Here is a 62,407-nt window from a genome sequence, read left to right on the forward strand (position 1 = left end):
TTCTCTTCCTTGATCCTGGGTTAGATTTCTCACGAGATTGTGAGCCTGAACTCCATCAATGAGGGTGAAGGTCAGTGGTGGGAGGAGGATGGAACAGCTAAGGTATCTATGATATCTATAAAGTCATGCTTTACTTCCTGTACTGGGCCTTTCCTTCTAGCTCTCTGCTGGTAGTGATGATACCCTTTCTCATGGGACCATAATAAAGAAGTTTTCTATTTCTACCTGGAGAAACCTCTGATTTTATATTAAATGCTGGGTGGTCTCACCGCGCCCCCCCCCCCCCCCAGAATAATCAATGAAGTGTCAGCCTGAACAAAGGAGTAAAAATTAACCAGGAGGAGGGTCCCAAGCCAATGGGAATAAAGTTTGCGGTTTTGCAGAAGCCACAGATTCAGGATGTTAGGAAAACTGGTCTAAACCGACCAGGGAATGGTCAGGGTTGAAGAGAAAACTGGGTCAAATGGCTACCATGCATGCTTAATTGGCTAACTGAATATTACCTCACACACCCACAGGGAGGAGTTTTCTGCCATTTTTGAACATGGGATGTATGTTGAGGTGGGGGGAACATACCAAGTTGTTGCACATTGGGGGGCATATAGGGAAGATTGTAACCCAGAAGGGAGCAGACCAATCCATTCTCTGAAGGGAGGTACTGAGCCGATGGTGCATCAACATATGTCAGTCTAACAGAATAAAGTTGGTCTCACTCCTGTATTCCCCACTCCCCCTTCCTAGAGAAGGGTGGAGTCTGCTCCTGGCCAGGAAAGTTTAACAATTCCTTTGGATTCCTCAATAATAATAAATTGCCCTTGATACCTGAATTCCAGTGTCAAGGGTGTTTCTAACAGCATCATACACATCTCTGTTTCCTGTGCAATCATCAATTGGGAGTTGACTTGGTCCTCTGCTCTGGTCCTAATAGGCTCTGACAAGATGTCAGAGATTGAGCTGGTCTCAGGCCTCCTGGAGGTTGCCTGGGCACTGTATCGATTTTCTCCTTTGGCAATCTCTCACTGGGAACTGGTTATGTCTCAAGGTATGCTTCCAGAAGGAGTACTGGCTTCAGGCCTTTTGTTACTGCCCAGTTCATCTTTCTGAACAGTGGCCTATCAGGGTTGATCCCATCCTTAGCTTCGACTCTAATAGACCAGGGCGAAGCTCCTCCCAGTTTCTGGCAACACTGGTACACACATGCTCAGAGTACACACAGATTCATGGATGTCTTCTTATACAATCCTAAACTAAATGATTAAGCTTATTTGAGTTTCCCCTTGTTTTACTGAGAATTTTTTCAACTGCCACCTCTTTAAACTTTTCCTGTGGTGTTTGTAAGGGGAACTGAATGTGGCTAGGACTTTCCATGTCACCATCTTAACTGGAAGATCCCCAAGCAAACCTCAGGTTTTACCTGAGTAGGCAAAATTTACTCTGAGACACCTTTGACAATATGATAGCTAACAACTGACACCTTATAGCTATCTGAATGGAAATTTGGGGGTATTGCTTCCCTTACTTGGCTCCAAAAAATAGAAAGTGTTGCCCAACATATCGTGGATTGAGGGGAAGGCTTTCTAACATAAATGAGGCAGGACTGCCTAGATCAAATACTTCAGTCCCCAGCAAGAAGTGCGACCTGTACTAAAGAGATAGCTCTTTTAATTAATGTGAACAGAAAAATGTCAAAAAGTTTACACAATTACTTGGCAGAGTTTAGAATATAGAAAAGGGACTGCCTTCTTACTAGAAGAGGAACTGAGAAATAGGCTTGGATCTCAGTTGTGGGACCATATGACCTGACTTGATTGGTGCAGAAGATAGAACTTCAAGATCAGGCCTTTTTCTTTGACCTTGATCTCTTCCTTTCCTGGTCCTTATTCTGCATCTGGTACAATGAATCACTCAGAGCCCAAGGATTTAAATAAATAGTCATTTTACTAAAAAACAGATTCTAGTGCCCTTGGGCAGAAGCTGTTCTCAGAGGAGGTTAAAAAGCTCATAAAGATTTTAAAAAATAAATAAATAAAAGCCCTTTGAAACTAATTAGCAAGCAGGTTCCCAGAAGGTTTTGGCCAACATCCTAAAAGCTGCTTTTATATTCTTCTTGACCAAATGACCCACAGCTGGATCCCAGATCAATCAACCTGGCAACAAAATTGACCCAAACTGCCCCTGGTCTGCATTACAACTTCTTTGCACACAATCCTTGGTACTTTTTAGGTTCCTTCAAGAGATCGGTGAGTCACTAGAAGTGGGAAATTGTTTTCAAAGAAACAATTCCATTGAGGATCGAAAGAGAATGGCCTGCATGGGAAAGTGTAATGTCAATTAAGTTGGGTGTCTTTGATTGAGTCTTATTAGGTGCTAAGCCCCAGACCCAAACCCCTATCTATTCAGTGCTAAGCCTATGTGGGCGTGAAGCCTTCAGGGTCTTCAGGGGAGTTGCTAAAACCAGAGCCAATAGTAAGAGCTTAAGTTCTGGTAGCTTGGATGATGTTTGATGACAGCTAAAGAGTGCATAAAAAGAGAAGACAGAGCTATTTGCTTAGGGCTCTCACTCTTGGCAGTGTGCTGATGTGGAGACTCTGGGCAGCTGTAGTTAAGAGCCCTCCAGCTTGTAAACCCATACGTTTGGACTTTGTTAAACCCTGGTAACTATGTATTGAAATTTGAATCGTTGGGTCTGTTGGTGTTTGTAATTTGTTTGTATTTGTCCTGAAGTTCAGGTTGCTGGCTTTTTCTCCTGAACTAAGTGAATGACATTTGTATGCTGGATTAGAGTAAGATTGTTAACACTTTAACATTGCTTTCCTTAGTAAAGCAGATCAAAAGAACCTGGGCTTGCAGTATTCTTGTTTTTGGGCTCCTGTTGGTTTTTTCACCCCCATAGCACCTGCTAGCCGGATTGTTGCAACAGAAGGGGATCTATGTACACCAGCTTAAAATTTTTTAAAGTCATACACAGAAGAAGGAGATAAGGGCAGGTAATGGAGGATAAATACACAAGGGTAACATGGACCTGTAAGAGTAATGTTCGGAGTGCTAAGGCTCAGAATGAGCCGAGGCTGGCAAGATAAACTAAGGACATTAAGAAAGATTTCTGAAGTTTTGATTTTCTTCTTAGCTATACTGGAAGGGGTAGTGGAAGGAGGATGAAATAAGAGAGACAGAATGATAATAATTAATGATGGAGAAGTGCTCAGCTCCTTTTTTTTCCTAACTTTTTTGCATTTATTTTTGTTAAATTAATCTAAGTCTGAGAAGGATAATTTAAGGTCTCAATGGTTTTGCTATTTACTCTCATTTAGTTTTTCTTTTAAGTATTAAGATATACTCTTTTGGGGTTTTTTCCAATTTTTTAACATCTTTATTTAAAGTTTTGAGTTCCAAATTCTATCCCTCTCTCCCTCTACACCTCCTCCCTAAGATGGTAAGCAATCAAATATAGATTATATATGTGCAATTATGTAAAAAATTTCCATATTAGTCATTTTGTAGAAGAAGACTCAAATAAAAGGAAAAAATGATAGTAAAAAATATCAGCTCGTTTTTTGCTTGTTTTCTCTGTCAAAGAGAATGGTCTCTGGATCAGAAAGGACAGAACAAAAACTGCTAATAAACAGATGATAGGCAAGTTAACTATGGAAATTGTAAAAGAGCATTCTACTGCCTTGGAGGACTTGGCATCTTCTGGTCCATATAAACTACATCCTAGAGTACTGAAAGAATTGGTAGATGTAGCTAACCCCCAGTCCATGAATGACCTTTAAAAGTTTGTGGAGGACAGCAAAGGTACTGCAGGATTGAAGGGTAAATATAATTCCAGTTTTTTAAGACAGAAAGAAAAGGAGCCAGAAAATTCTGTCTAAAATGGTGTGAATCAGAGGAGTCCTAGATGAAAGGATCTTCTGACAGAGATTTTAAATTACCTAATTAGTTTGAAATCAGAATCTAGACTCCTAGCAAAGAAGGAAGCTATCCTGGAAAGCACCAGCTTTTTGAATTGTCCTATAAATAACTGCATAGTTGAGTGTTCCTAAGTTTAAGAATTAAGTTACCAAACCTTCTAGAAGTTTCCTGATGCATCCTATTCCTTAGAAGAGGAAGAAAACCATCCAAATAGTTCCTGTACAGTGTCCTAGTTGGAAAAGTTAATTACTAAGGGATAGTACAGGTAGGATCAGAATGGAGTCTGTTTGTCCATCAAAGAATGTTTACCTTTCAGAGAAAGTCTAAATCACAAGTTGGTTATGTGAATCCTAGGGAATGTGTAGGACTCTGTGTGAAAACGAGACCTACCAAAATGATGAAAAGGTTATCCCAAAAGCAACTCCAAATTGAGTAGTTCCTTTCCCTGGAGGAACTAATAGGCTATTTGAATGCTTAATGCTTCTGTGTTTCTTCAAGGGATCCTATGAACTCTTAGCATTTCATAAGAAGAAATTCACTCTGTGGAATAAAACATAAGCTATCTGACACTCAACAACAATGCTGTATGTTGAATGACTGCAGATTGTGTGGTTACTGCCACCTACGGTTTAGGACATCTTAGATATAAGTTATACAAGCTTTTATTCTGGAGACTTTTCTACATTGATCCAGAGGGGGAAACAAGACAAAGGAAAGGGGACCTTGTTCAAGGGAGCCCAGTCATTAGAGGATATTAGGCTACAGGTTACATATAGCCTAAATGAATCTGGTTCTTGGCAAAATCTAATTATTTTTATCTCTACTGATCCAAATTCATGAAATAGTCCTCCAATTTTTTCAAACGAGACAACTTTCAAACGTAGGCCCACTCAATATAACTTTGACAGATTTCTTAAACTCTCCCCACACATGCCTCATATGGCATAGAAAAGGAGGTTCACTCCTACCTACTCAGCCCCTCCTTCCTCCAGTGCTGTCAAATAATTAAAAAAAAAAAACGCTTGAGGACTAGTTCTATCACCCTCTCTGTGCTGTTTTCCTATCATCATTTTTTGGAAACCATTTCACTTGTTACTAGACTAGGAAATCCCTGGAACCCTGATCAATGAAAAGTACTCCTTATATTGAGAATTTATTGCTGGATTGCCCTCTTGAGAAGATCTCTGGTTTAGATCACCCACGTATTCATATAGCCTGATCACCCTGTTAAAAAGACCCCCACACACATGGAGTCTAGGACAATCTGACCCACACCAAGGAAATTCTCCTACCTGTCTCTTCCTGTAAATTGAGGGACCCTGGGCCATTTAAGGTAACAGTACACTGAGGAAAACAAAATGACCAAAGCTTCTTTGGAGTCATTGACACTGGGTCTTACTTAATTTCAGGTATCTTCACTAATTTAGGAGAGAGTTAACAGAAAGTATGGCAGAAATGTGACTGAGGTAAAACCCATCTTACTCACTTGTCAGTAAGCTGCTAGGGACAAATGGGGCATTAATTGCCTCATCCTGAGTGTATTATTGGAACAGATATTTTGGGGACTTGGTCTATTCCTATTTGGGTTGGGCAGCCAAAATGCAGGGTGAGATGAATGAACAGTCCAAGAAACATGGCTTCTGGGTAATTAATAATCAATTTATTAATTAGGCTACCAAATAATCAATAAATTGAGGTCAGTGGTTTTATCAGAAACCAAAGACCCTGGGGGGGTGGGGAGGGGTATGTTTAAATACCCTTGGAAAAAAGGAAATGTTCCTGAAAGTGAAAATCAATTCCAATTGGGCAACAATGAGAAAATGAACATTATAATGAGAGGTGAGCTTTCTCTAATTAGGTGCTAGGGACTTGACTTTGATCCTGTCAGCTCTTGGACAAAAAGACTCATCTCCACCCAGACCACTTAAGTTGAACACAATTCACCTAGATTCTTTACCCTTTAATCAGAAATAAGCTCTCCTACTTGGGTAGGGTCCAGCCCAAGATTGAGGAAAATGTCTCATTGTTAGCCTGTCCTTCCTGGGGACTGGGCTTTGAATCAGGAAATAAAAAGAGAAAAAAAAATTACTAGTAACTAACCTACTATTAATTGATTCTTAATAATCAAAAAGAAGAGATTTGGGTCCTATATATAAAATTGTTTATAAGAATATGGTATAGTATGGTATAAGAAAATAATATTTTTTCTCAAGGGGGAGTGATACTTTAGGTAAAGTAAAAATGGAAACCTATTGTGTAGTAGTAGTAGGCGATCCCCACTTCTTTTCGGTTTCCCTCTTTGTAAAGAAGGCGGATGATTCAGCATCTTAACAGATGCACATAACAGTCCTAATAGTGTTACTCAATAAAAAGAAGTAATAAACATCCTTGAAATTATTTTGAGGAATTTCCACAAGTTTCATTCAATCCTAGAGGAAAAGCAGCTTAGGAATTTGGAGGAAAGTTGTTTTTTCTTTTTCCTCAGCAGGAAAGGACCATTTAGAAGACTTAAGAGTTATGTCCTGGCTTGGAGCTGATAAACAGCCTTTGTACTTCTATTGGCCTCCACACCTTCTTATCAGGGGGAATACTGAATGGAGAAATTCTCCACAGCATGCACAGGTTTTTATAGGACAAGGGCAATACTAGGGAGTAGCATCATGAAGGATTTTAATTTACTTGAATTTAACTATGCCTGCTTGAACCTGGGAGAAGAGAGAGAGAGAGAGAGAGAGAGCAACTTAAATAGTGCCAATAAATCAGTCATCTGTTTCATGAAATGAGTTTATTCTCCCATATTGAGCATGAGATGGAAAATGTGAATTTACTGAGGTAGGATCAAATTCCAGTTTTTTCTCATAGTATAAGCACCTCATCTTGCTGAGTAGGATTTTAGAATCCCCTTTTCATCACACTCATACTCTATTCATTCTAGTCTGGCTATGCAGTTAATGGCAAGGACAACCTGAGCTGGCCTTCCTAGAATTCCTGTCAGTTAAAAGGCCTTTGATGTGTTCCATTAGATTTCCTTAAGTTCTTTCTTGTCACACAATGAAGCAGGAAGAAACAGTTATGTGATAGTGTGATTTCTAAACCTCTGAGAAAGTACTGTCCTATATATAGATCAAAAAAAAAGGGAAAAGTACCTTTTTGTACAAAAATATTTATAGCAGCTCTTTTTCATGGTGGCAAAGAATTAGAAGTTGAGGGGATGTCCATCAGTTGGGGAATGGCTGAACAAGTTGTGATATATGATTGTAATGGAAGGCTACTGTCATATAAGTAATGCCAGATTTCAGAAAAACCTGAAAAGACTTATATGAACTGATGCAAAGTGAAGTAAGCAGAACCAGAACACTGTACACAATAAGAGCAAGATTGTGATGATCAACTGTGAATGACTTAGCTATTCTTAGCAACACAATGATCCAAGACAATTCCAAAGGGTTCAAGATGGAAAATGCTATTGACCCCCAGAGAAAGAACTGATAGAGTTTGAATGCAGATTGAAGCATACTATTTTTCACTTTTTTTTTCTTGGGGTTTTGGGATTTGTTTGTTTTTTGGGCTGTTTTTTCTTTCACAATATAACTAATATGCAAATAACATTTTGTAGGTTGCACATGTATAACCTATATCAAACTGCTTGCCTTCTCAAAAAGGGATAAGTGGAAGAAAGAAGGAAATTTGGAACTCAAAATTTAAAAAGTAAGAATGTTAATTGTTTTTACATGCAATTTGGAAAAAATAAAATATAAAAAAAGAGGAAGTACTTTCCTTCCAACCATCAAATTTCCTGAAAGCGAAGTCTTTACTTGTTTTTGTTTTCTTCTATTTGAGTAAAATTCCTGGCTCTCTCTTGATCAATATCTGAGCTGGGTGCAGAGAAAAAAATAATAGTGTTCAATTTTTTTCTATACCTCAGATTCCTCTGCTCTCCAAAAATGACTATCTTCATTTAAAGAGAGCCTTATTCTGTCACAGTTATAATTGTTTAAAGCTATTATATAGGGCTTGATGGGTAATAAAAGGGGAATTTCAATGGTAATTTTGATGATCCATTTGCACTGATTTCAGAAGCTAACTCCCTCCTAAGCAAAATGTGGTAAGATTTAACTCCACTCTACCTGAAATATAACCTTGTTAATTTTAAGGACCTGGCTTTGGCATATCTTTGCGGAAATCTGAAAGCCTCTGTTGTACAATGCAATGTAAATATGATACAATTACACTGTAAAAGGTTTTAAAATGGGTTGAAGGGTTTGATCCTCCAAAAGGCACTGAGCACAGCTGTAAGATTTGTCTTTGGAGGAGGAAACAACTAGCTTTCGGCTTTTTGGAAATGTAAATGCAATTGAAATGAACTGGAGTGAAGAGATGGTGTGAGAAATTATAAATATTCTGAAATATATCCAACACATTCCAATATATCCAATAATCAACAAACATTTATTATCAACTGTGTGCCAGGCACTGTTAATGTATGCACAAATGACAATCATTTGTTCATTTCTTCCAAGCTAGGCACTGTGCTGGGTGCTAGGGCTACAAAGACAAAAATGAAACAGACTCAGCCAATAGGGAGTTTACATTCTATCAAGTGAAACAACACATACACATATAAGTTTATACAAAACAGATACAAAATAACTTGAATGGGCACTAGCAGGTAGCAGGATCAGGGAAAGCTTCTCATAGGAAGTGGGGCTTGAGTTGAGTTCTACCCTGCTGCTCCTCTGGCTAGTCTAATATTTGGAAGCTGTGACTCCAGGTTAGAAATGTCAAGTTTCTTAGCTAACTGGCAGTTCCCTGACTGTGCCTTAAGAGACAAGAAATCAATCTGATCTGCCTGAGATGAATGCATGGCTAGAACACGGCTCCTGGAGTCCTAGTTAGAGGCCAGGGTGAGAATTCATTAAGTCATGGAGGCCCCCTTGCAAGACCTCTGAATCCCCAAAAAGATCCAAGAAAGAGAAAGGACCCATGTGTACCAAAATATTTCCAGTAGGTCTTTTTGTAGTAGCAAAGAATTGGAGACTCAGAAGGGAGGGAGCCAATTGACTGGGGAATAGCTGGACAAATTATGGTATATTCATGTAATGGAATCACACTATAAGAATTATGGAAAGGACAGGTTCAGAGAAACCTGGGATAACTTGTATGAACTGATACAATGAGGAGTGAGAAGGAGAACAATTTATACAACAACAACAATGGAAAGACAAATAATTGCGAAACTCTTAAGAACTCGACACAACAATGACTAATCATGATTCCAAAGGATCCTCATCACTACTCTCCTGGACTACTACAACGTCTCCTAACTAGATTCTGTTTCCAGTGCCTCCCCTCTTTAGTCAGTTCTCTATACAGCTTCCAAAATAATCAAGCAGAAGTTTGACATGACCCTTCCCTGCTCAATAATAATAATAGCTAGTGTTGTATATTGCTTTGTGAACCACTTTGCAACTATTCTCTCCTTTTATCCTCACAACAACTCTGGAAGAGCAGTGTCATGGGGCGGGTACGTGGCATGATGGATAAAGCACCATGCCTGGCAACAGAAAGACCAGAGTTCAAATAGTGCCTCATATACTCTGCTAGCCATGGGACCCTGGACAAGTCACTTAACCTCTGTTTGCCTCAGTTTCCTCACATGTAAAACGGAAATCATAATAGTATCTACTTCCCAGGGTTGTCATGAGGATCAAATGAGGTAATTAAAAAGTGCTTGGCCCATAATGGTAAGTGCTATGTGTTAGCTATTATTATTATTATCGTCCCCATTTCACAGATAAGGAAACTGAGGCAGACATAAATAAAAGTCAATTAAACAAGCATTTGTTATGAGCTTACTATGGGCAGGCACTACGTTAACTTTTGGGGATGCAATGAAAAGCAAAAAAATAGTCTCTGCTCTCAAGGAGTTCAGTCAAATTAGGGAGACAACATGAAAACAACTATGTATTCAGAAGACATAAAATTGGAGATGATCTCAGAGGGAAAGCAGTTGTTCATCTTTTGTTTTCAAAGAGGAGCAATGAGATCACAATGTTGGAGTCAGGGTACTGTGTTTTTGGCTGTGGCTGATCAGTCCCTTGAATTCAGAAGGTTTTACCACAGGTCAGGCACAAATGGTTTGTTAGAACATTTAGAGTGGAAGTAATGCAGTTCAGGGTTGCTGGGAACCCTGAAATGTCAGGATAGAGGGTGGTGTCCACCTGGAATGAATTCACACACTCAAACCATCTTCCAGTCAGTGGCAAAGTTTATTGTAACACCAGTAGAAGTGGGCAGGGTTTCTGGTGAACCTGTTATATGATAGAGGTAAGACCAGTGCTTATATACAAAAGTGACAGTGAAAGGACTAGGAGTAGTAAGTAGTCAGGGGTAGGCCTAGAGCAACAATGAAAGGACTACCAAGTAAGCTAATTAGGTGATCTAGGTGGGCTGGGGTGGGCCAAATGCCTTGGGCAGAGGCGCCAGTGATCTGGACTGCTGAAATATATGGGAAAATTCAGGGAGTGGGTTGCTTTCAAAGACAGGATCTATTCCTTTTAGGGGTCCAGGTCCCATCACCCCATCAGAAGGGGCTCTGGATTTGTGCATCTCAGGTTTCTTTTGAAGCTACTGCAGTTCTGCTTTGCTCACAGAGCACAGTGCCTTCTTTGATGTGGACACACCATGCTTGGTGGTCCTGTGCTAGTGTCTCCCATGTCTCACAATCAATACTAAAGTTCTTCACAGAGACCTTCAGTGTCTTTTCATTGCTTCTTCTGACTTCCATGGGAACACTTGCCTTGGGCAAGTTCTTAATTAAATTATCTTTTAGATAAGCTTGCATTTGGCATTCAAATAATATGACCAGCCCATCAGTTATGCTCTCTGCTGTAAAGTCTGAATACTTCACTATTCACCTTGAGAAAGGACCTCAGTGTCAGGTAACTTATCTTACCAGGTGATCTTCAGAATTTTCCTAAGACTATTGAAATGAAAGTGGTTCAGTTTTCTGGCATAGCTCTGTCAAACTGTCCAGGTTTTGAAGGCCATACAACAATCTCAGAATGACCCCTCTGCAGACCTTCACTTTGGTAGACAGCCCAATGTCTCTTCTCTCCCACACTTTCTTTTGAAGCCTCCCAAACACTGAGCACTAAGGTAAGGAGGATTAGATAAGATTTCTTGCAAAAGGTGGGACTTTAGCTGAGATTTGAAGGCCTGGGAAGCTAGGAGGCAAAAATGAGGAAGGGGGATGTTCCAGGTCTAAGGGACAATGAAAGTGTCTGAGATTGGGGGATAGAGTACCATGTGCAAGGAACAGTAAGAAGCAAGCGTTATTGGATCACAAAGTACATTGAAAGGAACAGATGTAAGAAGATTTGGAAAGGTAGGAAGGGGCTAGGTTATGAAAGGCTTTAAATATCAAATGAAGGACTTTATATTTGATCCTAGAGGTAAAAGAGAATCACTGGAGTTTATTGGGGGTTACATTGTCCAACCTGTGTTTAGGAAGATTAATTTGATAGCAAGAGACTTGAGATAAACCTTCAGGTTATTGTAATAGTTTAGGCAGGGCAGTGATAAAGGCCTTGCTTGAAGTTACAGTTAATAAGTATCTGAAGCCACATTTGAACTGAAGTCTTCTTGACTTCAGTTCTGATGCTCTCTATTGCACTACGTAGATGCCTCAAGAACCTTTAGTAGCTCCTCATTTCCTCAACCAACCAAACAACAAACATTTATTATATGCCTACTATGCAGCAGGAACTATGCTAGGTGCTAGGGAAAGGCAAAAGAAAGGCAAAGACAAAAGTCTCTGTCCTCAAGTATCTTACATTTTAAAAGATTTACAAATTCCTTAGGCTCTTAAAACTCTTCACAACCTTGTTCCAGCTTACCTTTCCAGGCTTATTATTTCTTTTTTTAAAAAATAAGTTTATTTATTTTTAGTTTTCAACATTCACTTCCATAAGTTTTAAATTTTCTCCCCCTTCTTCCCCTCCCCCTCCCCAAGACAGCATGCAATCTGATACAGGCTCTACATATACATTTCTATTAAACATATTTTCATTATTCATGTTGTATAAAAGAATTAGAATGAAGGGAGTAACCATGAGAAAGAAAAACATAAAACAAAACAAAGAAAAAAAATAGTCTACTTTGATCTGCATTTGGACTCCATATTTCTTTTCCGGATGTGGATGGCATTTCCCATCATGTGTCTTTTGGAGTTGTTTTAGGTCCTTGCATTGCTGAGAAGAGCTAAGTCTATCAGTCAGTCATCACACACTGTGGCTGATAACTGTGTACAATGTTCTTCTCCTGGTTCTGCTCACTTCACTCAGCATCAGTTCATATAAGTCCTTCCAGGTTTTTCTGAAGTCTGCCAGGCTTATTATTTCATATTAATTGCCTTAACACACTTTAAGAGGAAAGGAAGGGAATAAACATTGATATAGCACCTACCATGTGTCAGGCACTGTACTAAATGCTTCACAAAAACTAGCTTATTACTCTCTACTGTGAAGTTGGCGCCATTGTTCCCCATTTTACATTTGAAGAAACTATGTTCCAGTCAAACTGACCTCCCTGCTGTTCCCTCAACTTGGCATTACATGCCTTCACACAAGCTGTCATGTACTCCTCACCTCTGACTCTGAAGAATCCATGACTTCTTTCAGGGCTCAGATCATGTGACACCTCCTACAGCAATCTGTTCCTGATCCTGGTCCTCTCCCTTTCCTCTCCAAATCATCCTATACATATTTATAGGCTTACATGCCCTATTCCTTCAGTAAGCTTCTTTTGGGCAATGCCTTCCATAGGTTCCCAAAGTGGGTGATACTGATGAGGGTTGGGGTGAGAGGTACTCAACACCCCAAAGTACCGACACGCCGGGTCCTGCCGAAAGAATTCGACTCAAGCTTTCTCAGCCAAGGGAAAAGACAAAGTTTATTAAGAGTTAGCCAAATAAGCCTGCCCCGAGAGATCCCACCCCCTGCGGCGCCTGTAAGGAAAAAAGAGCCAGATCAGTCTGAGCTAGATTGGATCTGACCGCCTTCCGGGAGGCAAGATGGAGATTATATACAGAAAGGTTGTGGGAGGGATTGAAGGGTGGTCTGGGGTGACCAGAGGAGGGGTCTAGGGAGGGACTTAAGGAGGAGTCTAAGGAGGAGCTTGAAGGGACTGGGATGAGGGGAGGGGAAATAGCTGAAGGCTATATGGAAATGACAACCCATAAAGGGCTGGGGTAACGGAGTTAGGGTATAGATATTTTGATCAGGATTAAGGATGGGAAACAGGATTAAGGGTGGGAGGTCGTTGGGAAGACAAGATTAAGGGTGGGAAACAGCTGGACAATAGAGAACTGGGCAAGGTAGGCATTTGGGCTTAATGGTTATAGCCTCAGGCCAAGGCCAGGTCGAGTGGGAAGATTCAAGGAGAGTTCGAGGTTTCAAGGGGTTCCCAGAGTTTCAAGGGGTTCCCAGAGACTGCCCTCATCAATACCACCCCCTAGGGGGTGCTGGAATGACGAGGGTGGGGGTGGGGATGGCGGTAGTAGCCTTGGATGCAATTGGGAGCACTGAATAAAAATAAGGGAGTGGTGGAAGGATAAAGAAAGAAGAGAAAAAAATTTTGAAAAACTGTACAAGTTTTATCTGTTGTGTAACAGAGCTAAAGTCATAGTGATTATATTATTTTCCAAATAAACACACAAAATGCAAGTTACAACTGATCAGGGGTCAAGTCCACCTACAGGTCTTAACAAGCAAGTTTTGGCAGGCGAGCCTGTCCCACATTGTCAGGAATTCCAGCACGCATTGGCGGGAATACGTGCATGTAACAACTTGTTTACAATATAATACTATATGGTTACATATAGTTACATGGTTTGATGATTGTATCATCAAAATTTCAGTGCAGGAAAAAAACCCATAAATTTACAATACATCATTAAACTTAAGATGTGTCTTTTAAGAAATATTTGATGTTTTTTTTGAAATGATACAAATTTCAAAATAAAGTTGCTAAAGGGTTAAAAAAAAAGTAGATTTGCGTGGCGCAGGGGAGGAGACACTGAATAATTTATTTTTGAAAAGGGGGTGGTAAGCCAAATGAGTTTGGGAACCTCTGCCTTAAACTATAGTGGACTTGTTAGAGAGGACCAGATATGGTGCATCAAACTACAAAAGCTACAATCTAACCTATTTTTAAAAGTTATTGATTCCAGAAAATTAGAAATGTATACAATTAAAAATACCAATTGTTACCGTTTCTTAGAGAAGTTTAACAGGGCTCTACTTGTCTGTCTGTGAGCAAAGGAAAGGAACTAGGATGTTGGTCTGACTTGGTCACATTCTTAGGAGTGATTACTGCTGCTAAGAATTTTCTCCATAATAATCAGAAAAGAAAGCAGAATACTTTAAATGTCTCTTTTAAGGTAAAATTTGAGGGAAAGAGCATGTAGCAATTTTGAGTTTGTAGGGTTACCTGAATAAAAATAACTCTTGGTCCATTAGACTCACCATTTCAATTTGACACAGAAATATAGTTGTTAGAATGAAAAATATTCAAGGACAGGATAAGGATGCCAAAGCAAAATAGAAATATGGACTGCTTCTGAGTTAATTTTAATTATCTATAACACATTCTCCTTGAATATCCTAAGGTGAATAGTGGATCATTTAATAAAGGTTTTTATGTAAGCCTTATAAGGTCAACTCTCATCTCTCAAATTCAATGAAGAGCAAACAGACTCAAAACTGGCAACCTCACCAGTGAACACCAGCGTGATTAAACAATTACAATGGAGTCAGTGAAGCACATTCAGTATTAATTTTCTCTTCCCAAAATTCTTAAAAGAAAAATTGAAAGAACTCCATTTGAAGAAAGGGAGCACTATTAAAAAAGAAAATTTTATTGGAAAATCTGCCCAAGAATCATGACTCACATGACTGAACTCTTCAAAGCATATTTAAAAATTGAAAACTTACTCAGTAATTGCAAGGATTCCTTCATAAATACCTTTACTTCTTTAGATGACAAAAAGAGGTCACGCACCCAGTTTATTTTCTAAGGGAAATAGTCTAAAAGAGGTCTCCTTGAACAACATTGCTTAGGTCGTGGGATTTAAACATACCACACCAACTCAGAAGTTTAATGGATAGAGGAAATGATATTTCTCTTTTTAAATTGATTAAAGAAATTCAGATGTTTTGTAGGTAGGAGGAAAAAAAGTTGGTGGACAACCCAAACCTTACTGCGGTCATTATGAGGTAAACACACTGAAGCATGTACTAAGTATATGGTCAGTGTTTTGTAGATTGAGTGTAGTAGAAAGAGTACTGGGCTAGAAGTCAGATCTAGCCTCCCTTTTTTGCCACTGACCTTGGGAAAATCATAAAGCCATTCTGTGCCTTGACTTCTCTCTCTATAAAATGGGAATTATGTCATTTGCCCTATCCGCCTCTAAGTAGGTTGTTGTATCATATGAGATACTATATGAAAATAGTATGAACAGCATTAAATACTTTATAAATACTTAGTTTTAGTAAAAGCAATTACTAATTGCTTGTGTTAGTTATTTTTACTTTGTCTTGTAAATGTTATCTGTTTATTTCCCAAGAGGAAAGAATACAGATGCACAGTTGACACTTGTTATAATATAGGCTTGAGGGATACAGTGCCTGGAACCTTCTTTATTCCAAACACTCAGATTTCCATTGCTATTATTTTTAGCCCTCCTCTGAGTTCTGTTGCTAAGAAACACTCCATTGCCTCAAAGCAATTTACTAATGAGGATCTACATACAGTATTGAAGAAGTGAATCTATTTCAAATTATGTCATCCTAATTTAATCAGTAAGGCCCTATTGGGGCCAATTAATTCAATTTCAAATTTTAATTGTAAACATAGTACTCTTGCTACTACTAGTATCTTGAAGATAACCTGGCCATCTGAAAAGCAAATGGCTAATGTATAAAAGTCCAAAGGAACCACAAAGCAGGACACTAGAACCAGTAGTCAAATTCTAGATTCTAGCTCAAGCTACACTGCTGATTCTGTACTTAAGCTTTCTCCATCTATAACACAAAGCTATTAACACTTTGCTCTATCTACTTCCTGGAGTTACTGAGTTTTGAACACGCAACTTAAAAGTGATCTTTTGAAATACAACCTATTTGTTTGTCAGGGCTGCAAGGTATGTCGAGACCTTGGTTCAAATCTATCTTTGACTTACTAGCTTTGTGTCTCAGGACAAATTGCTTAGTGTCCTTGAGCCTCAGTTTAGTAATCTGTAAAATAGGTATAATATCTATGGCACTTATTTGCAAACCTTAAAGCATAAATGCCAGCTGTTATCTTTTTTTTTTTTTAGCTCTTCTGATATATTTTATTTTATTTGAAAGTGGGAGATGGGGACAGGGGATATACATAAATACAAATATAAGAAATAAGTTCATCTAGATTTTTAAAAAGCTTTAATATCCTTATTTTCCTGCTTTAGCTTTTTGTAACAACAGTTTCTTTTGATCTGCTTTAGTAAGGAAAGTAACTTTAAGGGGTTAACAATCTCACTTTAATCCAACATACAAATAGCATTCACTTAGTTCAGGGGAAAAGCCAGAAACTTGAACTTCAGAACAAATACAAATTACAACCATACACCATATAAACAGACCAAATCACAATTCATAGTTACCAAAGAACCAATGGGTCTGGGTTAGCAAAGCTGGGGGGCAGTTACAACAGCTTGCCCAGAATCCCACGCCACTCTTCCAGTAACTGAGAGCCCCCAAACAAAACATCTGGGTTTCTTCAAGGGGCGGGGGGCGGCTCTTAACAACAGCTGCCCAAAGTCTCCACATCAACATTCCTCCAGTGAGTGAGAGCCCCAGACAAAATGCTAATTTCTGAGTTTTCATACTCTGTTCAGGGCTGGAAGGATTTACACCTAATCAGCCAAAGGGTGTGAGCCTGGGGCTTTACACCTAGTTAGCAGAAGGGTATATGTTTTGCACCTAGTAAGACTTAATCAAAGGCACTTAATTAATTTAGCATTCTAAAACAGTAAAAAAAAATAGTCCCACCTTAATTACCAATACACTTTTGTGCCAAAAAAGGTGGAAATACTTCTATTCTCCTCTTGTCAACTTTAGCCAGTCTTCTGAGCTGCCATCATTTTGCTATTTGTCTTTTTGGTCTATTTAACTTAGTGTAGTCTTCCTCTGCTTCTACAGGTCCATTTGACACCTTCCTTTCCCTTAATGGAGGCTCAGGAAATGAAGCAGAAAGTTCTAGAAGCTTTAAGTATGTAGCTAAGTCTTCACTTAATTCCTTAGGTATACCTTCAGATATAAGGCCATGAGCATAATGGATATAATCCTCTTCTTTGACATCAGAGCCACGGTCACCTGGGACAAATGTGGCAGATAATACTTGGGCACCTACATTTACATTGCCAATTTTTAAAGCTCTCACAATCTGATCCACCTTTTTATTCAGCCACTTCAATGTTTTCTCTTTGCTGTACTTATACAACTTATTATTTCCAATTTCTTTTTCCTCTGTCACCTGGTGAAGAAATGGTCTGAGTTTGGCACATTGCGATGGCATGGAACAGCTAGGAAATTCTGCATCTGTCACAACCTGATCCAGTGGTTGAAACTTCCCTTGTTCTTTCTCAGCCTTTATAAGGTAGTACAGAACCATAAACAAAGGGTCCATTGGTGTAACAAGTAAAAGGCAACCATCATGGTGAATTGTCTAACCTATAAACCAAGAATGGTATTCTTCATACTCTTCATGGAAAGGTTTTACTTCAAACAGCTGTTGTGCATTGGTATCGAACAAGTAAAGGGCTGTTTCCCTTGTACATGGGTTATGCAGTCTTGTAAACACAGGTCCATTCTCAGTCTTTCCTGGAAAATCAGTAACAGATTCTGGTGCAATGAGCACCCACTGATGGCAGTGAACTTTGGCCGGCCTCTTTCTGTGAGAGAGCATCTTAATCACTTTCTCCCTGGGAGACTCAAGCACATTAACCACCCTATACCAGAAGCACTAATTAGCCTTCTGCTTGGTTTGTTGGACCTGGATATGGTTAACTCTGTGGAACTCTGAAAAAATCTTGTGCAATTGGAAAATGGTGGGAGCAAGGGTCTATTCTAGCGACTCTCCCTCCCATCCAGGGCAGGGCCATAGTTGGAGGCGGAGCCCTGTTATCTTCTTGTATATGGTTTGTGAGCAAAAAAATGCTTTGTTCAATGGTAAAATGGAAAAGCATAGTATTGCAGTTGAGAGCGCTGGCACCTGTCAGGAAAACCTTAGTTTTTATTGCTGTTGAATTGTGTCCAACTCTTCATGACCTCATTTGGGGTTTTCTTGGCAAGGATACTGGAGTGGTTTGCCATTTCTTTCTCAGGTTCATTTTGCAGATGAAGACCTGAGACAAACAAGGTTAAGTCACTTGCCCAGGGTCACACAGCTAGTGTTTGAGGCTAGACTTGAACTCAAGTCATGGCGTTCCATCCATTGCGGCCCCTAGCTACCCAGCTAAAAGCTGTTTAAGTCCTGCCTTTGATACATCTGACACATTGTAGCTGTGTAGCCAGGAGCAGGTTACTTAATGTTTCAATTGAGTATTCTAAGAAACTCAGTGAGACTATAAGATAAGCTATTAGAACAGTTGCAGATCTGCATAGAGTTCCAAGTACACTGATAAAATCACATGCTTCACCAAAAAAAAAAAAAAAAGGACCACTTGGTCTATTTCTGAGACTAACTTGCTCTGTAACCATTAGCAAGTTACTCAACCATAATAGTCACTTTCCTCATCAATAAAATGAATAATTAACACATGAGAAGCAACTTGCCTTAATATATGAGTGTCAGCCTTGGCATCAAGAAGACGCAGCAGATTCCAATCCTGCCTATGACATTATCTGTGTGACTATGGGGAAGTCATCCTTAGTGTTAGGCAACAAACCCTACAAGCCCCTAAATTCATGTGATCATGGATTGAGAACTGGAAGGAACCTTAGAGGTTATCTCATACAGTCTTCTCAATCTATTCATGGGGGAACTGAGGCTGAGAGATTATGTAACTTGCCCCAAAACACACAAGCAATGTGGCAGAGTTGGGATTTGAACTCAGATCCTCTGACTTAAAATTCAGCACTCTTTCCACTACCCTGGGGGTTATTAGAACTACATAAGTGAATTATTATTATTGTGAAGTTTGGGAAAGAGGAGCATGTACATTTAATGTACATTTAAATTTAGTAATTAGGATAAGAATATATGTTACCTCTTCTGAAAGACTTTTAAGGATTTCCCAGTAGTTAGTAACTTTTCATCACTGTGTATTTGTTTTGTATATATTCTGAATTTACTTATTTGTGAAGATGTTTTATCCTCCAGAGAGACTGTAAGCTCACTGAGGTCAGGAACTGCTTCACATTTGTATTTGTATCCCCAGAACCTAGTACATAGCTGGCTTTTAATGAATATATGTAGAATGAGTGTTATGGTTCTTCCTTTGGTTACATAATTTAACAGGGTTAAATAGCATTTTGGTAGGGAACTCTAGGTGGGGGAATTCCTACCAATGCTGACTGGCTAGAGCTCAGCAATTTATAGCCTTGAGGGTTACCTGGGGCACTGACAGATTTAAACAGTTATCAAGGGTCACACAGTTAGTATTTAAGGAGGTAGAACTTGATTTCAGATCTTTAATCAAGCTCTGGGAATAAAAATACCAGTAGAAAGAAGGAAAGTCCCTTTCCTCAAGGAGCTTACATTCTAACCGAGGAAGTCAACACATAAAAGGAAGATGAAAAGGATTGGGGGCGGGGGGAGAGGCCACAATACCTGGCTGGGGACAGGGTAGAGAAAGTCCAGTGCAGCTTGGAAAGGAATGATACATGGCTGATTTAGGCTGAAGGGGCAGAGGGTACTTTCACTGTGTGAATTCCAGGGTTGGATTGGTGGGTCATTGTAGAGGGAGGCTGATGCAGCTAGGAGAATGAGGACTTTTACTGAATCCAAGGCTAGTTCTTTATCCACTAAACCAGGTTTTCTCACAAGAGCAGTATGAAATAATTGAAATATTTTACGATTATAATTTGTAAATGAGAAGCCTCTCCCACCTCGAGTGTAATTAAATTACAAAATTCTAACAAAGTTAGTTGTTGACAGCAGCGGAGATTTACAGCTGGATTTAAGAGGTGAATGCTTAATATAGTAACAGGTTATTTAGACACCATAACACCGTATTTCCAGCAAGACATTTGGGGTTGAAGGAATTAGGTACTGTAGAACTGGAAGCAATAGAACCTGAGATGGAACAAAATTATAAAGACAGAGACGAAGGAGTAGGACTGGGTAGAAGAGAGTCCCAATCACGGTGTAGTGCATAGGGTTCAATTCAAACACAGGATTGGGAATCCCTGTGGGAAGCTAAAGGGAAAGATAAGCTATGGCTTTGGTTAGAGGCAGCCTTAGGGAGCTCGAGGGAAAGATAAGCAGAAGCTTTGCTTAGAGAGGGGAAATAACAGCTCATCGCGGTGACATGAACTTGGTGGTGAGACAGGTGGAACTTAGCAGAGAAAGCCTGTCACTTCTGCTTGAAGGGATTATGGTGGGGGGAAGGGGGAGAGGATGAAGAAGTGTTGCAAGCCTCGAAAAAGCACAATCCTTTTCTGGTATGTCTCCTTTGCCTACAATAACCTCATGTTCACTAAAGCTACTGGGGAGCTGGTTCATCACGATAAGAAGATGCAGGTTGAGCAATTCTTGAAGGAGAGCCAAAGGATCAGTACAAAGCATACTGGAGGCATCTAGTACGTGGAGCCTCCCACGAATCACAGGCACAGGGGCACACCGAGAACCTGGCCCCGGGCGAGGGAGATACCCCGCCAATGAGCGGGGCGGAGCAGACTCGGCCCCGCCCACACCACCCGCGAAGGCCAATAGCAACGGCGCGCAACCTTCGGCCCCGCCCCCTCCGGCAAGCCAACTCTACGACTAACGGACGTACGTTTAAATAACACCCGAAGGTTAGCAAACCTCTTAACATCTCATTGGAGTTTTATTACAAACGTCCTCCTCCCCCAACAAAATCACCGCGCGCTCGTTCCATTCACATCCCGACTTCCGCCTCCTAGGGGCCGAGGGACAGAGACCCAGTTGGGACTCTTCCACTAGGCGAATTCCAAGCAACTAGACTGCGGAAAGCTCTTAAGCCGACCCTGGGTGGTCCCGTGACCGGAAGTGATCGTCTCTCCCTCCCATCCCCTCGAGATGGAGAGGAGACCGGAAGATTGGCCCGGCATGCCCTGGGTTTCCGGTGCCCTCTGGCCCTTTTCTGTCGCCCGCTTCTCCCTTACTGCTCTCGCTGGCTGGCGTGGTTGCTCCGGGACTAGGGCGACCGGGTAGGGGCGGCGGCCGGGTAGGGGCGGCGGCTGAGGAGTGATCAGGTCGTCATGGCCGCCTCTAAGCCCCTGGAGTCGGCGGTGACAGCGGTCCCCAGCGCCGGGGCCGGGGTGGGGAGCGGGGCGGCCGGTCCCGCCGCGGGGGGCCTGCCTCGTTGGCAGCTGGCGCTGGCGGTCGGGGCGCCGCTCATTCTGGGCGCGGGCGCAGTGTACCTGTGGAGCCGGCAGCGACGACGGCGGGACCCGGGTAGCGGCGGCCGGGGCGATGCTGGGGGCGGAGGCCTCAAACGGAACAGCGAGAGGAAGACACCCGAGGGCAGAGCCAGCCCGGCCCCGGCCGGAGCGGGCAGCGGCCACCAGGACGGCACTGGCGCCCACGAGGAGACGGTGAGAGCGGCGTGGGAGGGCTCGGGGACGCCGCCGCCGCCCCCCCCCCCTCGCCCGGCCTCCGCCCTCCGCAGCCGGGCATCCCCACGTGGGGCTGAGGATCCTGGGGACTATCGGGAGGGGAGGCCGAGTGGCGGGTGCGGTGCCGTGGATGGGGGAGTGGCTTTCGAGGGGCAAAATTAGTGCCTCTTTCTCTGTTTCTCCCCCACCGAAAAGGGGGATTTCTTTGTGGAGAAAGCGCTCTTTGGACACGTTTCTCCCTTTCCCTTCTGTGACACAGCATTTGATGGCTGAAGGTTCAGGCGTGGGGAGTTAGAGAGAAGTAGTATGTCCCCTTCACTTTAATTAGTTTTTATACCGGACTTTTCAGAGATGTAGCAAAGGGTCATCGTCCATCACTTGTTAGAACTGGAAGGGCCCTTGCAAATTATTTTGTCCAGACCCTTCAACTTTACAGGTAAGGAAACTGAGGCCCCAAAAAGTAACCACATTGCCCAAGGTCACACAGCTTCCAGGTACAGGTTCAAGTCACGTCTGCTGTGTTTTACCCTCCTAACTACTGATTTAGCTTTCATTGTAACAAAGAAAGCCACCTCCCCTTTTTTGTTTTTCAGAAGAGGAAAAAGGAATGCTATTGACAGTGTTACACTTGATTAGCCAATGGAAATGAAAGATTAGATTATATTTTAGATACTATATGTCTAAAAGTGGAAGTGGGTAGCATTGTTTTATTTTTTAGTGGGTTTGCGTGTCCATTGAAACATACTGAAAATCCATTTTTTGTCTTTAATTGGCTTACCTCCTTCTGTTTAAATGGCTGATCCATACATACAGTATCTTCATCAGCAAGAGTTTATTAAGCACCTGCCACACACTAGGTACTTTCCTAGGTCACTTGGTATAAAAATTTTAAAAATTAAAACTGTCCCACTTCACAAGGAGCTCAACTTTCTAATGGGGAAGACAAGTAAAAATACAAAATAAATATAAAGTGAATAATTGCAAGTAAACATGCAAGTTAATATATAAGATATAGATCATAAATTTAGAGCTGAAAGAAGCTATCTAGTCTAATTTACTAATTTTGCACGTAATGGAAGCTGATAAGATTAAATGACTTATCCAAGGTCACACAGTAAATAGCCAGTCTTGGATTTGAACCAGGCCTCCAACTCTATGCCCTCTCAGTCTCTGCATCATTACGATTTTTCTGCTTATCAATACAGGGTGTCTGGTGTGTTCTTTGCCTTTTGGCATCAGGTAGCTATGCAGGCTTGGCTACACTGGAAAGAACAAGGATAGTGGTGTTCATGGCTCTTAATTGCCTCTTCTCTATCTTAATGGGAAAAATCCAGAGCACTTCTTTCTGTAACACCATGTTTGAAAATGTTATACATAAAATCTTTTTACATCTAAAGTAATCAAACTGGTCAGCACCTTAATGGCGGTATACCCACTTCTGGTCATCCGTAGTCACTCTAGAGAGGAAGGCATTGTCTTGCCGAAAGAGCAGTGAATTGGAGTTAAATGACTTGGGGTCAGATGGTGGTGACCTTGAGTAAGTCATTTTCTCTTTGATCCTTGGTTTCCTTATCTATAAAGTGAGGATTGGATTGAGTGACCTCTTAGGTTCCTTTCAGCTCTATATAATGCTTTGTAGAGCTCATTTATTTTGGAATGGTGTAGACTTGTCTTATTTGCGTTAAGAAAAGTGGTGAGGTTAAGGGAAAGAATTCTTCAATGAATCTGAAGCTCTTACTTCCTTTTCCTGCCACTTCTAGGTGTATGAGTAGGCAAATCCATTAATCTGTAACCCTTCTCACATCCTATGATGAGGATGTTAGATTAATGATCTCCTTGTGACCACTTCCAGCCCTAAAAGAAGTGAAGTTCTATGATTCTATATAGTTGAAGAATTAGTAAGTTGTTATTTGAAGTAGCTGTCATAAATAGGAGCCAATATTTTAAAACTGAATTAAAAGGATGATTCATTCTTTTCAAATAGGAATGAAAGAATAATGAAATGAAAAGCTTGAAAAGATGTGTTAAGAAATTTCTTAGTTTTTGAGGCGAGGTCTGGTTTTCTAAATTTTGACAGTTGTTTTCATTGATAAAACTAAAAACTGCTTAGACATTGATTTTTATTTAATTAGTTTTTAAGTCCCATCCCACCCCTCCCAATTCTTTTTGGCATTTGGCTGGAACTTTGCTAGAGCATTTCGAAACTTTATGCAAAGTTTTTCCTTTAGCAGGGTAATATTTCTTCAACTTAAATGTATCTTGTCTCTTCAGTTACATTGTATTTTATGTTTTCTCATTCATTTAATGGTACTGAGAGTCAAATTTTTATCACCTGAATTATTTGTATATTTTGAGCCTGCTACAAATTCTTAAAGTTTGACTTAGTAAATTTCAGTGAAAACAAGTCCTTCCAAATAATTCCAGGGTGTTGCCTTTTTGACAATACCACACAGGAAGCCGTGTGTGAGATGATTAAAATAAAGTCCTGCTTTGACATGATAGAAAAGATGTTATTAATACTAAATGTTTGGGATATCCTTGAACCAGCTTTTAAAAAATGAAATTGATAGAAGAATGGGAAATAGAAAAGACATAGGTTAAGAATATGTTAAAAATGTGTCAAGTATGTGTTTGGTCATCGTGGGTTGGTTTTTGTTGTTTTTAACCATTTTTATCTTACTTACTGGAGTGATCTAGAAATACTAAAAAGGGCTTTTAGAATTATAGTTAATCTTGCTTTTCTTTTTTCCAAAATTGAGAGATTCAGGATGAAGAATATTAGTTACCTTTCAGGTGTTGGAAAAGTATTGCTTTAAACTTGAACAGTACCTTTCTGAGGGTGGGGAATGAGTTCTTTTTTAAGTGCTGGAGAAATTATTTTGTGTTTTCTCCTCTGGGGTGTAGTTGGATCTCCAAAAATAGATAAGGACATTTTGAGTAATTTTGTCTTCCTCAGTATTTGATGTTTTTATTGCTCCAAATAGGGTGGAAAACAGGTGTTTTTTGTCTTCTGATGTATGGAAATGTGGAAAAATTCAATTGAAACATTTTTTCAAGGCTTAGAGTTCTGTCTCTCCCTCTTCCAAATTGTACAATCTAAAGTTGAGAGAGAAGATGCAAAGACAAATAGTTCTTAATATTTTTACTATGTTAACTCTTTGTTTTGATGACATTTGAGATTGAAGGTGTGCACACGTTCAGAAACAGTTCGACAGGCTTTTTATTTAGTGCCTTCCCCCTCAGTTGCCTTGTGTTTATACAGTATAAAATAAGCTGGACAGCTGAAAGCCATAGTGGAAAGAGCATTATATTTGGAGTCAAAAGGTGGGTTCTAATCCTGGGTCTCACTAGCTGTTTTGGCCTCCTTGGTCAAGAAAAATCTTTTTTCTTTATTTTTTTATTCATTCATTCATCTGTTTATTTAGTATATTTAGTTTTCAGCATTGATTTTCACAAGAGTTTGAATTACAAATTTTCTCCCCATTTCTACCCTCCCCCCACTCCAAGATGATGTATATTCTGGTTGCCCTGTTCCCTAGTCAGCCCTCCCTTCTGTCACCCCACTCCCCTCCCATCCCCTTTTCCCTTCCTTTCTTATAGGGCAAGATAAATTTCTACACCCTGTTGCCTGTGTATCTTATTTTCTAGTTGCATGCAAAAACTTTTTTTGTTTTTGAACATCCGTTTTTAAAACTTTGAGTTCCAAATTCTCTCCCCTCTTCCCTTCCCACCCACCCTCCCTATGAAGTCAAGCAATTCCACATAGGCCACATGTGTATCATTATGTGTAACCCTTCCACAATACTCATGTTGTGAAAGACTAACTATATTTTGCTCCTTCCTAACCTATCCACCTTTATTGAATTTTCTCCCTTGACCCTGTCCCCTTTCGAAAGTGTTTGTTTTTGATTACCTCCACCCCCATCTGCCCTCCCTTCTATCATCCCCCCCCTTTTTTTTATCTTCTTCCTTCTTTCCTGTGGGGTAAGATACTCAATTGAGTATGTATGGTATTCCCTCCTCAGGTCAAATCTGATGAGAGCAAGATTCACTTATTCCCCCCTCACCTGCCTTCTCTTCTCTTCCTACAGAACTGCTTTTTCTTGCTGCTTTTATGTGAGATAATTTCCCCCATTCTATCTCTCCCTATCTCCCTCTCTCAATATATTCCTCTCTCATCCCTTAATTTGATTTTATTTCTTTTAGATATCTTCCCTTCATTTTCAACTCACCCTGTGCCCTCTCTCTCTCTCTCTCTCTCTCTCTATATATATATATATATATATATGTATATGTATATATACATACATACACATTCACTTATACATATATGTACATAAACATATATATGCATATTCCCTTCAGCTACCCTAATACTGAGGTCTCATGAATCATATACATCCTCTTTCCATGTAGGAATGTAAACAAAACAGTTCAACTTTAGTAAGTCCCTTATGAGTTCTCTTTCTTGTTTACCTTTTCATGCTTCTCTTGATTCTTGTGTTTGAAAGTCAAATTTTCTATTCAGCTCTGGTCTTTTCACTGAGAAAGCTTGAAAGTCCTCTGTTTTATTGAAAGTCCATATTTTGCCTTGGAGCATGATACTCAGTTTTGCTGGTAGGTGATTCTTGGTTTTAATCCTAGCTCCGTTGACCTCCGGAATATCATATTCCAAGCCCTTTGATCTTTTAATGTAGAAGCTGCCAGATCTTGGGTTATTCTGATTGGGTTTCCACAATACTCAAATTGTTTCTTTCTGGCTGCTTGCAGTATGTTCTCCTTGATCTGGGAGCTCTGGAATTTGGCAACAATGTTCCTAGGAGATTTCTTTTTGGGATCTATTTGAGGAGGTGATCGATGAATTCTTTCAATTTCTATTTTGCCCTGTGGCTCTAGAATATCAGGGCAGTTCTCCTTGATAATTTCTTGAAAGATGATATCTAGGCTCTTTTTTTGATCATGGCTTTCAGGTAGTCCAATAATTTTTTTTAAATTATCTCTCCTGGATCTGTTTTCCAGGTCAGTGGTTTTTCCAATGAGATATTTCACATTGTCTTCCATTTTTTCATTCCTTTGGTTCTGTTTTATAATGTCTTGATTTCTCATAAAGTCACTAGCTTCCACTTGCTCCAATCTAGTATTTAAGGTAGTATTTTCTTCAGTGGTCTTTTGGAGCTCCTTTTCCATTAGGCTAATTCTGCCTTTCAAGGCATTCTTCTCCTCATTGGCTTTTTGGAGCTCTTTTGCCATTTGAGTTAGTCTATTTTTTTTTTTAATTTTTGGGCAGGGCAAGTGGGATTAAGAGACTTGCCCAAGGTCACACAGCTAGTACATGTGTCAAGTGTCTGAGCCAGATTTGAACTCGGGTCCTCCTGACTCCAGAGCCAGTGCTCTACTCACTGAGCCACATAGCTGCCCCTAGTCTATTTTTTAAGGTGTTGTTTTCTTCAATATTTTTTTTCAGTATTTTTTTGGGTCTCCTTTAGCAAGTCATTGACTTGTTTTTTATGGTTTTCGCGCATCATTCTCATTTCTCTTCCCAATTTTTCCTCTACTTCTCTAACTTGCTTTTCCAAATCCTTTTTGAGCTCTTCCATGGCCCAAGACCAGTTCATGTTTTTCTTGGAGGCTTTTGATGTAGGCTCTTTGACTTTGTTGACTTCCTCTTGCTGTATGTTTTGGTCTTCTTTGTCACCAAAGAAAGATTCCAAAGTCTGAGTCTCAATCTGAGGGCGTTTTCACTGCCTGGCCATGTTCCCAGCCGACTTACTTGTCCCTTGAGTTTTTCAGTGGGGTATGATTGCTTGTAGAGTAAAGAGTACTTTGTTCCAAGCTTGAGGGGATATGCTGTTGTTTTCAGAGCTATTTCTATACAGCCAGCTTTGCCACACCAGCACTCCTCCTTCCCCAAGAACCGCCAACCCGGACCTGACTCAGATCTTAAGCAGGCTCTGCACTCCTGCTCTGATCTGCCACTTAATTCCTCCCACCAGGTGCAAGCAACTGCAGCTGTAGTTTTGTAGCTGCACCACCACTGTTGCCTTCCCCACCCTCCCCCACGGCGAACTCCTTTCACTCCCTGCAGCTTTTCCCACTCATCTTCTCTGTTGTCTTTGGTGTTTGTGGGTTGAGAAGTCTGGTAACTGCCACGCTAGGGCCTGTTCCACCCAGCTCCTGGTCTGGTTGGTCCTGCCATTCCCAGCTTCGTGTGCAATAGACCTCACCCAGTGACAATCCAGGCTGTCCTGGGTTGGAGCCCTGCTTCCCTCTGCTATTTTGTGGGTTGTGCAGTTCTAGAATTTGTTCAGAACCATTTTTTATAGGTTTTTGGAGGAACTTGGAAGGGAGCTCTCGCAAGTCCCTGCTTTCTAGCTGCCATCTTGGCTCCGCCCCCTTAGTAGATCATATGTGTGCTGGAAAGAAGGGACTGTCTTGCTTTTTTGCTAATATCCCCAGGGTTTTTGCATATACGAGCTTCTTATCATTCATTCAACTTTGCAGATCCTCTTTTGCATTTGTAAAATAAGAGATTGGACAAAATCTCTCTAAGCTTCCTTCCAGTTTTAAAGTCAATTCAATCGATATTTATCATGCCTCTGCCTTGTGCCAGGCACTGAACCAGAATCTGTGGGTATAATAAAGAGAAACAGTCCCTGCCCTAAGGGAGCTTATATTCTGTAGGGGAGACCACATGGATAAATAAATGCAAAGTCATTGAGGAGAGCATTAATAATTGGGGGGCATCGTGTGGGAGGTGGGGCTTGAATTGAGCCTTGAAGAGAAGATTGGAATTTGGAGAAACTGAGGTGAAAGAGTATTCTAGGCATAGGAAATAGCTTATACAAAAGCAGGTGGCACAAAATAAAATATCATGAGAATTATGATAGACTAGTTAGGCTCTAAAAAGAATGTACTAGGGCAGAGTAATATGAATCATTTTATAAAGGTAGGTTGAAACTAGTAAAGGGCTTTATGTGCCAGATAGGAGTTTGTGTTTTATCCTAGAGGCAATATGGAGCCACTGAAGCTTCTTGAGCTAAGGAATGTCATGATCAGTGGCATGCCGGTTGCTTGACCTGTGTCTTGCCACCACTGGACTCAGATGACTCTGGAGGAGAGAGTGAGACTGAACTTCGCAGAGCTCTGTGTCACTGAAGTCCAGTTCATTTGCAAGTCAAAATATCACCCTCCTGTCTTTGCTCTTCCAGAATGAAGGATAAGCAACTAAACAATTGTCATGGTCAGTGCTGTTGAAGAAAGGACATAACAATATCTCTCATTCCCTTCTTATCTTGTAGTCCAGAATCCCATAATCCTAGTTTTGGAGGACAGTGATGAGGGTCAGCCTGTCTTGTCTGTCCTGGGTTGAGTTGATAGGGATAGAGAAGAGGAACGTATCAGTGAGAAATATTTCAAAGGTAGAATTGGCACGATTTTGTAAATGGTGGTATAATATATGAGGCAGAGAGGAAGAGTCTGTTAAACTCAAAGTTTCCAACTTGGGAGGTTAAGTGAATGAGTGGTGGTGCCAGTGACAGAAATATCAGAAGAACAGATTTAAGGGGAAAAATAATATACATAACTGATGGAATATGTTGCTGAATATAATTGTGAACTAAAGGAGTTTTAGGTTCCTAATCTGTCAAAATCTTCAATTTTTCATATGTGGGTAGACTGTACCAGTCACTTATTTTGGGAATTGTAGAACTATAAATCAAAAGCAAATGACATTTATATTATTTTAGCTTTCTAATATTAATCAGTTGGGAAAGTGCCTCAGGACATCTGGTGAAGAACTTCTGGTGAAGTTCTAAAAGGGAAAAAAAGACTATAAAATTAGGAAAGAGAGAGAAAGAAGTTCCTTATTACTATTTAGTTATATGCCCCTAAAATAGTTTATATTAACTAAAATGGTATATTCAGTATCTTCAAAGAGCTGGTCACACTTAAATTCAGGCTCATTTTTTAACTACTTTTTTCCCTCCTTAGACTGCTACCTAAATTTTTTGGTATGAATATGAACTAAATTATTTTAGACTAGTCTTAGAAATGAGCATAAGTTCTCTAAACTGTTCGGACTAGCATACATAAATTTTACTATTAAGTGGTGGAGTCTTCCTTGTTCAAAGCTGCTTAACTTTGCATCTCAGTAAAGTAGCTCTGAGCCATCTGAAAATGTTGGGTTTTTACAGCTTGTTAGTACCATACAACAGAAGTTAGTGTTTAGTGTCTTGGTGGCCTTTGAAAGAAGGAAAAATCGTGGTTTGGGGAGTGAAGTTGAAGCTCTTTAATGAAAACATGACTTTGGTAAACTCTCCTAAATATAACCTGCACAATATCCGTTGCAGCCATGAGTAAAATGAGTTGCACTAGTGTGTTAATTGCCCAGTGTCTTAACAGTGCCTTCCATCCTTAATTGCCAAATCTGATGCTCTTTTTCTTAGTCTTCAACCTTGACTTTTCTGCAACATTTAATTGATTACCCTCTCTTCTCTGGGTTCCCCTGGTTTTCTTCTGACCTGTTTGACTAGTCCTCAGTCTTCATCTTACCCACTATCTAGGTGTATCTCAAAGCTCCACCCTGACTTTCAATTACCTCATCAACTCCTTTAGAGTTAGCATCTCTGTGCAGTTGATTACCGTATCTATATAGTCAGCCAGTTCCAATCTCTTTCTTACCTTCAATCTCAAATAACTAGTTCTCTTATTGAACATTTCAAACTGGATGTCACATAGACATCTCAATCTGAGCACATTCAGAAAAGAATACATTTTCTCCCTTCTCCCATCTCCACAAAAACAATCCATTCCTCTTCTTGAAATTCCTTGTTGCTATGGAAACAGGGTTTCCAGGTTTCTCAGAATCCCAATGTAGGCAGTATTCTTGAATATCCCACATCTACATCATATTCAGTAAGCCACTAAATACAGGCATTTCTACTTCCACAACATTTTTTGCACATCCCCTTTCTCACTACATTTGGCCTGGACTATTTTAATAACTTCCTAATTGATCTCCTTGCCTCAAGCTTCTCCCCACTAATCCATCCTCCACACCACTGCCAAAGTAATTTCCTTAAGAATAGTTGTTTTTATTTTGTTTTAGTTGGAGGTCTGATCAATTTCAGTGGTTTCCTATTGCCTCTAGGGCAAGAAATCTTTAAAACTTTTTGTGTTGGGGACTTCTTTGGCAATCTGGTGTAACAAAGGGAACTATTATATTGAAATAGTTATAACAATATTTTTGTTGGGTTTTTTTTTTTAAAGAAGTTTATTGACACTCAGGGATCAAATATAAATTTCTCAAGTTTAAAGTCATTCACTCCCTGGTCCTGAGCTACCTTCAGCATCATTCATTGTAGATTATTCCACTTAGTCTTACTTCACTTTACTTCCTATCTTCTGGCCATCTCCTGGTACAGGCTTTCTCCTCACTTTCTGGAACTATGTTCAAATCAACTATGGACCATGCAGATTCACAGTGCCACTGTATGGATGGGCTATGGCGATCGCCTATCACTCTGCTCTATGTCCCTATAATTTTCCCAGACCAAAGTATTCTTTTTTGTTTGTTTTTTTGAGGGGGGAAGGTAGGGCAATTTGGGGTTAAGTGACTTGCCCAAGGTTACACAGCTAGTGTGTTAAGTGGCTGAGGCTGGAGCTGAACTCAGGTCCTTCTGACTCCAGGGCCAGTGCTCTACTCACTGCGCCACCTGGCTGCCAATCTCCTTTGTATATGGTCTCTCCAGTTAGAATATATATTCTGTGAGGGCAAAAACTGTCTTGACTTGTATTTGTATAGCCTGAGCTTGGTATAATAAATGCTTATTCATTAATAATGGTTATTATAGCTCCCCTCTCTGCCTTTACACATTCTGCTCTGTGGTGACCTCACCCTAAGTCCAAAGTATCCTCTTTCCTCACTTCTTCCAAATGCACATCAAGTAACCACCTTTTATAGGAAGAAGCTCTTTTTGGTACTCTGCAAGGGCATACTTGCCCTCCCTAACTACCTTGTCTTAATTTTGTACTTGTGCTGTATTCTCCACATACTTGTGTGTATGTTTTCCCAACTGAGAGATTGTAAGCCCCCTGAAAGCATTATTTATCTCATTTTCTGATTTTTGTATCCCCAGACTCTAGCTCAGAATCTGGCACTTAATAAATGTTTATTGATTGATAGGGTGTTATAGAGGTTAGAATTAACAGGATTGGCAACCATTGACTGCAAGGGGAAAAGAAGGAAGACTTGATTATCAACCAGAATCAGCCAAAGTATGAAATTTGGGAAAAGGGACAGATTTTTCTTTCCCTGGTGGGGATGAGTTGATTTTTTAACCTATAGAGTTTAAGATAATGAAGTGACATCCTGGTTGGAATTGGAGATACAGGTATATAGATTTGGAGGGGGTTAGCATAAAAGAATGTAGTTAGAAAAAGAGGCAAGATTGCTATTCTATACCTTTGCGCTCCAGTGACTTGAATAACATTGTTGAAAAAAGTCGAAAGCAGGTGAGAATAACTGAGCCTAATTTAAGCAAAATTCAAGCTGCAAGGTGGCTTTTGCTATTAACACCAATTCACAGACAGATGGTGTAATAGTTTTAGGTCACCTGTTTTTTTTCTAATCATATATCACATACTTTAGCCATTTTAATTATCCATATTGAAACCAAAATGTAGACTCCTGTTATAGTTATATACAACTAAAGTGTAAAATCACACTCTACGTAAAAGGATTAGTACCTAGTTTGTTTTTGTTTTTAAATCTCATTTAAAAGACTGAACGAACATTGAAAATTTACTTCAGGAAAATTGGAAAGGCTCCTGTTTTCTTTGTAGTGGTCTTTTAAAAAAATTATCCAGTCAATTATTTAGAAGCTAAACAAAATACAAACTAACAGCCATTTTGGAAGCTGACTTTCCAGTTTTGTAGTTTGTCTTTTGCTTAGCCCGTATATCCTACAGCTCATTAGTGAAAATGCTGGAAAGTTTTTTTTTTAAGGATACATAGAGAAACCCATATTAGATAATAAGCTCCTTGAAAATAAGAATTTCCTTTATTCCTTCTTGTATCGTAAGAACCAGCTAGCAATGTTTCTGAAATAAATACTTCATTATTTCTAATGGTCTTTGCTAAAGATAATCATCTCTGTTGGTGCAGATGGCAGTTTATCTACAGTCTTCTCTTGTAGGATATGATTCTTGTCATCCTTCCACTCCACCTTTTTTTCTTTTTGGCAGGGCAGTTGGGGTTAAGTGACTTGCCCAAGGTCATACAGCTGCTACATGTGTCAAGTGTCTGAGGTTGGATTTGAGCTCCGGTCCTCCTGACTCCAGGGCCCTGACTTCACCTTCTTTTAGATCTTTTAACATACCATGGGTACTAATTTAGTGTTCCACCTATTCATTGGCTAGTTATTTTTTATTCTTATAGTCCTTACACAGCTTTTTAATTTTTTTTAAAGTTGGGTTTTTTTTTTCTATGACTTGTAGCATAGAGAGATTAGTCTAGCAATCCATGACTCTTTTCCAAACTGTATATGCTGTTCCATAGACAACATTTTGACTTGTGTTATGCATCGGTATGTATAAATTGAATAGGAGGAAAAGAGTGAATTGGAGTACAATTTCCCAAATGTAAAACACTTTCCCTGATGCACAAATCTATCACAGGTGTTGGATTAAAATCTAAATCAATCTGAATTGACAAATTTCTTGATGATCTTCCTCGTAGCACTATCTCCCAACCCTTAGTATATTTATAAAAATAGATGCCTGTTTGTAACTTTAACCACTACCTAGTAGTGAAAACTTAACTACTGATTCAGTATACCCACAATCCTTCTCCAAACACTATCCCTATTTTAGTTTTTATCTTAATTCTCTGCTCTTCCTACATGACTGGTTTACTTCTTTTCTAAGATGTTCTTTAAGTTCATTGTTAACCAAGATACAGCCTACCCCCATCATGTATGTCTCTCTACTGCAGTTTAGGTTACTCATAGCTTTGACTCTTTCCTGATTGTTGTGTTCCATAGTTTGCAGCCTTCCCCTAATCCATTGGTAGATACTACCACACTCAGGGAATAAATTGCTTGATGTTACCAGCAATTGAAGCTAATGGCTCAGATCTTCCGAAAGTGTTTTTAGGTACACACAAGTGCTTGTTTTTCTTTGTTGCCAGTGAGAATTTTGTTGTGTATACAAGAAGCATAGCCTTGGCTGCAGGCAATAAATATGTTTACAAAGTTTAAAATGCTCAAAAATTCCTTGTTAAACAGTCAAATTCATTTTTAAAAAATTTCTTTTTAATTATTATGTTAGTTTAGATGGAACTTAGCTCTGTAGGATGCATACACACAAAAAAGTTTAATATATTAAATTGTTTAAAAGAATGTGAGGCTCTGGTAGAGAGTGAAGATTCTTGACTAAGAGGATGAAGGAAAGTTTCATGGAGAAAGTGTAATGGTAGGTGGAAAATTAAACACAAAGAGGGGATGGGGGGATTAATTCCTAGGCATAATAGGATATAGAAAGGCATAGAAATGGAAAAGCATAATGTTCGTGAGTGACAAAAGAAGTCCAAAACAGATCATATGTAGAGTAGTCATTTTGATGTAACATTGGAAGGGTGGAATTTTGTCAAATCATGGAGTACCTTGAATACCATGCAAAGGAAATGTAAATTTTATTCAAAAAAGAATCACTGAAGTATTTTGAGCCCCAAAATGCCATGACCAGACTCCTATGCATTAGGATTAGCCAAAGCTGGGAGTTAATGGAGTTTAGAAGACCAAACTAAGAGTTCTTTGCCATACAGTAGCTCAGATAGGTAGTAGTGAGGACCTTTACCAGGTAATGGAAGTAGAAAAGAGGATGATCTGGATTATAGAACTATTCCTGCAGTGGTCCCAACTTGCCTGTAACATTTTGCATCATTTAAATCAACCAATTCTTCAAAGGGATTGGGACTAACTTTTATATTGGGTATGCAAAGCTCAAGTGTGCTTTGTGCCGTCTATTTACAAGTTCACCTCATGGGCAAATAGTGTTGGAAATCAGGTTGGATTTATTTTTATGGGAAGAGGGCTATCACCTGGGGCTTGGAAAGTCTGATTTCTGTGCCATTGAGTCCTACTAAATTAGGAAGAACTGCTGTTTTTGAGCCTTATGAATGATTTATTCAGTTTGTTTTGATAAATATCATAAACTGAACCCTTGATGAAGCACATAGGCCATGATCAGAAATGGTCTTTTGGTCTAATTCTGTCTCTTCCACTTGTTATATTTCTGTTTAATAAAAGAATCTGTCTTATAGCAAGGTGGGAAATTAGTAACCTGTTTACCATGTCCATACTTAGATTAAATTTAGTACAGTGCAAGAAATAGACTTCCATTTTTAAATATTGCTTTACTTGTGGTTTTTATTTTGATGCAGTCATAAACTTTTATATTAAATTTCATTTATTTACAAGAGAGGTGCAAGACTGATTTTTTTTCATTTTATATTCAAGACTATAGTTGAAATTCATAGGCTCATGCCTTTAAAAGTTGACCTTAAAAGTCAACTAGTCCAGCCCCATCATTTTCAGATAAGAAAACTGAAGGGAAGTCACACAAATCATAAGCAGCAGAGCTGGGATTTAATTCCTGGTTTTTTTTATTACCACACATTGTAGTACTAGTAATTCATATATGGAGTAGAAATGGGGATTTTAAGTGATTAAATGTATAAAACTTAATTTTGGGATTTTTCCATGAAAAATAGTTAACAGATATACAGCTTGTACCAACTAGGGAGACATTCATTTGTTGAATAAATAGATGAATTAATGTAATATGAGTTGACAATTAATGGCAAGAGTTTCAAACTTTAGTGGCCTTCACACTGCCGCAGCTCTTAGTAGTATGGGAAGATATAAAAGAAAACAATCTGGAAAACCTGTTTTTTCGGACTACCCATAGGTATGCAGCCTAAAGAGTCATTCATCTGCAACTGGCCACCTCTTGCCAAGAAGTATTGAACATACTATCTAGTTAAATAGGTATTACATTGTTTGACTAGCTTGGTTCAAACAGTTGTTACTTTTTTTAGCTGGAATCCAGAGAGCCTCTTTGTTCGCCTGTTTTGTTTTGTTTTGTTTTCCATAAAGTCTTTTGGAAGTCCTGTCTCTGACTCTGGAAGTGTCTCCATTTCCTTCATTGGAGACCTTCAAGCATAAAGTTAAGTGACCACTTGTCAGTATGTTTTAGAGAATACTTTTGTTCAGGTTATGCTTAGGCCAGTGAGAATCTGTTGAGATTTATCCAATTCTGTGTCTTCAAAATGAGTATGGCACTAAACTGGAGAAAATACTAGAAACACAAATTATGATTAAAGGAAAAAGTCCTTTAATCATAATTTGTGTTTCTAGTATATTTTCAAACGGTCTCAGTTTGTCTCTTTGTAATTAGGTGTTATCCACTTGGCTCCTTAATCTCTTGTTATTTTAGCTAGCAGTTAAAGGTATTTCACCATTTTTTAATTATAAAAGGCACTTTTTGTCAAGTATTAATGGATTTAATAAAGTGCTAGTTTTGGGTGTCAGGAGACCTGTTTCTGTCACAATATGTTGTCAGACAAACCATCCAACCTTCCCAGGCTTCTCTGATGAAAGCATCTGTGGTTCTGAGATTCTATCATTATATTTCTAGATACATTTTATTGTGGTTACTTTTCATATTTTATACTAATTTTGGGGTTTTGAAATTTTCCTCACTGGTGCAATTATATAGAAATGAGGATACCTTTTTAAAAATTTTTTTTCTTTTAGGGCATAGAGCCAATGCCCTAGCTTATTTCTAGATGGTGAATGTTCTCATTGTTAAGATAGTCTTTACATAGTGGTTATACTACAGGTCATTTAAAGCCATGTCATTGATTACTATGGATCTCAGTCTGTTTCTTTCTTATATAGTAGATGGTAATTATCCTCTCCTTTTCAGAATCCTCTTGATAGAGCCCAAGCAGCAAAGAACAAAGGCAACAAGTATTTTAAAGCAGGAAAATATGAGCAAGCCATTCAGTGCTATACAGAGGCCATCAGTTTATGCCCTACAGAGAAAAAAGCTGATCTTTCTACATTTTATCAGAATAGAGCTGCTGCATTTGAACAATTGGTATGTCCTAGACTTTTTTCTATTAATTTATGCTATTGTATCAGTCTGCTAAATTTACTTTTTATTTACTTATATCCAATAACTGATTTGATCCTTTGGGGATTATTTCCAGGCTGTGTATTTACAGTAGGCTTTTATTTTCTTTTTGTGACTTCATGAAATCAAGATTGGTACTTTGTCAAAAGTTTATTTCTTTAGGATGGTATTTTTGCTTTAAATTGCAGCAAAAGTGGAAAGAGGTGGCACAAGATTGTACAAAGGCTGTTGAGCTTAATCCCAGATATGTGAAAGCTCTCTTTAGACGTGCAAAAGCCCATGAGAAACTAGACAATAAGAAAGAGTGTTTAGAAGGTGAGTGTATTTTTGTATTTGTTTATTAAACCACTGTAGATTTGACCTTTGAGATCCCTTTTACCAAATTATTAGCTTCATGGTCTTCCCTATTTAGGACTGAGATTTTGCTTCATTTCTTCTGGACTTTAAGAAAATTGAACCACATGTTAATTTAAAAAAAAAAATAAGTTTAGAATGGCAGGGAGAGGTTACCAGGAATCAACAGAAGCTCACCAGGGCAGGCAAAAATGAGTATGAGAAATTGTGAACATATTGCCTTGAATGTCGTAGAGAGAGAATGTGAAGTATCGAAAAATTAGGTAGCAAAGGTAGTTTGAAGATTTAGAAAGGCAGGCAGTCTGTTGTTGGAGGCTCTGAATGTGCATTCAGTTGCCATTTCCCTTATCCTGAGCAACGGTGTAGCTTCATGAAAATAGTTTTTAAGGTAGCAGCTTTGTGATGAGAGCCTGTGTTTGTGATTTGGGCCATACTGGCTAATAAGTTGCAAGTAATAGTAAGTTATCTAGAGAAGAAATGTCCAGTGAATCTTAACCTGGGATCCACAGACCCCTTGTGCTCCATCGATAGATTTCCGGGATTCTGGGAACTTAGATGGGGGGGAGGGGGAATTATGTCTTTATTTCAGTACAGTTGGTTTCCTTTGTAATTCTATGTACTTTATTCATTTAACATTCTGAAGAGTCCAGAGGTTTCATCGGACTTTCAAAGAGATGACACAAAAAAGGTTAAGAACTTGGCTCTAGTCCATAAACTATCTGTAGAATTTTACAGCAGGAAAGAACTTTAAATATACCTAGTCCAAGAGTTTTGGATCTCTTTGGTAGTCTAGTGAAGCTTATGGAGCCCTCCTCAGAATAATGTTTTTAACTGCATAAAATAAAACACATAGGAATGTGAAGGAAACATTATATTGAAATAAAGATGTGATTTTATTTTTCCCATTCTCCAAGTTCATGGACACTTTGAAATCTATTCATGGATTGCTGGTTAAGAACTCATTTAGTCCAATCTTCTAATTTGACAGGTGAGACCCAACATGAAAGGAGTTGACCATACTGGTGGTTGATTATTTTGGAAAGCAGTACTTAAGTCTTCATTGTTCCCTGTTTAACTACAGGATATAATTAATTATTTTGTGGGGGCTCAGTTTTTTAGTTTACCAGGCCACACCCTAAAAGTTCACAGTGCTGGCTTTTTAAATTTTTTTTCATTGTTAAGTTAATGCTGGTATTTCAGTTGTCATGATAGTTTAATGTATAAGGATCCCTATTTTTCTCTCTATTCCTAGATGTTACAGCAGTTTGTATTTTAGAAGGCTTCCAGAACCAACAAAGCATGCTGTTAGCTGATAAAGTTCTTAAACTTCTTGGGAAAGAAAAGGCCAAAGAAAAATACAAGGTAAACTCTTTGTGTTCTCAGAGATTATTCAATGAATGTGAGGAAGGATCAGCTTGGCTCTGCATCTTACATTGGGGATGCGCTGCCAGGAAGGAAGATCTTAAATTGGAATTAGTTTTGGGATTGTGTGTGACTGGTCATTTTTGTTTTACTAGCCTGGATGATGTTTTCATCGGTTTTAGTGTTCCCTGCCTTCTAACTTAATTGATTTATAAGAGGTTTGGGAAAATGAATCTGTAGCATGAAAGTTTTTAAGAAACACGTTTTACAGAAGATGTTTTTGCAGATTGTATAGCTAATCAGACAACTGAGTGGTATGATATGATTACTGCTCAAAACTTGAAATCAGAAACATCTGAGTCCAAATCTTGCTGCAGAATCTTATTAGCTAAGTCATTGCTAGCTTACTTACCCTGAAAAAGTAATTTAACCTCTCTGTGCCTCAATTTCCTCATCTGTATAGTGAGGATGATAATAAAACCTCCCAGCATTATGAAGATCAAGTGAATTAATATGTGTGAAGCACTCTGCAAACCTTAAAGCAACATATAAATGCCAGCTGTCATTATTAATAATTATTTGTTGCAAATAGCTTCTGGACATAGGAGGGAGTGAGTGGTTGGTGAGTCATTGGGCCATTCCTTACCACATGTAGCTTCTTCTCATTTTTGACCCTTCCCCACAATTTGTCCTACTTTTAAAAAATTTACTGTATATGTGTGTGTGTGTGTATGTATACACACACACACACACACACAGAAACACACACACACACACACAGTTAGATGTTGGGTAGAGTGCCAGGGCAGGAGTCAGGAAGACCTGAGTTCAGATTTTACCTCAGCTACTTTCTAGCTATATGACCTTAGGCAAGTCACTCAACCTTGTTTGTCTTAGTTTCCTCATCTGCAAAATGAGCTGGAGAAGGAAATGGAAAACCACTCCAATATCTTTGCCAAGAAAACCCCTAAAAAGGTCACAAAGAGTTGGATACAACTGAAATTAAACTCCGCCTACATATATGTAAACATTTCTAGGGGCACTCGGGATGAAAATAATCATGTAATAATAATAATATTTTTGTTTTAATTACGTCTTTTTTTTTTAAAGAATATTAAACTTGTAAAAATCTGAATTATTAATCACATCGTATTCATTTAATTTCTTTGTATCCTCATAGATGTTTAATTAAATTAGAGAAACTTGTTAATACAACTTAAGTTCCCACAGGGCATTAGACATGTAGTGCCTGTGCCTTGTTTTGACCTCATTAGAATTTCCAGGAGAGGGAGAAACAGGTAGCTGGCCTTGGGCTCTTTAATGGTCTTATCACTTAATTAAAAGTGTTTTCTCCAATACTGCCAATGACCCTATTAATTGCCATATATGATGACATTTTTTTTCCTTTTTATCCTTAATAGTTTCTTTTTTTGTTAATGATTTTTATCGTTGCAGATAACATTTTTTTTAAACTTTGAGTTCCAGATTCTCTCTCTTTCTCCTTCTCCTGAGGTATGGTAGGCAATTTTATATAGGTTATACGTGTGCTATCATGCAAAACCTGTTTCCATAATATGGAAATATTATGTTGTTAAAGAAAACAGACCACCACCACTACCCACTTAACTCACCCCCACCCCCACACCCCTCCCCAAAGAAAGGGAGGGAAATAGTATATTTCAGTCTGTAGTCGGACTCCATCAGTTGTTTCTGTAGAGGTGGATAGAACTTTTCATCATGAGTCCTTTGGAATTTTGATGACATTTTTTAAATCCTTCTTTACTTCAACATTTGCAACCAACTTCTGAGTACTCTCACTTCTCCTGATTCACTGACCCTCCTGATTTCCTTTTCAGTGGCCTTTGCTGGATTATGTCCAGTCCCTAATTGTGGAGGTACTCAGGGGTTGTGTTGCAGCTGATAGTTAAATTTTCAGTGTTAGCATTTATACCTTGGAAATCAACATATGCTACAAATTAGGGTTTAATTATTGTTTTATTAATTGTCAAGACTAAAATGATGGAGAAACTATTAATAATGCAGATTAAAAGAGTGTCCTGCATTTTTTGACGGACACCCCCCCCCCCCCCCCCCCCCCCCGCCCCGATCCCAAGGTATACTCCAACCATGTCTAGATTCTAGGCTTTCTTTTTTCTACACACCTTTCATGGGTGATTTCATCAGTTACCCTTGAATTAATTATCTCTATAAATGACTCACAGCTGAGTCCTTGTATTTCTCCTGAACTCCAGGCCTGTACCCCCTCTGAATGTGCCACCACCACCACAGACTCAAAACCTCCTAGTTTCTCCTCCAAACCCATCTGTCTTCCCCCTTCACTATTTTTTCAAGGGTACTAACTGGGTTTACAACCTCAAGTTTGCCCTCAACTTTTTAGCTCCATATCACGGCTTGTTAATCTATAGCAACTCTCACTTCCAGATCATTGTGTCCCTTTTAACAGGTTGGTCCTGTATCCTGAATCTTAGAATCCTTAGTTTCTGCCACAGTTCTGCTTCCCTCCCCTTCCCCCCCCATACTCTTCAGTTACTTTGTATTTATTTACCTTGTCTATTCTTTGCATTTGTGTCTATGTGTTACTTCTCCCAGGAGAATGTTTCACTTTTGTCATTATAGCTCTCCAGCTCCTAGTGCACAGTACCTGGCACATAGTAGGCACTAAATAAATGCTTGTTGACCAAGCATTCACAAGAATTAATGATTAAAAACTGCAACTGACGGAGGTTAAGCTTTAGAATTCTGTTTTATTTCAGTATGATCCTTATAGTTCTACTTGTGTATTAACGATGGCTTAGGCTGGCATTAAAGGGCTTGAGCTGTGTTCAAGGCACCATGTTGGGGAACCCCGAAACAGTCCCTGCCCAGCTTGTTGGGTAGATTATGTATGGAGGAATCATTGGAAAATATGGACAAGAGTGTCAGAAGTAAAGAATTAGATGATGTTTATGTTGCTATCTATATTGGAAGTGAGTATAGTAAGTCGCATTTATAAAGCAGTAAGACTTACACTCAAGACTAGAAATAACTTGATTCCTTCAGATAAGAGAATTTTGTCCTTCATCTTCGTCATCTATAAGCATTAATGGAAAATGCATATTTTTTACTCAGATTCACATATGAATGAATGATTCATGGCAAAGACTTAGTCCTGAGAAGCAAAATATAAAACCAGAAAAACCCCATTGAATGTGCTTTAATTTAGATTTAAGCTCAGTTCTACTGATATATTTTTCAGAAGTACTGTTTTAATTTTCTTATCTTACATCCTTCAGATGTACATGCTCTAGCATTTTTTTCCATTTTAACGTTTCGTCATATAATTAAATTGCAGAATCGTGAGCCTCTGATGCCATCTCCACAGTTCATTAAATCTTACTTTAGTTCCTTTACTGATGACATCATCTCTCAGCCTATGCTTAAAGGAGAAAAGTCTGATGAAGATAAAGACAAGGAGGGAGAAGCACTAGAAGTTAGAGAAAAGTAAGTATGCCCAAGTCTGTGGTTTGTTGGGTTTTTAAAACCATACTTCAGCCTGCAAATATTAGGCAAACCCTCTTGGCATCTTTTGATTGAGGCAATGCCTTTGGTCCCAAAAGAAATATGAATCTAACAGGCAGAGTTGTTTTAAAAGTATAGCGTTTGCTTGTAGTTTACTGTCACTGTGGTATCTGTCTTGCTTGTCCAAGCAGACACAGTTGTTTCCTCAGGCTGCAGATCTCGTCTAGTTCAATTGTAGAATCATATATATGGACCTGAAGGTGCGTCTTGGTTTGTATAAATAAAAAATCCCATTATCTCACTATTCAAATTTGTACTGCATATTTCCCATTGAGCTAGAACCAAATTAGCATAATTTAGATAATTACAGTTTCAAATAGTGTGAATTTAAATGCATGCAACTACTTAATAGGCCTGAGCTCTGTTTTACCATGTGTGCCAGTTTAGCCAACTATGATAATCGGGGCAGACTAAACTCATGAGCAATGCTATTCGTGCCCTTCTAGAAAATGTGTGATCTTTTCAAGGCAGTAAATGAGAACATAAAAAATACGTAGCAACACGTGATAGTCACAACATGAATATGTGTGCTCTTTTGAAATTTAGGAAAATTGACCTTTAACTATCATATGACTATGTGCATGCACCCAAAGCATAATCCACAGTTGTAGAGTGAGCCAGCCTTACTTAGTAGATAAATCTTAGAATTACCTGAGGCAGAGCCTCAGTGATTTGCCTTGGTCTGACAGCTAATCACATAGCTCTTTAAGTATCAGGACTGGTTTTTAAACCAGGTCTTCATCACTCCAAGCCTAGCTCATTCACTACTTCATTTCTCCTGCACATACTTACTGTATTTGCCTCTACAGAATTTTAGGTGAGGAAAAGTGATGATAATGATAGCAATAACAGCTAACATTTATCAAGTGCTTACTGTGTGCCAGGCGCTGTGCCAAGTGCTTTAAAATGATCTTACTTGATTCTCACAACAACCCTGGGAGGTAGGGGCTATGATTATCCTCATTTTACAAAAGAGGAAACTGAGGTGAAGTGATTTGCCCAGAATCACACAGCTACAAAGTGTCTTAGGCTGAATTTGTACTCAGATCTTCATGCTCCTTTATTTTATAGATGAGGAATGTGAGGCCCAAAGATGAGTTGACCTGTACAAAGGCACAGTAATAGTACTTAACAAGCTTCAGCAGCTGGTTCAAACCTGGATGCTCTAATTCTCAGTATTCTTTTCACTCTAACAAGTTTACCTCCCTGATTGAGCAGCGGTTGAGTGATTTTTCTTCCAAATTTTATACCTTTTGTTGATCATTTCCTGGGAGATAGTTCCAAACTTAACTGAAGATGTTTACTTTCATTTTGGGAAATGATTTGGGTCTTGAGCACATTAAAACGTGTGTGAGTGTGAGCATTGATTTAAACACCCAGCATCAGAAATAAAATTTTTTTGTGGAATCTGCCTCTGTAGGTTTTCCCACATTGATTGCTTATATTCCTTTCATTTAGGTAATTTAGGACAGAGTTGAATGCAGGAATGGCCGAGGGTCATAGTGACACTGATAATAAGTATATTCTAAAATGATGAAGATCAGTGTAGAGTTTATAAGACAAAACATTTTGTTTTAAATTTTAAAATTTCTTAGAAAGTCTCCCTGTGTATTAATAATGCAATGGTTCATGGGCCAAAGTACTTACCCTTGAATCTTAATAGCTGGACATAGAGTCTAACCTCCTATCCATTGTAGCATTTTGTGTATCCCTAACAATCTCTGCTTCAAATGTTTCTAACAACACAAAGCAACTCATTCTATTTTGAGACAGCTCTGATTATTTGGTATTCCATATACAGGATGTCAGAAAAAGTTCTGAGTTTTGGGACAGCCCTATATTGTGCCAAAATCTGCATCCCTGTAACTTGGCCATTGGTCCATGTCTAATCTGTTTCCCTGTTATCTAATTCTCCAAATATTGAAAATTACATTTTATGTGATGAGCAACATGCTTTGTAAACCTTAAAATATTCTCTAAGTATCAAAAGCTATCATTGTTCATGATGTTATGGCCCCTACTCCACCATTTTGGTCTTTTTTTTTTTTTTTTAAGACTTTTTATTTTTAGTTTACAACACTCAGTTCCACATGATTTTCTTCCCCCCTCCCTCCCCAAGACTACATGGAATCCAATAGATCTTCTACATATAACTTACTGAACTTATTTACACAATAGTCAGGTTGTAAAGAAGAATTATGACCAATGGAATGAATCATGAGAAAGAAGAAACAAACCAAAAGAAAAAAAAGAGAGCAAACAGTTTGCCTCAATCTGCATTCAGTCTCCATAGTTCTTTCTCTGGATGTAGATAGCTCTCTCCATCATGAGTCCTTTGGAGTTGTCTTTGAACCTTGTTTTGCTGAGAAGAGCAAAGTCTATCAGGGTTAGTCATCACAGAATCCATATATCTGTGGTTGTGTATGATGTTCTCCTAATTCTGCTCCGCTCGCTCAGCATTATGTCGTGTGGGATTTTCCAGGTTATTATGAAGTGCGTATCTTCCCCATTTCTTATAGCACAATAGTATTCCATTCCTATACCACAACTTGTTCAGCCATTCCCCAATTGACAGGCCTCCCCTTGATTTCCAGTTCTTTGCTACTACAAAAAGAGCCACTATAAGAATTTTTGTACATATGGGTCCTTTTCCCACTGATCTCTTTGGGATACAACACTAGAAGTGGTATTGCTGATATTTTTATAGCCCTTTGGCATAGTTCCAAATTGTCTCCAGAATGGCTGGATCAGTTCACAACTCCACCAGCAGTGTAACAGTGTTCCAATTTTCCCACATCCTCTCCAGCATTTATCGTTTTTCTGTTTTGTCATTTTAGCCAATCTGACAGGAGAGATGTGGTACCTAAGAGTTGTTTTGATTTGCATTTCTCTAATCAGTAGTGATTTCAAGCATTTTTTCATATGCCTATAGCTATCTTTAATTTCTTCCTCTGAAAACTGCTTGTTCATATCCTTTGACCATTTCTCAATTGGGGAATGACTTATATTCCCATAAATTTGGCTCAGTTCCCTGTGTATTTTAGAGTTGAGGCTTTTATCAGAGACACTTGTTGTAAAGATTTTTTCCCAATTTTTTTCTTCCCTCCTAATCTTTGTTGCATTGGCTTTTTTTATACAAAAACTTTTCAATTGATCATAATCCAAATTATCCATTTTGCATTTTGTAATGCTCTCTCTCTTTTGTTGTGTCATGAATTCCTTGCTTTCCCATAAATCTGATAGGTCATTTTGGTCTTTTTACCAGGCCAGTGCCAGGTTTCTGTTTGGGAGGAAGCTGCTGTTTGCTTACCCTCACACATATTGATTATGGCCAGATTTAAGTATGTAGTTAATGAATAGTTCTTTCTATTGACATTTTTTTGCAGCTCTGGATATTTAAAGGCAAAGCAATACATGGAAGAAGAAAACTATGATAAGATCATAAGTGAGTGCACAAAAGAAATAGATGCTCGAGGTAAATATATAGCCGAAGCATTGTTGCTACGAGCCACCTTCTACTTACTTATTGGCAATGCCAATGCAGCTAAGCCAGATTTAGATCAGGTCATCAGCATGGAAGATGCCAATGTGAAGGTAAAAATGACTTTTTTTTCCTCTTTGATATGCCATAGTGTTGTGGGAAGGGAAATAATTGCTTAAAGCTTTGCTTTGCAATGGTACTCTTGTCCAGTTGTTCAGTCATATCTGACTCTTCTTGACTCCAGTTGAGGTTTTCTTGGCAGAGATACTGGAGAGGTTTGCCATTTCCATCTCCAGCCCATTTTACAAATGAGAAAACTGAGGCAAACAGGGTCAAGGCAAACAGTGTGGCCCAGGGCCACACAGCTAGTAAGTCTCTTTGGCCAGATTTGACCCCAGGAAGATGAGTCATGCTCTCCAGGCCCAGCGCTTCACCCATTCATTTCACTACCTAGCTGCCCTCACATAGTGCCCAGATACATTTATTATAAGGATATTTCTTTGTTCTGGAAGATGCCCCAGTAATGTTTGAGTGAATGGAATGAAAGAAAACATCAATGGTCTTTCCCTAGGAAAGGTTATTTTATTCTACTACAGGGCATTATCAGTGTTCTTACCCAGCTGTCTGCATGCAGTGAGATGACAAGGAGAAATAGGGATCTACATGGCAGATTTAGTTGCTTTTCTTGTTTGTGAGACCCTTGTGAGTAATGGATGGCACAGTAATATAGGCGTATAAAGGCACTCAATTGTATAAATTTAACAGTAGTGTTAGGGTATTTTAGCAGAAAAGTTATTTTAATTTGCAAAAAACAAGGGCTTTACCACTGATTAGCTTAGGTAATTTACTTAAGCTTCCCATGCCTCTGGTTCTTCATAAAATGATTACTCATTAGGCTATTTCTACTTGTATTTCTCCCTCACTGAAAAGATATCTGTTATTGATGTTGATCAGCATTAGCTTGTGAACTACTCAACTAGAGAAAACACCCAGATAACTACATGCTTATTTTTTGTCTAATGCTAATTATCCAATATAGTATGTGCTTCCATTCCTAAGCTTTGACCTGTTTCTTATTTCTTGATCATAAATAGAAATAAAGTTCACTGTCAGCATTAACACTCGCCCCTCCGTGCATACTTACTGAGGACCTGCTTTTGGGGGTGGGGGGTGGGGAGGTAGTGTACTAGGGCTGTGGGAAGTGAAGAACTAGAAGCCTTGTCCCCAAGGAGTTTAGTGTTTTGAAGCAGCATTTGGGCCAGAGCTGCTGTGACTCATCAGGGAGGGAGGGGGACTCGAGTAGAAATTCACTCTTCCACTACCAGTAGCAGTCTATCTGAAACTTAAGAGGGTTTCAGGATTCTCTGGGACACTAGAAGGTTTAGTGACTTGCCAGAGTCACATAACCAAAATGTGTCAGAAGTTCAGGACTTAAATCCTGGTCTTCCTGACTCTGAGGCTGTTCCTCTATCCGATGGCCATGCTGCCCCTTTATAATGTAATAATAGAGAAAAGTGTAAACAGATAGCTATGATACGATGTAAAGTGTAGTAAGTGCCACAAAGAATTCAAAGGATGATGATAATAACACTGGATATTTTCAATCTTTCATTTGTTTTGATCAACAGCTTCGTGCAAATGCCCTGATCAAAAGAGGCAGCATGTATATGCAACAGCAGCAGCCTTTGCTCTCTACTCAGGATTTTAACATGGCTGCCGATATTGATCCCCAGAATGCAGATGTTTACCACCACCGAGGGCAGGTAAACACAATTCTCTGTTTAACATTCTGACCTTTGGAAATGATCTTACATTTTCTAGAGGTTTTTGTAGTTCCATGTTTTTACTAATATCTTGATTTATGATGCCTTCATTTATTTCTTTGTATGGGTTTGCCTCCCTCATGCAAGCAAGGCCTTCCCAATCAGAAGTGTTAGGGATGTAGTCCTATAGTCATTACACCAAGTAGTCTTAGACCTATCATTTCTTTTGGTCCTTTTTGTTTTTTTTTTTAAAGGAAGTAGATACTAATGACCAAGATAACTATTACTTTCTAATGAAGTATAAAGTGCTGGGTTTCTAGAACCAAAGTATTAAGCAGAATGCCCTGGAGACCTTTATTTGGGGTAATATATACAGCTATGCACGTAGCTTTTAGAAAGCTGCTTTCCATCTTTGGATCTTCTGATCCTAAGAATGAGGGTGAAGCAGAGAAATGTTGTCTTCCTTTACTTTAAAAACATTTTTCAGAAGGATGGGAAACATGAACACCATGTCAGCAGAATAATTTTGAGTGTATATTACAAACAAACATACAAACAACTGTTATTACTCTAAAGCTCTTTAGGTTCTCTTTGTGCCTTGGATTTTCCTTGTAACCATATCACCATATCATGTACACTTTAGGCCCATTTTATAGGACAAGAAATATATTCTAATTTTTTAACATAAATTACTCAAGTTTTGTAGCTGTCGTACCTTTTGCTTTTCTGATATTGTGTTGTCATACATGATTTCTTTGAAGTTTTTGGTTAGGCATGCAGTCTGTTATTTTCATTTTTTTCAATGGGAAAATTATTATATGATTGTTTCTAGGAATATATCTTCATTGAAGATGTACAGATTTTTCTGTTGTTTGTGCAGTAGAAAAATTCATATTTCTTTAATTTAAAAAAAAATTCTTACACAGTAGAAAGGAGTTGGATCTACCTACATATGGATCAAGGGGGAAATTGATGTAAATGTTAGAAAAACATTTCCTGCTTACTTGGTTTCTTTGGCGGGGGGTGATGGCTCATTTGGAGAAATCTTTTCTTTCAATTGCATTTAGTATACATTTTGCTTAGAGGAAGGTGTTTAATTAGAAAAAAAATTCCAATGCAAAAATGTTAGCTTCGCTTTCTAGCAGTTCCTTTGAGATAAACTCTAAATCAGTGTTTCTTAATGAAAAATATTCACTTGGTATTTTAGTGTTATTCAGCACTGTGCTAATAATGAGTCTTAGACAAAATGCATTTTTTTCCCATATTTGTGCTGGTGCTTGCTTTTTACAGAATAATTTGGAAATAAGAATTAATTTTTTTTTAATTTCCTTAGTTAAAGATCCTTCTTGATCAGGTTGAAGAAGCAGTGGCAGATTTTGATGAGTGTATTAGATTACGACCTGATTCTGCCCTCGCCCAAGCTCAAAAGTGTTTTGCATTGGTAGGTATTTCTTCCTTAAGTATTTTAAATATTACTGAAGTTGATTTTATTTCATTACCTAATTTGCCCCAATTAAGGACCATTATGTGTGTACTTACTTTGATACTCTACATCTTCTAGATGTCAGGTCCTACTGAGCTCGGGCCCATATGTAATGTCCCATGACTCTAAAGCACTTGCTCTAGAGTTAGAAGAACTGGATTTCCATCCTGCTACTGATATTTACTAGCTGTTGGACCCTGAGCAAATCACTTAACCCTTCCTGGGTGCTGGTTTCCTCAGCTATAAAATTAGAGGCTTGGATTAGGTGCACAATAGGGCCCTTTAACCTCTAGAGCTATGCTTCCATCCTTACTTATGAATGTTGGGAGTTTCTGTTTCATCATTCAATGAGCTTTAACTAATAATAAACATTCTCTAAGCATTTGACTTGAGGTCTCTATTTACTCTTGCTGCTCTAGTAACAGTACTGTTTGTTAATGTTCCGATGGATAGGACTGAAAATATAAAATTTGGATTTTCCTTTCTAAATGGTAAAATAAGTCTAAGGGCTCACATGTTCAGATTAGAAAACTCTTTGTTAGGATGTGATTAACTCACTCCACCAATGGAAAGTCTTTTGTAACTGTTAAGAGGTACCGCTGAAAGACTTGGTAATTTTGCAGCCCCTGAACCCGTTTTTCTCTGATTCTGAATTTGGTCTCTCTATCCACTATGCCATACATGCTAAATGAGGAATGTGTTTTATGGCTAAGTAAACTTTTGAGTATGAGTAAAAATTGAATTGTCTCAGGCTCACTGGGGCTCTGAATTTTCCTCTTTTTAGAAATCACCATTATGATTATGACTACTAATGAAAATATTATCACATTGCAAAGACTTAGAAATCTCCCAGTTTATCTGTGATTGTTTCCTCTTATAAGTAAATATCTTAATGAAGTGGCCAACATGAAATGATATATTATTAAGAATGAAGGGCTGGTCAGTATTCAAAATGCCTCCAACAAGTCTTTGTGCTAGCATATTTCTCTAGGATCTTGTCAGAACTCAAAGCATTCTATACAGTTGACCCAGCTAAAAATTCCGAAGAATGCATATACCATTTTTGTATCCCTTTACTGCTGACTTTGATTTGGGGGTTCCTAGTTTGATCAACCTGCTATGAGTTTTGTTTTCAAAACAGTATCGTCAAGCTTACACAGGAAACAATTCTACACAAGTCCAGGCAGCTATGAAAGGCTTTGAGGATGTCATAAAGAAATTTCCAAGATGTGCTGAAGGCTATGCATTGTATGCCCAGGTAAGTGATGTTAAACATTTTATTAGTCTTGCTAAGCAAAATCCCACTAAAATCCTTTAAACAGTCCTCACTAAACCCTGAATTCTGGTAATTCAGAACAGAAGGGTGTAATGTTGCTAGAAATAATGTACTTTGCTTGGATATATGTAACTGCTAATTTATTTTGCTTTAGATCAGGGCGTCTTAATTTTGGGACCATGAATTCTTTTGACTTGTTTCAGTATAATTGACTTTCTTTGTAATCTCACTTAAAATACTTAAAACATTTCTGAAAAGAGGTCCCTGGTACAGAAATAGTTAGGAACACTACTTTAGAAGCAGACAATAGTCCTCTGACATGGCAAAGTAGACCCTGTGTTGAAATTCTAGATTATCCAACAGGTTGCCCTTGAGTCAGCAACTTACTCCAAAAAATATGAGCTAGCAGCTGAGCACCCACCTGATTTGAACATTTGAGTTGAATTTGGAGACCTGATCTGAGATTCTAAAAATGATCAAGTGATTAACAGGCCTTGTGTCACCTCACCCTTTGCTACCCAGCTTCCACCCTCTCCTTTGAAATAATTAAATCATTGTACTTTAATCACTTCTTTCACTATGGCAGTTAAAAAGTACCTACTTTTCTACTTAGAAAAACAAAGTATCACATAATAATAACTTTCTTAAATGGTTACCTGTTGTCTCTTAATTGCTTTTTTAGTCCATATCCTTCTTGACTTCTGTAGTATTTGATTCTGGCCATCCTCCTCCTGGATACTTTCATCTCTTAGTTTTTTGACCTATATCTCTAGGTTCTTCTATCTGTGTACTTAGTGTCAAGTTTTCCTTTGCTAGCTTGTCATGGAGAACTAGGCCTCTCTCTTACCTCACTCCAGCTGTGGGTGTACCCTGATGTTCTGTCCTGAAGCTTTTCTCCTTACATTGTTTTCCACTGATCTCACTGGCTCCTGTGAAGTCAGTTATCTATATGGAGAATTATTCCCAGATCTGTATTACTCAGCCTAATCTTTATTCTCAATTGTCCTACATCACCATCTGCCTTTTAGACATTTCAAATTGACCGTCCCATAGACATTGTCCCCTTCCTTTCTTCTCCACCCTCCCCTGAAATCCACTCTCCCATTCAAATGGCTCCCTACCCTTTTTTTTTTTTTTTTGAAGTCACCCAAGGTCCGAACCTCACTGTTATCCTTGGCTCTTCATTTGTTCTCACCTACGTATCAGTTGCCGGGTTTTATGGATTATGCATCCATATCTTTTGAACTTATCCCTTTCTCTGTACTCCTTCCACATTCTAGATCAGGTCCCCATCACCTCTTTTTAAAAAACTTTTTTATTTGTCTTTTGATTTTACATTGCCTAGATTTCCTCCATATTCCCCAACCCCAAAGAGCCATCCCTTATAATTAAATTTCTGAAAAAGGAAGAAAAGGGATGGAAAAGCAGCAATACTTAACAAAACCTCAAAAAATCTTGACATTATATGCAGTATTGTTCCACATCTGTGGACCTCCCACCTCTGCAAAGGAGCTAAGGTCACACTTTGGGGTCACACTTGTTCTTTATTTTTTTGTGGTTCATCTTTGTTTCATGGAGGGTGTTTCCATTTATATTGATGTAATCATTGTGTTTATTGTTTTCTTTGATTATTTTGTTTTGTATTAGTCTTTCCATGCTTCTTTATTCATGTTTGTTTTTCTTTAGGGACACGGTAATAATCCTTTACATTAATGGTGTTATAACTTGTTTAGTTATTCCACAGTAGGGAGACATCTACTGTCTCTACTCTTTTACTACTACCAAAAGTGCTGCTATAAATACATGGTGCCTTGCCTTTTTGTCATTGACCTCTTGGGGTACATGTATAATGGTGGAATCTTGGGGTCAATATTTTAGGCACTTTTTGTATTATTCCAAATTGTCTTCCAAAATGGTTATTCTAATTTACAACTCTACCAACATTGCACTAGTGTTCCCATCTCTCCACAACCTTCAAGCAGCATTGACTTTCTGTATTTTCTCATCTTCACCAATTTGCTGGGTATGACTTGAAATTACCACATGGTTGCTTTTCTCTTATTATTAGTGATTTACAGCATTCTTCCATCTAGTTGGTAGTAGCTTGCAGTGATTATTTTGAGAGCTGTTTTTTATATCCTTTGACCACTTATCTGCAATGGCCTTACCCTTACACTCCTCCATGTGTCCTGTAATCCAATGACACTGATGTCCTTGATGTTCCTTAAACAAGATTCTCCATCTCCAGATTCCCATGTATTTTCCCTGGCTGTCTCCCATCACTGGAATGCTCTTCTTCTACATTTCCACATCATAGCTTCCTTCAAATACCAGCTAAAATTTCACCTACAAGAAGGCTTTCCTGATCCTCCCCTCGCCATCCCACTTAATAATATTGTTATATTTAAATAATACGTTGATTATTTACAGTTTAACCTGCATGTATCTTCTTTGTACATTGCTGTTTGCATGTTGTCTCCCCCATTGCACTGTGGGACTCTTTTGCCTTTCTTTATAGCTCCAGATTAGCATGGTGCCTGACCTTACTAAATGGAGAACTAGGCCTCCATCTCACCCCACTCCAGCTGTGGTTGTACCCCAATGGTCTGTCCTGAGGCTTTTCTCCTTACATTGTTTTCCACTGATCTCATTGGCTCCTGTGAAGTCAGTTATCTATACAGAGAATTATTCCCAGATCTGTATTATTCAGCCTGACTGCTAACTAGAGAAGCAGGGAAAGCTTTTTGGAGAAGTTTGCTTTTGAATTTTGCTTTAAAAGATGGGTAGGAATTCAGTTTTTCATAAGATTGGCAACTGAAGGGGATAATAGGGTATTGTGTTGGATAAATGAAAGCAAAGACAGGAAGATGCTCAGTGCAAACCTGCTCTGTTGCCTTCCTTAAGGATATAGAAAATGTGCTGGCACTCCTGGGGTACCTTTTGGGAACAGGAGATTTTTTAAAAGAGTATGTGAAGAAGCAAGGCATAACAGTTTTAAGTTTGTGTTCTCTCTACTTAGTGAAACCACTACATAAATTGGTCATTTGGTTAAGCATTATGAATGGAAGTTGAAGGTTCCTTGTAGTATTCTGTATGTTTTAATGCCTCATCATGGGTATATCATAAGTGTTTTTAAAATGCATTTTAAAGGTGAGGCACAGGGTCCTAGTTAATTATCACTGAAGAGAATTGAGCACTGTTGTCTATTTTGAAACCATTTCCAACATGTACTTCTAGGAGTAGGTTTTTAAAATATGTGATGCAGAGAAGAGAGCAAATAGCATCGACAAACAAAGTACAAAACTGTTAAGATGTAAAATATATTTGGTTAAGAATTTGGCATCAGGATTGCGAATGAAACTGGTAGATTTTATGGATACAAACATGAAATCCATGACTGCTCTTCTATATAACCTTTGTCATTGAACCAAAAAGGAAAAAGGTAGTCAAGTTTCAGCTTGGTTTGAGGATTGAGGGAGAATTCAACCATGTAGAGAATTAAAACAACCAGGCAGTGATACTAAGAAGTTATAATTTAAAATTGCATTGAGTGACTCAGGTTACTCAATTTCAATGAATTGTTACCTCACAGGCACTAACAGATCAGCAACAGTTTGGTAAAGCAGATGAAATGTATGATAAATGTATTGACTTGGAACCAGACAATGCCACAACGTATGTTCATAAAGGGTATGTATTTTTGTGGTTTCTGTTCATTTCACCATTTTTCCATAGTTAAATAGTTTGAATGTGGTTGATATGAAATTTAAGTCAAACTTCCCACAGCACTTTAACATTTCAATTCCTTTCAAATGAAATATGATTTAAAGGTGAAGGACATAGTGCTATTGATGGTATCCAAGTCTATTAACTTCCCCCATCCACATGGCTGTAATTAAGAGGTAAGATGAAAGCCAGTACTACACCTTGTACTTGGGGTTTTCTTGGGCAAAGATGCTGGGGTGGTTTGCCATTTCCTTCTCCAGGACATTTTACAGATGAAGCAACAACTAAGGCAAATGAGGGTCACACAGGTAGGGACGCAACTATCACCAGAGTCACGCAGCTAGGAAGCGTCTGAGGCCAGATTTATACTTAGGAAGAAGAGTCTTCCTGAGTGCAGGCCCAGTAGTCTGTCCACTATGCCTTAATTTAGCCACCCCTTAATCTACCACTACTGTCAAGCTAACTCAGTTTTCAAAAATCCTTAGCCATATACTTCATTCTTATAGAGAAATGACAGTAACTGATGGACAGAACATATAATTTCATGATTAATCTTAATATATGTAATCTAGTTCTTAGAGCAGTGTTGACACTATGCAGCTAGAGATTCTGAAATGTCAGGTACTCATTATGTACATAATTATGTACATGCCAAAGATGATTGCCTTTTGTTTTTGTTATAAAAATAAGCTGAATGTTTCTTTAGTTTAGCTCCCTCCCCCAGCTTTTGTCCTAGAGTTGTTTTTTTACCTAGAATGTGTTGATCTATCACAAAGCTTCAGTCCCCAATGTTGATGGCACAGGTCCAAAGGAATGGAGTTCTTTATAAAGTTTATAATGGAAGATGACCCCAGATCCCTTTTAAAACTCAGTTTTATAGTACCTTATTCTCCCTAGGTATTTGAATTAATCACTATAAGAGTCACATACATTTACAAGAGAGGAAATATATAACTATAAGCGTATTGGAAAATAAAGTGTACGTTTTATATGAGATTGATTCATAAACCCTAAGCCAAGTTTCCAGATAGGATAGTCTTCTCCTTGTCCTTCCACCCCCACTCCCACCCTTACCGTTTTTACTTTGCTCATCCTTCTCTCCCACCTATCCACCCACCCCCCGAAATAAACCAGCTTCCTCCTTTGTCATCAGATGTGACCTGTCACGAGGACCTGCCTCAAATCCCACACCTCCCGGGAAGCCTTTCCTGTTTATGCCATCCATGTTCTTTATTTTAGCACTTAATCTCTATGATAAAATTCATCATTAATTTGTATGCACCATTTTGTATCACTTTTCTTTCTCCAACTAGATTACATCTTCTTGAGGGTAGACTAAATTTTTTATACCTTCCATCCCTGACCAGTGTGTTAATTTAGGACAGGGCTGTCCAACCTTAGGTTTTTATTGAAACAATAGGCAATATATTTTGATTTGCCATTTTAGTGAGAGCTCTGCGGTAGCTTGGCTTGGTTTACTAAAACATTTATGTAAATTTCTATGCTTTTAGGTTGGCTGCATAAATCACACTCATTTTGGACACCCCTGATTTAGGAAATGCCTCACTGACTTTGAACCTTCTTTCCCTTTTCCAGTTTGCTTCAGCTTCAGTGGAAACAAGATCTAGAGAAAGGTTTGGAGCTTATTAGCAAGGCCATCGAAATTGATAACAAGTGTGATTTTGCATATGAAACAATGGGAACTATTGAAGTGCAGAGGTAAAAATATTTACATTGTTGAACCTATTGCTAGAAAATTGGGGGGGGGCTCGTTCTTAAATTTTTCACTACTCTTTACAGCGGTGGACAATAAAGCCCACTCAGTGACTAATAAAAACAGTTAGCGTCTACTGGAATTTTAACTGTCTTTCAAAATCATAGAATTTTGAGAGTTGGAAGGGACTTAACAGTGGTGGACACAAAAGGTATCTCCACCCTAACGTACCAGACAAGGGTCCAACCTTTAAAAGACCTCCAAGGACAGCAATCTTGAAGCAGCTCATTCTGCTCTCCTCTTCTACCAACACCTTCTCAGTAGCCTGGGGTTTTTGATGCAACATAATGCTCACTTGTATTTGAATTCAGATTTAGCTAAACTTGAAAGTTCTAATTTCCTGTTTACCTTTCTTCTACAAGTGCTGGATGCATTCAGCTAGTTTCATTGGTAATAAGAACCTAGTGTTACAGAATAGTATTTTTATCGTTTTTTTTGTCTGAATATTTAAATCAGGATATGCACTCTCTTAGGTAAAAGATAAGGATCCTTTCCCAAACACATTCCCAGGCCCATAAATGAGTGGACTGACCTTTGTTGGTCTGCAGATTTTTCTGCATTCTCTAGTTATCTATGCTAGAAACACATCTGGGGTCATAATAGAATGAATCAAAGCTACACATTAAATGTGTGATCTTTGGCAAGTTAATCTTTCTGGTCTGACATTCCCTTATCAAGAGTTTAATATTGCTAAGGCAGAAATGAGAATTTCTGTCTGGAGAAATATAGGTTGCCCAGAATCAAATGAAGCTTAGAATCTGCGATCCCACTAGAAATGATCACAGATATGCCCAGGATTCTCTAACACATGCTCCTCTAATCTGGGGCAAAATGGTGGCAGGCTTGACTAAGCACTGGGTTAAGTTTGTATAGAGAGATCAAGTTGAATCACTGACCTTGCTGTTCATTGAATAGAGATTAAGTTCTGCGGCCAAGATAAACCAACCTTGAATTAGTGATATGAAATGCTATTAACTTTAAACAACTAGGTATAGAATAGTTTTGGTGCTTTTGCTTGAGTACTTTATCTTGTACTTTAATGGAACAGTGACTATAGCTATGAAACCCCATTTTAAAAGTAAAACTTACTATCCTGGGAAACGTTTAAAATGACTTGTTCTTGGCAGGTATTATTTTAAAACCTGATTTTTTTTTTTGTCCCTGATTGAATTGAAATTATGTCTCATGAAGAAAAATGCATCCTTTTTCCTAGCATTTCTCAGAAGCCTCCTATTTCACTAATAGGGGTTTAAGTAAGAAGCAGATAACTCAGTTTAAATTTAGTAGTCAGGTCGCTATCATTTTGCTTATGTTACTGTCCCTTTTTTTTTTACAATTATAAAATTCATGGTGGTGTTTTGACTTGGATTTTTGTCCTTTCAGGGGAAACATGGATAAAGCCATTGACATGTTCAACAAGGCAATTAACCTAGCCAAATCTGAAATGGAGATGGCACATCTCTATTCACTTTGTGATGCTGCCTATGCTCAGACAGAAGTTGCAAAGAAATATGGATTAAAACCTCCTACATTGTAAAGCAGCTGCGAAAGGAAAAATGACCCTCTTTTTAGACGTTTGCCTACATTTCAACCGAGCCCTACAGACGCGATCACAGACCGTGGTGAATGGTGGAACTTAAGTTTTTCCGTTTGTGGTGTTTGTCATTTGTTACATCTGTTTAATGTTTAGGTGTTGTGGGAGTGGCTGTTCAAGGAAGTTTGCAGTGTTGAAGCTTATTCCCTAATGCAACAGAAAGGGATATCTAAAACAATGTTGCAAAGGGAATAAAGGATATTTTGGCCATGCAAATAAAAACTTGGATTTGTTCATTGGTGGGGGGGAGTGATTATGTTTTGGATGATTGTTTTTATTTTTATATATATGCATATATATATATATATGCATATATAAAAAATTTTACAGCATGTTGGTTTTAAAAATAATACAGCGAGTGCTATAAAATAGATTTCTTTTATATGCAAGTAATCCGTATGGGTTGATTATTTGTTTTTCAAAAGAAAAAAGTATGTTTTATGTTTTTTGTTTTAAAAGCTAAATTGAGAGAGAACCTTAAATATGAGCAGAGGCACAGTGCCTTTGCCTTCTGCATAACTCTAGGAAGAACCTGGTGGCAGCTATTGATCAATTTGATCATTTTCCGCAGCAACACTAATAAATGATGAGAAATATAAATGGCTTCAGATCTAAAGCAACCACAAACTCCCTATGCAGAAGCAAAAAAACAAACCTGTTTTGAAGGACTTGTAGGCTGCAAGACTTAGAAGACTTTTAATAGCATTGCTACTGTTGGGAGAGTAGACCACTCGAGGTAAACGAGGTGGGTTTTTAAAGGCCTAAGACTATTTTCTGAACTTGGTACTGGCTAGATTCAATGGTGTACACTTTTTTAAAGAAATTCAAATGCTGGCTTATGTATATAATCTAAATAAAAATGGAATGAATGTGATACGTGGAAATATTTTATTTAAAATAGCTAGTAAATTTGGTAAAGGAATGTGCATTTATGAAGGACTTAGATGTTATTGTCAAGAACCTAGTATTTCCTGAAATGGCAAGTGTTTTACCAAGTTACAGTAAGAGTTGGAAAAAGGCACTGCTTTTTATATAAAAGTATGTGTGTGGGATGCCTTTAGTTTTAATTCAGTGAGCCCTTTGTGAGGTCCTGAGTGCCAATATCTAGGAAATTGTTGACAATTTAGGAAACCTGACCATCTGTTTACATTTTTATTCTCACTCATACTTCAGTTCGTTGTTTATTCCTAGTCATCATCTTATCCCAGACTCTCCTTTTTGGTTATAAATCCTAATTTACTAGCAGAATGTCCCATTTTTGTTGCTTGGGTTTTCTTTTTTCTTTTTTAAAGCAGTGGGCCATCGGATAGTGTCTCACTAAGCCTGAGCCTTAGAGAATACATACCGCAATATGTTAGGGCCTTACGCCATCCCTTTGGGGAACTAAAATCTTGTTAGTGTACAGGGTCTGGGGTGAGGAGATGCTGCTTATCCAAAGGGCCAGCATTCACTGGGTGCTTATACTTCTGAAACCAAATAAACTTTGTCAGCGCAAACACTACCTTTTTAGTATCTGTAAGATTGGTCCCTCTTTAACAGTAGGGGTAGTAACTCCTGGCTTTAGGAGATCATGGGTCTAAAGGCAGCAAATTGGGAAGTGAATTTTTTTTGACAGCCAGGATACCAATTAAGATCTAAGGGCTCTCTCTCCATTTTTAGTCTTTAAATTATGCGCCTTGCAGGACAACCACTGCTGACTTCAGGAGGGTTACTTATCCCCAACTTAAAATTCCTCTGATTCTCTAAAACAGTTTTTATTCGCATGGCCTTATTTTCATTGACACTGACATTTTCTTCTACTCTTCTCCCTTCCTCCCCTTGGGGAGGGGTAGAAAAAAACCACACAAAGGAAAATGACGCATGTGCCGTTCAATATTATCATTCCAAATCCTCACGGACTGTTGCCTGTTCTCAAAATATTTGAAACTGCACTGAAAGCTACATTTGTCTGTAACTTTTCTTTTGTAAATGAACTCACATGTAAATTCACCAAATAAATATTACATTCAAGTTTTTCTTAACTTCATTATTTAAAGATAGACTAGGTAAGTGATCACCAAATAATAGCAGCCTACTGCTACAAGGTAATGGTAGTAGTTAGAAAATACTAAAAGTGTTAGATGTTAGAGATAGATAAATTCAGTTCCTTGGAATGATGTAAGCTCAAGGATAAAATAAGACAAAAGTGGCATTCCTTTAAAAGCAGGGGTCAGCTTTTGACACCTGTAAGCTCATTGGACTCTATGAGAAAAGTAGAGAAAATTGTGTGAAACATGGCAAATGACATTGTGGGGAGGAGGGCAAACCAAATACTTTCTTCCCTGTCCCTATATTCCTACAGTATTGGACAAACCATTGGATGCATTATTTAAACATTGATGTTAGGAGGCAGCTTTTTTTTTTTTTTTTTTTTTTTGGAGTAAGGACAGTGGTTATGGAAGTCTGTCCTACCCTAATTTGTCAGGACCAACTCTAGTATTCATTGTCCTCTAGTATTGCTACACAACTCCCAGCAAGTTGAGACTGTCTTTACCCCAACCCCATCCAACCCATACTTAAAAAAAAATCCTTTGTTAAAAGTGTTGTTTATATGCAGCTCTGTACTTATGGAGTTTCATATTCATAATCCCTTGCAAAGGAGAAGGTGCCTTCTCTTAGATCAGAGGCAGGAAACCTTCAGCCTCAAGGGCCCCATGTGGCCCTCTGGGTCCTTGGATACAGCTTTTTGACTGAGTCCAAGTTTTACAAAACAAATCCTTTTATGAAGGGGATTGGTTCTGTTTAACCTTTTTTTCTTTCATTATGTATGCTGTTGCCATTGTGTGTATCATTCTCTTCATTCAAGCTACTCCACTTTGCCTTAATTTGTTGTCACTGCTGTTTTCATCATTTCTTACAGTTCCATCAAATTCATATTCTACTTGTTTCACCATACCCCAATTGAAGGGTTTCTACTTTGGTGCTAGTTCCTTGCTACTTACGAAAAAGTGCTGCTATGAATATGTTGATATATGTGAGGCTTTTTTTTTTTAATCACTGATGTTCTTGGGGCACATGCCTATCTCTGGACCTTCTAGGCCAAAAGGTATGGACACATTTTGGTTACTTGTTTAGCATAGCTGATTGTTTTCCATAGTGGAAACCAATTCTCTCTACCCCAAGCCCCAATATTTACTTTTAAAAAGAACTTTCAGTAGAACTGTTGGCCCTGCAAAAACCTGCAAATAACAACCTTTACTCATAGAGCATCTCACAAAGATTCCATATCTGTCACCAAGTTTGCTACTAATATATCCTGAAAATTGAAATTTAATCAACACTTTCATCATAGAGCACCTATACTAGATAAATATCTACAAATGGCTCTCCCTTACCACTGAATAACCAGACTGCTACACAACACAATTCTTAGATAAGTGGTAGATAATGAGTCAGATCCCCTAAGGAGTGAAAGTGAAAGGCTTAGGGTAAAGAAAACAAACCTCATCAGTAAGACATCCCCAGGGATGACAGTGAAAGGCTTCAGCAGGAAAAAGAAATCTCAGCAACCATAGTTGTTACTTTTAGAGAAAAGAAAGGGTGAGGTAACTAAAAATTTAGTTTAGTTTTCTTTCCCTCTCCTAAAAGGAGAAAGCCTGTAGGTCTGTTTCACCAGAAGAAGAGGGAACTTTGGCGTCCGTTGTGATTGGATTGAAAGAAGGGACCCTAACTTATTATGACCCATGAAAAAAGAAGGTAGTTCATTTAAAGAAAAATCTATGTGGCAGAGTCCTCAATTTGATCTGATCCCCAAAGAACAGGAGACCTAGAATTCAAGTGAGACTACAGCAACAAAATGAAATTTTAAAATGATTTGACATAAGCCTCGAAGAAAATCCCAAAGACTCTGTGTGTGTGTGTGTGTGTGTGTGTGTGTGTGTGTGTGACAATACTAACAATTGTAAGAGCTTTACAATGATATCAAGGAAATGAGAGCAATGGAGGAAGGACTTGAAAAAAAGAACACAAGGCACAAAACTGTATCATTGTAGCAAGATTCCCTAAGAATCAGAATGGACCAAATAGAAGTTAATGACTCCAGGAGAAAAGAATTATTAAAGTCCAAAGATTGAAAAGATGGATGAAAATAAAAGCTTATCAGAAACAACTGCCCCTGGGAAACAGATCAAGGAAAGACAACAACCATCCCAAACATATTAGAATAAGGGGGCACTGTGAAAATAGGAAGAATCCACCAATCACCTGAAAAAAAAAAAACCTCTAAATGGAAATTCCTAGGAATGTCACTGTTAAAATACATTTTCTAGATAAAAGGAAAAAAAATACCGCAAGCAAGCCAAAATGAACTCAAAACACTGAGGAAATCGGGATCATACAAGATTTAGCAGCCACCATTTTAAAAGAATATGGAATGAAATTGCCAAAAGGCAAAAGATTAAGGTCTGCAACCAAGAGTAACTTGTAAGATTGAATGTAATTCTACAAGGAAAAAAATGGTTCTTAAGTAAAATGGAGTATTCTAAAAAAGAAAAACATGGGAGTTGAGAGAAAATTTAGAAAACACAAGTTAACAATAAGAAGGGACAAAATGTTTATGGATAAAATGTTTATTCTAATGGGTGATAAAAGGGTTCTTTCAGAATCCTAATATCCAGGGGTCACAGGTAGTCAAATGAGACTGAAGACCTATAGCTTTGTTATATTTTTGGCAATTCTTTAAGAAGGAAGTGGGGAGGATAGGGGCAATCACATAGGCATTCAAAGTAAATATGGAAGGAATGGGGAGAGAATGTGATTCCCAATTTAAATTTTATCTCAACTAGTAGAGGGCAGAATACACACATAAACACATACAAATTGATGTTGGGATACTTTTAGCTGAACCAGGATACACGTAGGAACAGAAAGAAGGGAAAAGAGATAAGAGGGATGATAGATTCAGGGATCTTGTAATGAGCCCACAGGGGCTTGCTTCTTGACAGAAGAGGAAGGTGGTATAAAGGTTTGATAATTTTTTTTTTCTTTTTAGAGGGGAGGGCCAGGCAATTGGGGTTAAGTGACT

The 62,407-nt window shown here is 38.5% G+C and overlaps 1 protein-coding gene and 1 pseudogene across 1 annotated transcript; one reads left to right on the forward strand and one right to left on the reverse strand.

Annotated features, from left to right (window-relative positions):
* Nucleotides 1-17,004: 17,004 nt before the first annotated feature.
* On the reverse strand, nucleotides 17,005-17,919 carry LOC118837178 (annotated as a pseudogene).
* Nucleotides 17,920-21,273: 3,354 nt separating this feature from the next.
* Nucleotides 21,274-59,360, forward strand: TOMM70 (translocase of outer mitochondrial membrane 70). Its single transcript, XM_036743313.1, has 12 exons — nucleotides 21,274-21,734; nucleotides 36,744-36,917; nucleotides 37,142-37,268; nucleotides 38,560-38,669; nucleotides 42,022-42,170; nucleotides 45,635-45,842; nucleotides 47,358-47,492; nucleotides 48,826-48,933; nucleotides 50,117-50,233; nucleotides 53,844-53,941; nucleotides 55,574-55,696; nucleotides 57,135-59,360. The coding sequence occupies exons 1-12, from the start codon at nucleotides 21,399-21,401 to the stop codon at nucleotides 57,286-57,288; spliced, it is 1,839 nt and encodes a 612-aa protein (XP_036599208.1). The 5' UTR covers nucleotides 21,274-21,398; the 3' UTR covers nucleotides 57,289-59,360.
* The last annotated feature ends 3,047 nt before the right edge of the window (nucleotides 59,361-62,407 follow it).

This window comes from Trichosurus vulpecula, chromosome 2 (genome assembly GCF_011100635.1).
Source record: "Trichosurus vulpecula isolate mTriVul1 chromosome 2, mTriVul1.pri, whole genome shotgun sequence".
NCBI lineage: Eukaryota > Metazoa > Chordata > Mammalia > Diprotodontia > Phalangeridae > Trichosurus > Trichosurus vulpecula.

Coding starts and splice junctions, on each gene's coding strand:
- TOMM70 (XM_036743313.1), top strand. CDS start 21,399: ATGGCCGCCTCTAAGCCCCTGGAGTCGGCGGTGACAGCGGTCCCCAGC. Junction 48,934..50,116: donor CTCAAAAGTGTTTTGCATTG/GTAGGTATTTCT, acceptor TTTTCAAAACAG/TATCGTCAAGCTTACACAGG. Junction 53,942..55,573: donor ACAACGTATGTTCATAAAGG/GTATGTATTTTT, acceptor TCCCTTTTCCAG/TTTGCTTCAGCTTCAGTGGA.